The sequence below is a fragment of the Pomacea canaliculata genome, linkage group LG6 (genome assembly GCF_003073045.1).
Source record: "Pomacea canaliculata isolate SZHN2017 linkage group LG6, ASM307304v1, whole genome shotgun sequence".
Taxonomy (NCBI): domain Eukaryota; kingdom Metazoa; phylum Mollusca; class Gastropoda; order Architaenioglossa; family Ampullariidae; genus Pomacea; species Pomacea canaliculata.
In genome coordinates, this window is record NC_037595.1 from 18,073,671 (window position 1) to 18,132,812 (window position 59,142).

At 37.3% G+C, this 59,142-nt stretch overlaps 2 protein-coding genes across 2 annotated transcripts; one reads left to right on the forward strand and one right to left on the reverse strand.

Annotated features, from left to right (window-relative positions):
* Positions 1–13,539: 13,539 nt before the first annotated feature.
* On the reverse strand, positions 13,540–17,743 carry LOC112566908. Its single transcript, XM_025243335.1, has 3 exons — positions 17,737–17,743; positions 16,332–16,545; positions 13,540–14,323 (listed from the first exon to the last, which is right to left on the reverse strand). The coding sequence occupies exons 1-3, from the start codon at positions 17,741–17,743 to the stop codon at positions 13,540–13,542; spliced, it is 1,005 nt and encodes a 334-aa protein (XP_025099120.1).
* A 6,077-nt stretch (positions 17,744–23,820) lies between these two features.
* LOC112566909 lies at positions 23,821–24,960 on the forward strand. Its single transcript, XM_025243336.1, has one exon. It carries the CDS (start codon positions 23,821–23,823, stop codon positions 24,958–24,960), a length of 1,140 nt encoding a protein of 379 aa, XP_025099121.1.
* Positions 24,961–59,142: the final 34,182 nt, after the last annotated feature.

Below are 59,142 nucleotides of genomic sequence, written 5' to 3' on the forward strand. Positions count from 1 at the left end.
CACCAACACACATTGCGGCACAGTACTGTCGGAGTTCTTGCCCCTGAGAGTTCAGGACTGACGTTAGATGTAGACAACGTGTACTGTGTGTACACTGTCTCCTTCACTTTCTGTGGCCTTACGCCACGGTCTCGCGCTGACCTCCACTGCACTGTCTGCCGATGTGCGCAGCGAAAAAAGACCTCGACCTTTCCCCCCGTGAACCGGGTAAAAATAGCCTGGACTATGACGTCAGACGTCTGCTGTAAGCCTGTCTATTACCGGGGCGTCGCCAGCACTGACAGACCTTCTCTGTACTGTCTGCCTGACGGGAGCACTACAGTCAGCGAAAAAAGGCCTTGACTTCCCCCGACCCCAGCGAACCGGGTAAAAATAGCCTGGACTATGACGTCAGACGTCGTCTGCTGTAAGCCTTTCTATTAGCGGAAAGTCCCCAGCGCTGACAGACAGGCCGACACACGGACATGGCTGACACGTGACACACACATAAATAGGAGTGTATTGAAAGAAACTGTGTAGTGCGTGACAATTAAAAACTAAAACTAATTTGTATTGGTGAGTCTTTTATTCAATTAGCATAAACACGAACACGCTAAGAATGTAGCGTGCGGGCATTTGTTACGACGCGGTGAAGGAGAGTTTTAAGAGTGCGGGGGGACATGAGACTGACTAAATGTTTATAAACACAGCATGCATGATAAAAATACGATGATAAAAACTTTTCATCATAATATTTTAATTATATTAAAAGAAGTGTTCTTTATTAAAGTAAGTTTTCCATTACTCACATGCTGTAAATGAGAATATCGTAAGAAACAATAAAACTTCGCTGTAAGATATGTATGACTCCGACAAGGTAGCCCACCTTTTATACTTTCTTGAAAAAGTATAGGATTAAAAAATATGTAAGTCCATTTTTCTTTTTTTGTCCTTTTTTTTTTTTTTTGCTTTTGGTAGCGAAAAACGCGTTTTCTTTTTCATATATCGAAAGTCAAATCATCTATTTTCTCCGCTGAGTCCTTTGTCCAGTAGTAAGATATGAATTCAACTTTCAGTTGCCTCAAAGTGTTCGAATATGTACGAGAACAATATTCAAAAAGAAAAATGTGTTTGACAAATCACACCTAACAAGCGTACATTAAATCAGTGTCATACTAAAACACTGTATATAATGGTTTATAAAAACCTAGAGTGCATAGTAAACAAACGACAAAAGATTACAACCTTGTTTAATCACACAGATACGTACTGCTGAAGGAAAAATATATTTTTCGTGCCACGTGGGATTAGGGGAGTAGTACTATAGCATATACGCTTTATAAACCGCAATGATTTTCAAATCTCATACTTAGCTAGGAGACATATAAACAAAGTATTTACAATATTTTTTTCTTGCGAATTGTGAAAATAACTTAACGTTAACGACTCGCATGTTTACAATACATTTCTGTAATCTTTTTCTTTAAATGTTATGTTTTCTATAATTTTAAAATATGAAATATTTGTGAATATGTGAATGTTAAGGTTTAAAAACTACTTCAATTTTGTAATTGACAATACCTGTTTCGTTAAGCAAACCTCATCCGAGTGACGCCTGCGCTACCGACGACACAAATTCGACTACTGTCCCTGTCCAGGAAAGTATCTTCGACGACTGCTTTCTTACCCGACTACAGAGGAGACAATAATACGCACCGGGATGGGCAATACCACGTAAAGCAGCAGAACAATCACCATCCTGATGGAAAATGACTCCCAAATCCAGTGCTTTGAAGTGCAGCAAACACAACACAAGTTTGTTTTCTTTTTGAAGTCCTTCGTGTCAAACATCTACCTCTCACAGGTAGAAAAGTTCAAACTTGCGTAGTCCTCTCACATCCGGCGGCGAAAGCTTACAATTCTGACGGTCTTTTGTCACTGACTCGCCATTTTAAACGAGATTCTCAAACACAGGAGTCCATTTTCGAAACATTTACGTCGTTTGAATGTTGACCAAGTGACCCGTCCACATTGAACCTGTGCCTTTTGGTGTGCTCCGAAGATCTCTTTTTTTCTGCTTAATTAGCTATAGCAAGAAATGGCTATAGGTCGACCACTCACCATCCTTCTTGCAATCAACAATTACCGTGCACAATATATCATCACTCTTACTAAGGTGACCAGAGGTTTCGGGGGCGAAAGCGGGACACGTGCCGATGATGGTGTTGTCACCGTCAAAGAACGCCGAAAAAAGTGATTTTTAAAGACAATCGGGACATTTGATAGACTTGCCAGAAAGCCAGAAAGCGGGACATTGGGCGTCCCGCCCGATATTCAGGCGGGACACGAGGTCAAAAGCGGGACTGTCCCGCCTAAAGTGGGACGTCTGGTCACCTTACTCTTACTGACCCCTGTTCCGCCTGCAGGTGACGCGGCAGAGAGTTATGTTAGACAAGTAAGTCCAACTCACTAACTTTTATTATTGAGCTGCTTGCAAACGACTTTTTACAGTTAACTACTAAAACGAGGTAGTTTTGTACAAAGCTTCCGGTTTACTAACACTTACTGCTTAGGCTCGAAACAGTACCCTAAGCTCCCTTTTATATCTCGCAGAACGGCAGTAATAGATGACGAAATTTACAGAACTGTTTATTACTGGAAATCCGCTAGCAGCTGTGTTGCAAACCATGTAAATTTGAGAATAGGTGCCGTAGGTAGAAAACTCCTCAACAATCAATGGAACGATTGCTATGGAAACCGTCGGTGCCATGGAGACGATGTAGACACAGGAGGCGAAGACGAGCATCTTTGTCAACGCCACCTGCTGACTGGTTTGTTCAATACTTAAACAACTTGTCTTTCGCCGCCAGTTGGCTGCAGTTGTTAGTTTAACCACGGTGACTAATGTCGCCAGTGACACGACAATAAAAGAAAACAAAGGAACAAAGGTGTTGAAAAATGTGTAAAGATAAATGTGAGCCATTTTGTCAGCAAGATAAAATTTAGATGGAACTAGTACCCACTGAGGATTTCCTAATGATATTTTCACGATTATGTCGTATTTAAAAGGCTGATACACAAACACAAGTTGAGGACATGCTGCGAGAACGACAAGAATTATCGCCATAGTGCGTGTGTTAAAGACTGAAGATGATAGAAGCGGAAACACCACGCAAAAGCAACGATCTACAGCGATGACCACGATATAGAAACCGACAGTCATTTTCAAAGAAAAATAAAACCCGACGCTATAAGACACTGACTTAAGGTAAAGCACCTGGAGAAACTCGTGGGTTATATATTTACTGAGTATACTGACGGCACTGAAGTAAGTGGAGCACACGAGGAAAAGAACGTCTACAATAGACAGAGAAAAGAGACACAGGTGCATGCGATCTCGTAGACCCTGTCGGTAGAAAATCAAGATACTAATTATGTTAGCGAAAATACCAAAGCAACCAATAGTGCAATTTGCAGTTTCCACAACCGTCAACATAATTAGTAGAAGTCGAGATTCACTGGCCGTCGATCCCTGTACCAAACTTTGATTGGCGCTTGTATTGGTGGTCATCATTGGGAACAGTTTAGTACTTAACTCAGCCATCAGGACTTTTCAATCTTACTGTTGGTCTTCATAGATAAAGCAGTGAGTACAACAGCGCATATGTATATTTTAAGTGCTTTTTTGGAGTGAGTTTCTACACACTCACATGCTGTAAATCATAAAATTGCAAAGGTCAGTAAGACTTCGTTGTAAGACATGTATGACTCAGCCTATGTTTCTCATATTTTATACTTTCTTGGAAACGTATTAAATAAAATAAAAAACTAACTTCCATTTTTTACTTGTTAAAAATCAAACGTCAAATCACGTATTTTCCGTGGACTGGTTAGCTGTCAATTCATTAAATCTTTTTCTGGCCGTCTGTTATTTTTTTTTTTTTTTAAATCTACTTCGGCTGTGAAAATTGTTTTTCTTTTCTTTGGATTATATGTTACTTTGATGAAAAAAAAATATTTAATAAAATAAATTAAAATATTTTTTTGTATAATTATGAGTGAAAAGAAGTATTTACAAAACTACAACGTCTATTAAAATTTTCTTATCTTTTTTCTTAAATTAATTTAACTTAAATAATTTTTCTACTGTTTTCTAATAGAAGAAAGTTACATTCTCTTTGATAGACACACTGACTTAGAAGGTGTGCACACGCACATAGAAAAAAGGGTCCAAAGAAAAAATAAATAAAGCGCGAGCTCGCTCATGTCTCTACACACCCACGCAAAGATTAGAAGATACAAAAAAGGGCAAAAAACCAATAAGTTAGTTTTTACCAGAGAAAGGTCTTAAGGTCAATCTTGGAAGCGTCTTAGGAGCGATGGTGGGTAAGCTTCCACACACTGGCGCCAGAGAAAGAAGAGTCGAAACAAAGATAATTCGTTCTGATACTGGACACAGGCATGCAGGTAACGTGAAACATCTAATGATTTGGCAAGTGGAGTCCTAATGGCAAAGAAAACTGTCTTGGGAAATGTTGTCTGAAATATGCAAAGATTAGGTTGACTTAGCGACATGTTAATTTTGGTTGCCGGCTACTCAATTCGATATGGATTTGTACTCGAACAACAAAAAGTGAAAGGAAAACAGTAAAAAAAAATTAAATTATAATGTATATTGTAATAAAATATATGCTTGTTTTGTACTTTAAAAGTCTTTATCTTTGTATATGCTGTGTAAATAATTTTTTCTTAATTAATTTTCTAACTTTCGACTTACTTTCCTATTTGTGAATTCTCTGCCCTATACAGTTATAATCTTTGATTTGATTTTACCCCATGACAACAAACCTATAATTCTTAAAATTTACATCACGTAATTGTTTTTAAAATTCTTTTTTAAAAGAGATTATCACATATAGTTATCTTAATTGTGTGTTTAAATAGACATCAATTTTTAAAACCACGGGTCGAAATGTCATTTGCGGCATTAGCCGCTCCGCACGGTTCGACTAGCAACCGCTGCCTCGGGCTGACCTCACTCTCGACACCTCCATCAACTCACCCCGATATTTACGTGTACGCGCACACTTACATTCTATTGCTAATGAAACTTTTAACTGACTCAAGCACCCAGCGCATTTAACCCCAATGAACAACACAAAACAATGTAGTGTATTAAAGAAAGTTATTAATAATCGAAAGAATGACACAATTTATAAAATGATACAATTTGAAAATATGGTCGTTTTCTAGGTGTCGCGTATTATCTATCCCTCGTCCAGATATCGTGAGCCACTAAATGACTAATATTAACACTAACTACTACAAACCACACTCTCACTTGTCTAGCACACACTTGCCTCTTATCTCGTCACACCAAAAGTCTCTCGTCACATGGAGGTCCTCCTTTGATCGAGGTCATAGAATCCGCTGATGTCCTCCGTCGTCGTTTTGCGTTACTTGGTCGGGTACCGATGTTTGAGTGGTGCCGCTGTTATATCCAACATATGAATGTCGAGCTCGAATCATACGTCTAAGCTGCACTTCAATTTCTAGAAGACTTATATTTTTGTCTCAGTAGTAGGAGTAAACTAGTGGAAAGTTGCCATTAGTACGATAGGTTTTTGCAATCATAGTGAGGTAATGAAGAAAGACAAAAACTACTGAGACACTAAAAATGGCCCGAGACAGTTGCCAGTGGTTTGTCTTGAGTAAAAAAAAAATAACAGCATTCATCATTAAGGTTCATGCCCCTATCGAACAACTAATAATTAATCGGAGTTAAAATTGAAAGCCTGCCTACAGCAAGCACCAAAAAAATCAGGACTATTCAGCGAGGAGGACGGACGATTTCCAATACCCAACGTAGTCAAAAGATGCAATACAGTCATAACTACCTAAGGATAGAAACAAACTGTTGTTATGTAGTAAAATCACATTCTCGCACACACAAACGCAAGCTAGCACGCACGCAAATCTACATTCATGCACCAATCTACGCATCACACATACACACACACCAATGTTTGTTTTCTTATTGATAAGCAACCTAGGTTATCTGGATTTGTTAGATTTTATAAAAGCCAAGCTTTGTCCCACGTCGATATTTGTTAAAAACAATTCTTTGCTTGCTATTTGCACAAATAATAGGACCTATCTTATCAAAGCTAATAAAAGACACACTGATCACGTGACGACCACATGCCAGCCAGCCCGAGGTCGTCTGCTTGTCTACGTGTCGCGCACCGTTGTACGCCCCTTGGTTGTCACCACAGCTTTACTTTGTCGTTATTTATCAATTAAATTTTATACACAATTGAAAGCGCGTGGACAGTATTCTCTTGAATGTACTTTTAACAAAGGCTTCATACTTAAGGTTTTCAACTGAATGTAATAAAGAAATGTTCTGCCAGCTACTGAGTGCCGGGCATACCCCCGGCGTAGATGCAGGCACTTATAAAAGCAAGAAATAGAAAGTAGAAGATGGCACCATTAACCGTAACCAACACCTTTGGCGTCTTTCTGTGTGTCCAAATATATTTTGCTGTGTAAGTTTTAATCCGACAGCGTATTTCCTTCATTATATTTTACCACGCGATAATGCTAATTTTGACACAGAATTAAACAGCAGAATGGTTCACTACATTTTAGTTGAAAGTAGCTATGGCTTGGCGCCAACAGTCAGCAAGTGTGACAAGCAACAATGTCAGTCACCAGACCACGTTGACTACATTACTGGTTGTTGTGTCTATTGTACACATCGTGACAATGGTTCCTTATGTAGCATGGCAAGTTTTCTACTATATTCTGCCCTATCCATACTATAATATATATACATGGTATTTAAAACAGGGACAGTCGTTCACAGCTATAGACAGTTCTGTCAATATCTTTAATTGTTATTGTCTATTATACCGACTTAGAATTTTTTCTCTTTATGTTTTGCTTTACATGGAACCAAACTCATAAGAAAGATACACCTACAAGAATTGTAAGTAAAGTTTAAGTCTGGACTCTTTTTATTGAATACCTGATGTAAATTTTAGTGAGAGAAATCACAAATGCCTAAATTGATACTGTGAAATCAATTTAAAGAGTGCAAGACGTTGGGAGTTTTGCTTTTTTCTTGTGTAGTGTGAAGTTCATTGTAAAAAAGCTGATGTTTTGTACATTTAAAATTTGATAATGTGATTAAAGACAATTAAATAATTTTTAGCAATCAATTCATTTCTACCTAGCACAGATTTTATAAAGATAAGCTGAATACTTTCAGAATTCTTACTCAAACCAACATGTTCACTAAGTCCCTATCATTAAAGATAATAACCGTGGAATATGACAGTCAGCGTTACTGTAAATGTAACAGTCACAACTTTACAGAACATTACCTAGTGTTACAGTACATGATAGTGCTATGGTTTATTGAAGAGTGTTAACCTACGCTTGATACTGTTACACAAGATTAAACATTTAACAGTTAATGAGAGTGTCATAGTGCCTGGTGTTGTATAACATGGCAAAACTCGTAACACATTGTTACAGTACATTACACGATTTTACATCAAATGAAAACAGTCGTATCACAAAAATGCATTGAATAAATAAGAAGTAACTAGAAAAGCAGATGGGACAAACGTGTCTGATGCACTATTGTAGAAGCTCATTGAGGAGATTCTTTTGCTTGTTAGAATTTAACAAACTGGTCACTTATTTCATTAGCTCACTAGCTTGTTGAGTGTGTTTCATATTCTCCGGAACATACAGCGCTTCGATGGTTACAGACCTCTTTTCATGACATGATATGACAATCAGCCTTCTCTACCGGCGACACAAAGTCGACTATTCAAGAACATACCTTCGGCGACTGCTTTCTTACCCGACTCCAGTGTTATACAGTACACAATGATACGCACCATGATGAGCAGTACCACGTAAAGCAGCAAAACAACCACCATCTACAGTAATTTAAGTGCAGCAAACACAACACACGTTTGTTCTCTTTTGAAGTCCTTGGTGTCAAACATCTACCTCTCACAGGGAGGAAATTCCTGCTGGGGTAGTCCTTTAACATCCGGCGGTGACATCTTGCAATTCTGACGGTCCGCTGTTACTGAATTGCCATTTTAAAAGAGATTCTCCAGCACAGGAGTCCCTTTTTCGAAACGTTTCCTTCTTAGCTTGCCTCAGTACTAAAGAAAAATTGAAGATAAAGTTTGAGAAAGCTGGTCGTTTGAATGCTGACCAAACTACCCGACTACATTGACCTCGTGACTTTTGGTGTGTTCCGATGATCTCTTTTCACTACTTAATTAGTACAATCGTGAAGCTACAAAAAGAAATGCTATAGGTCAACCACTCACCACCCTTCTTGCAATTAGCAATTACCTTGCACGATATATCATCACTCTTACTGACCCTTGTTCCGCCTACAGGTTACTCGATGAAGAGTTGGTTAATCCTTTTTCTCATGTTAGACAAGTAAGTCCAACTCACTAACTTTTATTATGGAACTGCTGGCAGACAATTTTTTTCCAGTTAACTACTAAAACGAGAAAAATTTCTACAAAGCTTCGGGTTTACTAACATTCACTGCTTAGGCTCGCCAAGACTAACAGCGGAGAACTTCGCAAGAGGCTAAGCGTTGGTCTCGGCAAACAGCAATCCATCTTTACACGTCCGTGGTCCTACCAGTGACATCTAAGAGAACTCTCAGGTGTTTACGTTTAACCGTCAGTTGCAATCGCCCAGTAGGACAAGCTATCATTATCAACTTTGCGTTCAATCTGGTCTTTCTTGGCTTGTTGTAGCCATTCAGTAATGTCTACCTTACATTCGAGCTTTACGTTGATAAATATATAAACTTATCCGTGTATTTATATTTATTCTATATGAACAAAAAATACAAGAAAACAATACGATGATAAAGACTTTTTATCTCAGTGCACAATCAGCATATCTTACTGCAAATTCTGATGTCTGTCGAGGTCGTTTCATTTTATGGATACACTCACACTAGGTCCACTGCTGTAATGCTGAAGTCGTACTGATGCACCAAACAGTACCCTAAGCTCACTTTTATAACTCGAAGAACGGCAGTAATAAATGAAGAAATTTACAGAACTGTTTATTACTGGAAATCCGCTAGCAGCTGTGTTGCAAATCATGTAAAGTTGCGAATAGATGCCGTAGGAAGAAAACTCCTCGACAACCAATCGAACGATTGCTATGGAAACCATCGGCGCCATGGACACGATGTAGACACAGGAGGCAAGGACGAGCATCTTTGTCAGCGCTACCTGCTGACTGGTTTGTTCAATACTTAAACAACTTGTCTTTCTCCGCCACTTGGCTGCAGTTGTTAGTTTAACCACGGTGACTAATGTCGCCAGTGACACGACAATAAAAGAAAATAAAGGAACACATGTGTTGATAAATGTGTATAGATAAATGTGAACAATTTTGTTAGCTAAATACAATTTAGAAGGAACTAGTACCCACTGAGGTTTTCCTAATACTACTTTCTCGATTATGTCGTATTTAAAAGGTTGGTACACAGCCCCAAGTTGAGGAAATGCGGCGAGAAAGATAAGAATTATCGACATAGTACGTGTGTTAAGTATTGAAGATGATAGAAGCGGAAACACCACGCAAAAGCAACGATCTACAGCAATCACCACGATATAGAAACCGACAGTCATTTTTAAAGCAAAATAAATCCCGATGCCATAAGACATTGACTTTAGGTAAAGCACCTGGAGGAACTCGTGAGGTATATACTTGTTGAGTACACTAATGGCACTGAAATAAGTGGAGCACACGAGGAAAAGAACGTCTACAATAGACAGGGAGAAGAGACACAGGTGCATGCGATCTCGTAGACCCTGGCGGTAGAAAATCAAAATACTAATTATATTAGTGAACACACCGAAGCAGCCGATAGTGCAATTTGCAGTTTCGATCACCGTCAACATGATTAGTAGAAACACAGATTCACTGGCCGTCGATCCCTGTCCCAAGCTTTGATTGAAGCTTGCATTGGTGGTCATCGTAGGCAACAGCTGAGTAGTCAACTCCGCCATCAGGACTTCTCAATCTTACTGTTGGTCTTGATAGTTAAAACAGTGTGTACAGCAACGCATGTACGTTTAAATTACATTAAAAAGTGCCTTTTTTAGTTTCCACACACTCACATGCTGTAATTGATAAAATTGTAAAAGTCAGTAAAACTTAGTTGTAAGACTCCAGCAAGGTAACTTTTTATACTTTCTTGAAATGGCATTGGATAAAAAATATATACATCCATTTTTTTTAACTTGTTTCTTTTGGTCTTTTCCTATATCGAGCGTCAAATCATGTATTTTCCGTGAACTGGTTAGCTGTCAATTTATTAAACCGTTTTTAGTAAGCTGCAGTTCTTCTGATGTTTTACAAAAAAAAAAAATGTAATTGATCTGTTAAATTTGTTTGTCTTTTCTTTTTGTTAGATGTTATTTTTGCAAAAAAGTTATTTAAATTCAAAGTTTTATATATTATCCTGAGTCTAAACAACTAAACAATTTTTTTAATGAAAAATTATTTATTTAAATTAAATTTTGTTACTTTTTTGTGAAGGCAACATTCATTCTCTTTGACAGACACAGTGTAGGCGTGTCTCGTACAGACACAGACACAGAAGGCGTGCACACGCATTGAGAACAAAAAATAGCAAAGGAAAAGCGAGAGCTCACACATGTCTCTACACACACGCAAAGACTAGAAGATACCAACAAAAAAATTATAAAATAATAAGTTATTTAATAATTAATTATTAATTAGTGCGGTAGGGCTTAAGCTATTTATGGACAGATTTTGAAAAGCAAGGAGTCAGATGAAGTTGCATGTAATGCATGGTGTGGTCAAGAGTATTAAAGCTACAGCACTGAAATGTGATTTTGATTACAGGATGACATAAAATAAAAATATGTATGTAAGATGTTATTTCGGTGGAATTGTGCTCACGGTAGGTATTGTGAAATACCACCTAAAACACCATGTAAAAGAGATCTTTGCTTCAGGAGTGTGTTGCAGCGTGTGACTGGTGGCAAAGATTCAGTACACCAATGTGGCGCACGTAAACACAAAGCTTTGTTCACAGCTATTGGAGGGCATCATGTGGTACAGCACGTCTGAAGTTGCCAGAGAGCTACCAAGACAGAAAGGTGAAACACACAGACAACAGAGAATCTTTTAGAAAAATGTCTCTTGAGCTTATCTAAAGCTATTTTCTAAACCTGCTAATCATGAAGCTATAAATTAACACTACCAGCAAATAGTTGTAATGTTTTAAATCATCCATTCAATTGTAGTGGGAACTGCTGTTTGATTGTAATTTCAGCGCCCCTTGAAAAACAAAATATCCTGCAATTAGGTCATTAGAACATCCTCGCAAAGCCTTTTCTTCCAAACCATATTGATATTTATTGCTGTTACAGTCTCAATCATTATCTCAAGCAGTATGTATTATTATTCACGAACCAGCCTTATAAAGTCTATGCATAAGAGTGTGTAAAGGTACTGTGCACAGTCTCCATTGTATCTCCAGGCTTACAGTGTGTTTGTTGTCACTAAATCTGTACACATTTGTATACATAAATGTAATATTTCCAGTTTTGTGTAAATGATTGAAGAACGCATGTTTCAGTTTGTTAGTTTTTGTCCTTTCGCTTCATTAATCAGTTTACACAAAATGTGTTTAAAACATGACAGGTACAGGTAGAAATCGCTTTATTTCCTTTTTGTCATGAATTTTTAAATTTATTCTTCTGCTGCTTTTGCTGTTCTTGATGATGATGATGATGATGATGATGATGATGATGATGATGACGACGACGACGACGACGATGAAAATTGTTTTATTCCCGAATTTAGACTACTCGTACATGTAAACAAAGTACAAAATGGAAATGTCATTCCCTACTATAAAAATTATAGAAGACAAAATTGACATATTTAAAGAGTAATAAAACTCATTAAATAGTTTCTACAATATCTGTAAGTGTTGAAGTAGTCTATACTTTTCAATAAAAATCTTAGAATCACTGCCTATCTCCACCACCCTTTTATCCAACATACTGAAGACATTAGTACTTTTAATTAAAGCTTCGCTGCATTTGACTAATTATAAGCTACCGGAGCGATTTAAATCTCTTTACTAAAGGCACCATTCCACATCACTGTTATGTGTCGTGAATTATTTGCTGTCAACATATAATGGGGATTTTAGTTCATTGTTGTAAATTCTTTATCTGTAGTTCTTCATCGATCTAAACCACGACATACTATTCAATCGACATATATTTAGGCGTCTTCATTGCTGTCATGAAATATCTCAAAAATTACACTTTCTGTAGTACTACTACTACTACTAACAATAATAATAACTGCTATAAGAAAAATTGTAAACATCTACACATACCGACGTGAAAGTATGGGGGGAAACAAGGAGCAGTTCTCAGTCCAGTCTTGTTTTCGTTGTCCAGCAACACCCATCGACATGTTCACCAGCTTTTATCCCCGGTGGCACATGCACAACAGGTTTTTAATCTACAGCAGCTTGTAACCACCACAACGAATATTTCTCTTTCAGGAATGAAGTTTCTTTAACCTTTTTTCTTAATGCTGCATCGCCTTTCACCCATCTATATATTATGATAAGTACACTTTTCTACTAGACGGTAGAAATATTGCGATGACCACCGACGCAATATGTTTACCAGAGAACCCTATTAATAGGGTATAAAGTCAGTTTTCTAGAGCTTAGCAGAATGTCACATATGACACTTTATGGAAAATTTCTCTAAACAGTTAACTCATGGCCACGTATATCCGGTTAAACAATTCTAATTGCCTAGTTTTGTGAGTGTCCCTACGGTCCGTCGACAGCATAGTTATCAGCAAGATCAGCTTCTCCGATGTGTAAATGCCGACACCTGTGTGTGTCACATGTCAGAGAGGAGTTTGAGTGCTGCTCTCGTTCTTTCTTTTGCTTTTAGCGTCCTCAATGGTTTCAGTCAGCTGATGAAGTCTTACAAATCATCAAGTCGTGATTAAATTCTAGAAGCACTTGCACCATGAATGCAATCCTTTGGTACACATAGGCAACTTTTATTCATCATAAATAACTTAACATATTTAACCCCATCTGTACTTCTATGAACTTTTGTATGTGTCTTTTAAACAAAAGCAGATTAAGCTTTTCACCTGTTTTAATTTACGCAGAATGTTTCCCTTGCCGACCAAAACACTATGCTAAAGATGATTGGATACCAAGTTGTTAATTAAAACACTGTCGTTATGACTATAGAATGTAGAGGATAATAACATTTTCTCTTAACTCTCTAAGCCTTATACTAAACAGTTTTATAATTCCATGTTTTGGCTTTGTAAAGTCTTCAATCACAAACAATTGACGATGGTTTTTCGATGCATTGCTTCTTTGGATTGATGAAAATAAGAATAAAGCAGCAGTGTTGCGCGAGCATGAAAGCATGCGCATAATCTTGGAAAGGAGAGTTTTCAAAATTATTTTCTGATGTGTTTATTTTTATAACCACCATGAAATAATCTGTTAAAAGTAGTTTTGTACTTAGAGGAATGGTTGTAATAAATGAAGAAGTTGGAAGAACTGTCTATTACAGGGAATTTGTTAGCCAGACCGCTTAAGATGTCGTAATACCTCTGGTAGATGCCGTTAATTGAAAATTCTTCTGCACACAAACGGACTATTCTGACGAGTACAGCGGGTACCAGAGACACGATGTAGACACACGACGCCAGCACCAACACCTGCGTCAGCTCCAACTGCTGGACGTTGAGCCCCAGACTTGTACAACTTGTACTTCGTCTCCACGACACGCTGGCCTTTAGGTGTACAACAGTGATCACCGTCGCTAGGGAAACGATACAGAAAGTAAGTAATGGAATAGTAGTGTGGAAAATGGTATAGACAATAGTGTCGATCACATTCTTGTTAGAGACATAAATGTCTGACGGAACTAAAATCCACTGAGATATTCCTGAAGCTTCTGTCGTTATCACGTCAGATATCAAAGGCCGAGAGGCGAACCCAAGCTGAGAAAATATTGCAAAAAATATTAGAATCATTCCAATTGTGCGGGTCGTGACAAGATACTGAGCTCGAAGAGGAAAGACAACACACAAGCATCGCTCTATGGCGATGACCACCGCGTAAAACCCAGACGTGGTTCGAAAAGCAAAATTAATGCCGTAAAAATATGAGACTGATTTCTGGTAAAGCTCTACACCGATTCCAAGTAGCCGTTGTTCACTTAAAACTCTGGTGATGCTGAAATACGCACACGAAGCCACGAAGAATAAGTCCGAGACTGCCAGAGAAAAGAGACAGAGGTTCATGCGATCTCGCAGGCCCTGATGATAGAAGATCAGGGTATTCGTCAGGTTGGCGACGACACCAAACAGACTGATACATGTGTACACGGTCTCGATGAACACAACAAAAATAATGATGGCGTACGGAGCTTCGTGAGGTTTCACTTCAGCTTCTCTGGTTACAGTTTCATTCACTTCCATTGCACAGGTCACTGAGGGTGTTCAGTAGGATGTCTGACAAATAGTTATTAATTGCCTGCTGCATGATTGTGAAGGTCTATTTATGTAAAGAGAAGTGTCTACAAGAGGAATCATTATGACTCGCACGTGCGTTAACAATGTTTGTAAAGAGCAGACACTCTTAACCTGCTCTACTGCAGATCGTTTTCTCGTGTCGAAGATTTGTGAAAAAACTTTTTATGTGTATTATTATTTCCTGTACGTTAACATACCAAATATGTTTTCGAAATAATTAAATAAAATTCTATTGAAAAGCTGCAAATCAACATCACACAAATAGCTGACATTTCAGTGTTCTAATAGAAAACCGTAATTTACTAGTTTACTTTGTGCTCTGCTCACATCGTTTCTCTTCACTACCCTTTGAACTTTACAAACCCTATATAAAATTCGCTTTATTTTTAGTATAGAATGTGTGTTTGTGTGCGTGCGTGAGTGTGTAAGAGAGAGTGTGTAAATGCATGTTAGATTTTCAGGTACAGTAGGATTTTTATGCTAACGGCAGGATATATGCATATCTTATTTTTTTTAATCTAGAACTGTTTCTTCGATAAATGAAAGTCCAAATGGAAGGTTTGTGTGAAGAGTGGTAATTGGAAAGCAAATATGCAAATAGGTTAAGTGATATATATCTTAATATCAAACATCAACACATATGCAATAGTTTCTAAAGATATGCTTGCGTGAATGAAAATATATAAGTGCGGTGATTGTGCGCACATGTGTGTGTATGTGTGTGTCCCAGCATTGCTCTTCTCAATCAAGTTCGCATTCGGAGTGCTAGCGTGCTTTTAACTCAGTTTGTAACTCGCTGTTGCTGCCGGCCATGAGATCTCCGTCAGCAGAGGGGAGGCTACTCACATGCCTTCCACCGATTAAATCGGATATGTGGTGGTCTCGGAGTGCAGTGCACATATTCTACAGAGAAACGCTGAAAGCACGGGGGGAATAGGCATCGCACTTGGAATACCAAAGATTACTGAACACCTGGACCCTTTTGTACAGCGTCTTGATTGTGAGTAGCGGACCTTCTTTTACACTAAACAACCGCAGCACTACATAGTCCCTCATGCCACTTCGGTACTCTATCAAATGCATTCTAAAAGCTGGAAAAGTCTACGATTGCAATGTTGATACCTTCTCAGGCCATATCAAATTGTTGGTCTTAACTCAGCAAGAAAAGGTCCGAGGACGTCAAGGGCAAAGGAAAAGTTCACAAAGAAAATTCTTTCGTACCACCGACAATCATTGAAAAGTCAAAAGCGGACAAACTCTGAGACAGCGTCTGCCTCCTGGCAAATCAGTAGTAAAATAAGGAAATGGGGGAAGGTAGAAAGGGCGGCATGGACTGAGAAGAGATGCAGTTTGGTCGATGACCGTATGGCCTGAGGAGACAAAATGAAGGCGTTTGAATTGCTCAAAGTTCTTATACATGAGAAACAGCGATCAAAGACAGCGAGGACTGCATGCCATCGGATGGCAAAGCTGTCCTAGATAGATGTGGGGAGGACTGAAAATCTACCCGCTGAGAACGAAGCTGAGTGCTTCTTTGCTAACGGCTCAGAGGACCAGCAGGTGTTGTGTGACGAGGTTGGATAGGCGATTCTGAGCCTGAAGAGGGTTAAGAAAGTCCCCAGGGTGGACATTTCTCCAGCAGAGTTGCTCAGAAGTGATGCAAAACAGCTAGTAAAGGCTCTTTCCGCCCTGTGTCTGAAGATGTGGGCTATAAAGCAGTGGAGACACAGAAAGGGAAACAGTAGTACATCTGCCTAAAAAGATGAACATAGCTCAGTATCAGAATTATCGAACGATCAACTTGATAGGCAGGTACAGGTATGCTAAAAGTGATCCCCACGGCGGAAGAAATTCTCTCAGATGAATAGGCCAGACTCCGGGGTGGCAGAAGCACCAGTCGGTAGATCTTCAACAGCTGAGTCACTATAGAGAGTATGTAAACCAGGTTTCTAAAGGTTGTGTTGTCTACATTGTGTCATCCCAAAGTATGTACACGGCTTTACATGCCCTGTTTCATTTAACACGTTTCTTAAACAACTCAGCGACTTTATTGGCCTCTTGTTACATGCAATTTTTTTGCTTTATTTACCAGGTGACGCGAATAAGAGGAACAATAGAGTGTATTATATCCAAGATCTTGTGTTAACGCTTGAGTTTTGTAAAAGAATGACTAGAGTAATGTTATAAAAAACTTTGTCGGTCATTATTCCTATACCGTAGTTAGTTATTTTTTTATCTTGTCTACCTCCGAAACTATTTCTTTTCAAACTATCCGTCAATATTCTCCTTACAGTATATCCAGAGTTGGAGGGTGGTTTGTGTGTCGCTGTTGTGCGTGACCAGCTATGTTTTTAAAGTGCACGCCGTTAACTCAGTCATGATTTTCAGTTATTATGCGATGCCTAGACCTAGCTAATATACAGTTGTTTCTTTCCTCTACGGCAGGGGTGGGCAATTAAATTTCCTAAGGGGCCGCATGAGAAATTGAGATGTTTTAGAGGGCCCGACTAATATAGTTAACCCAGTTTTACCCAATACTGTATATAAAGCATATATACTATCCCTTCGCCAGCGGGCGGGCCGGTCAGAGACAGGAAGCGGGCCGGATCCGGCCCGCGGGCCGGCCTTTGCCCAGGTCTGCTCTACGGCGTCCTTTCCACCGAACTTAAACTCCGGCGGAAAGACATTATTTGCAGCGTCTGGACACTTTAGAAATAAAACGACTGTCCTCGAGTTTTCCATGCCGCACCATGACAGCAGTTTATAACAACAATCCAAGTTGTTTACTGTGCGTGGTTGCTGATTGCATTACATTTTCTTTTAAAGGCCTTTGCCGTCTGTCATCAACTGGAAGCTGTACAGGTCCTTGCAATATTGGGTCAGTAAATTTTGCACTTTATGTTTTCTACGAGAAAGGCATGACCACTGTCTTCAATGTCTCAGGTTTTGTATTGACCTTTTCGTGCGAGTATGGTTTCGCCGTCAAGCCGTGCTCGTCCTTCGTTTTTTTTTTTGTATACAATTAGTTTTCAGTCTGTTTTCATCCTGTTTTTTTTAAAGGCTGCAGTTCACTGATAATGTAGAGTCTAATGTCTTTAATTTTTTTTTACTTACGTGTCATTATTCCCCACGGAATTCGTTCCAAACTTCCCAGTTCGATGTGGTAATGAAGCTGTACAAGGGAACTTTGGAGGGAAAATTAGTCAATTTTTTTTATTTGAGTCTTAACTACTGAGAACTTGTCGCAGGCGCGCTCACAATCTCTCTCTCTTACAGACACACAAAGACAAACAAACAAAAGCATCTATTAACATATGCAACATGTTTCTTGCTTTTGTGTGAGATCGCAAAGTCTCTATGAAAAATACTGGAATACTTCCTTGAATAAATTTTAATATAATACAATTTTTAGCATTTACAGCCGCATTATCAAATTTAATTATACATCCGCTGTTATTAGGTACGGCAAAAATGTAAAACTTAGCGAAGAACATAATGAAAAGGAGGAAAGCTTTCTACTACAGTTTTTCTTTTTTTTCCCACGCAGTTATTGATGCAAAAAAGCACCAATTTTGGGGTCTTCAGACTGGTAAATATATTTAGAGTTAACAAAAACATGTAAATTACAATTCTGACACACTGAGTCTCATCGTCATGTCTTAGGATATAATGCTGGGGGAAAAAAGCATAGTAAATATTTCCTATATCAATATTTACTATATTAAAATACTACGAAAGTGGCAGTTTTGTATATTTTCTCTTCTCATATATGAATTAAGGTAGCTTAATTGCTTTCATAATTGTTTAGTAGTATTATATATATAAATTCCTCATTTAAAATCCAGCCATGTGTCCCTTTGCACAACTGTAGTAAGTCTCATCCTTCTTCCAAGCTGAACGTGTTCTTCTTATGTCTGTCCACATATATACGTTGAAATAACCATCACCATCAGTCGTTTGTCATATTCTTTTAAGTTTGAAAGCGTGTCTTTACCTACCTATTTTAAGACCTGGACTGCAGGAAACAAATTAAGAGATCATCACTGTTGTAAGACAATAATGCAGCCCGATGTTCATACAGCCCTCCTCTCGACACGATATGCAAACACCTCACCTCAATACTGGATCTCTTACCGTAACAGTCTTCATGATTTCAAGTGTATTACAACAGTTTTGAAGAATAAAGCTTACACAATCTATTAAAGTACACATTTTTAAAATGCTTTAGGTGTCTGCTAATAAGGATCACGTTTCTCAATGTCGAACATATGATGTCAAACACTGCTGCAATTACACTGGCAATTATTGTAATTGGTTATGGTATAAATTCCCCATCTTACACGTTTTAAGGTTGTGTGGACCAGGTGTATAACCATCAATCATAGAGCGAAAGATATTGAATTATAAAAGCAAGTTTTAAAACTTTGATAAAACGCGAAAACCCGTCCCATAATGTAGTCAGAATATATTATCGTACCCGGGGATTCAGGTGTCATCAAAATGTTGAGCCTCTTTCATATAAATTACAGCATTTTAATTTTGACCTTAAAAATGCTTAAGGCTTGTCAGAGTACGATAATTTGAAACAGATATTTAACAAGACACCTGACTAAAGAATGCTATTTATGGTAAATTGGAGGGTATCTTGGACACTGCAGTGGTCAGGGGAAGAGGGGGGGGGTGTTTTACGCAGTGCCAGCAACTGAGGCTATATTACGGCAAGCAGCCAGCCATGTAAACAGATGCCACATGCAGAGAAAGAACAGCGTGCCCGAGATGAGAAACGAACTCAGGGCAGCAAACCTTCACTGTATTGGTGACAGGCGTTAACCGTTGCGCCACCGGGCCGCTTGGTCAGGGGAAGAACTGACTTACGAATATGAAAGACTGTAATAGAAGTCAGTGCAAAAACATAAACCATTCTTAAAACAAGGTTGAAAAGTTGGCCTTGTTACCTGCCACCTTTATGTGTTTTCAACTGTCCTAGACGTCAGTCAAGGAACAAATAATCATATGCAAAAAAAAAAACAAAAAAAAACCCAACTAATTAGATTTTTTTCTTTTACTCAGATTGATGTTAAATAATGCATGACATCGAACCTGAATTATTTGTAAAGCTATGAAAGTAATACAATACAATTCAATTTAATTAACAACAGTGATACATCGGCTCAGACGAATTTCGTTACAGCTTAAGTATGATGGCTAGACACATGTTCATTTTAAATAACAGATGGCAACAGACAACGCTTGGCCAAACTTAGGAAGTTCACAGTGATAACACTGAACAATACTCAGCAGCTCGGTTTTATATCTCGAGGAGCAGCGGTAATAGATACAAAAATTTACAGAACTGTTTATAACCGGAAGTCCGCTCGCAGCTGTGCTGCACATCAAGTAAAGTCGCGAATAGACGCCGTAGGAGGAGAAATCCTCGACAATCAAGCGGACGATTTTTATGGAAACCATGGGTACCATGGAAACGATGTAGATACACGAGGCGATGATAAGCATTTTAGTCAGCATCACCTGCTGTTTGCTGTGTTCGACACTTGTAGAACTTGTCCTTCGCCTCCAGGCGGCAGCAGTAGTCAGTCGCACCACGGTGGCTAATGTCACCAGTGACAGGATGAAAAGTGTAAATAAAGGAACACAAACGCTAAAGATTGAGCATACAATAAAGTCGACTAACAGTTTGTTATCGAGATACTCTTTTGAGGGAACCATTATCCACTGAGGAGTTTCTATCATTTTATTTTCTACTATATCGTACTTAAAAGGTTGGAAAAGAAACCCGAGCTGAGCAAATGCGGCTAGAAAGACAAGAATCATCGCCATGGTGCGAGTTCTCACTATTGAAGAAACTCGAAGTGGATAGGCCACACACAGATACCGATCTACAGCAATGACTACAATGTAAAGACTAACAGTAGTTCGAAGGGCAAAGTTGATGCCGACACCATAAGACAAGGAGTTTATGTAAATCTTTTTGGCGAACCCATTAGGATCAAGCTCACTGAGTATACTGACGGCGCTGAAATAAATGGCGCACACAAGAAAAACAATGTCAACAATAGAGAGGGAAAAGAGACACAAGTTCATGCGATCTCGTAGACCCTGACGATAAAAAACCAAACAACTAAAGAAGTTTGCGAAAACACCAAAGCAGCCAACAAAACAATTTACAGATTCCACAGCCCTCAAGATGATGACCAGACACCTAACTTCACTGCCTATCTCCTCTTGTCCACAGCTGTGATTGTCACTTGTGTTAGCACTCATCACTGGAGACAAGTCACAAGTCATGACCACTTTATTCTAGGTGGAAACATTCAAGAGGCGTTGGTATATGAAAGATTCCTAGTTATGTACACTTTTAAAGAAGGTTGCTCATGTTTCTTTGAATTACTCGCCTTTTAAAATATGGCGTAACACAAAACATTAAGTCAAAACAAAATCAATTAAGGAGACTTTTCTCTGCCTAAGTAGCTGACAATGAAAACAAATATCTTCTGTACTGAGTCCTAGAAGAGTTTGATTTTTCTATTGGTGTATAAAACTCTGTTATTTTACCCTCAATTAAATGTCAAAGACAAAAATATGATCTTTTTCTCTGCTCTTATTTTTTTTAAAAAGAGCTGCATGTGTATTACTTTTCTGTGACAATGCTATGGACCTTTTATAGTTTTTGTCCTGTCTTTTAATTATTGTTTTCGTTCTGTGTATAGGTTTTGATTACGTACATATCTATTTAAATTTAAATACTGTATTATTATATGTAAAAACATAAATGTGTTTCATTTAAAGAATATCCTGATTTACACATATATTTTAACTTGGATGGTGTTTCCATCAACTACTAACCTTCAAAAGTTCACTTAATAAAAATCGTCTTAATCCATGTCTATTGCATCCTTTACAATGTAATTTATAGGTGTGTCTGTCTGTTTGACAATTTTAAAATTGTTCTGTTTGAAGACTTGGATACTATAGGTAAGAAATCTTACACTGTGCTTAAGTGAAACCTACGGATTTACCTGAATTAGGAAATACTTGTTAAAATGATAAAACGTGCGCGGGCAGGTTTCGTCTCAAGTTTTTGTGCAACTTTCACCCTCAGAGTGCTGATGGCCGCGAAAAATGTCGAGTTGATGTTGCATACAATCTTTGTGCGTGTGAAGTCCACGTGATGGTCATCTAGGTGTCGGGGAGGAGAAAGAAGTGTTACATAGCATGTGTCAGTCAGCCAGTTAGCGAGATTTCTAGAGGACCTTCCGTCACGCTGCGACTGCGCCCACCTCTCCGCCAAGACACAGTGCGACAGCCTGAGGCTCGAGTCCCATCAGAGTGTGTTTAAGAGATTCACAGAAGTGCAAGTTCCGAGTTGTATGTAAGAGCGTTTGGCACTTGTATGAAAAATAATATATCGTCACTGGACCTCACCTGATTGCTCTACACTCGAGACCAACATAAATCAGTGAAAAAAGCTAAAATAGTCTTACAAGCAGTTGAGTAAACTTCACGCCCTACTCCCTACTCCACTCTGCAAAATCGACCGACACGAGCCCACCCTTGTTTCCGTCTGTTGAAATAACATAAATCGACCTCTGATGCACATCTGCATTTAAAAAAAGTTGTGACAGTCGTTTATTTTTTGTTTTAACGTAAAGTCCCGGGCAATGGACTTTTCACAAACTTGGTCTTGGTACAGCAAAACAACTCAAGATACGGGAGTTGATAAACATAAACTTCCATGAGGCAACATTGTGATGCTTGAAAGATTATTCAACATATTTTTGAGATTGTGCCCAATGTTGTGATACATTTTTTTCCATTTCTGTGTATGAGCTCCTATATCAAAGTGACTGAAATGTTGTTAGTTATAATTTTATGGATTCATCGCTAATATTATTCGTCTTGTCAGGCAGAAAAGCACCTACACAGTTCGTTCTTTGTGTTTTTGTGTTGTATCAGACCGTGTGTCTGTTCACAGAAATAATGACTGTTTGAAATGCACAAAGAAACCAAATACAGTGTAAGGAGCTCTCACAAGTTCTTTATCTTTTGACAAAAGCCAAAACAAAAACAAAGCAAACACAAACAAACAAAAAATCAAACAAACAAAAATCAAACAAAGACTAAAAATCAGATAGTGCCCCAAGACAAGGAAATCTTCCTTCTATAGCTGTATGCAGAAGGCGGAGATCATAAAAAGGTTTTTGCAGTCCACCTACTCAACAAAACATGAGTGGACAGTGTGTCATACACATTATTTTTAAGAGTCACATTGCTTACCACATAAAGTCCTCTCGTGTAGACAGTATAATAATTAGTTTTTCCTAAACACTGCACCAGTGTGTACGTCAGCATAGCTTAAAATTAATGAATGCTACCACAAACCTTTCATTAACTTTTTTCTTGTTTTAATTTCCGCTAATTTACATTTCGTAACTTAGTTCCTTTTTGTAATTTCAAATTTTTTTCAAATACACCACCCTGTGTGAGAATCAGTTCTAGTGACAATAGTAATATTCCGAGCTTTCATTTAGCGCATTAGTTTTATTGTTATTTTTTAGCGTTGCTTGCTTAAAATCAGTGATAAATACTACTGAAACTTGTCAATTCAAAACATTTGTAAACTGTAGGAAAAAAGTGAAGCAAAAAAAATTTTTTTTTAAAGCGACAAAGAAACTGAAATTAAAGAGTGAATTATTCACAATTCATACATTCTATTCTTAATAACTAAATTACACGTTTTAAAGTTCAGATAGATAAAGTTTGAATTGTGATTCTCAATTGGCATGGAAAAATCTGCAAAGAAGTGTGGGGAAAAGTTCAATACGTGGAATTATTTTTTTAAGAGAGAGAGAAAACACCATGCAATATTAAACCAGGTGATCAATTCTTTACTTGAAACATTTAAGATTATTAAATAAATAAAGAGTTTTTAAGGGTGTGGCTGCAACAGTAAATTACAAATTATCTTATTAACAGCAAGATTGTAAGATTTAAAAATATTTATTAAATGAAAAGATTCAAACAAATTACTGTAAGAAAAGTTATTGTTTGCCCAGGGAGGAATTTAGAACTCTGCTTGTCGATTCTGCTTTTAATTAGCTGTGTCTTTTTAGATAAATATATAGCATCCGTAGATACCAGTGATCGCGACTATGACCGCAGTTCACTCGTCTTTACTCTATGGCGGTTGACACCAGCAGTCAGTCACACATTGTCACATGTCCGCTGGGTGATGTCTGCTCACCCAATAAGTCTCACAGTGTCCAGCCAGACATCATCCTTAGTGATGCGGCATACAGGGACATTAGGTTGATCATCGGGGGTTTTGTGACAACTGTCCTCAGCCTGTGTGGACTTGTGACCAACGTCATCAACGTCCTTGTGTTCCACCGCCAGGGACTGAGGGATCGCATGAACCTTTGTCTCTTCTCTCTGGCTTTGTCAGACCTCACCTTCCTAACATGCACTGCCGTCTTCAGCTTTGTCAACATCTTGACGGACCTGCAGCTGCTGGGCTTTGGTGACGAGCAGTACCTGAAGGCTGTGACGTATGCTCTGGGGACCATCTACGCCATGAGATGCACTTCTAGCTTCTACATCATGATCATCGCCATAGAGCGATGTCTGTGTGTGACCTTTCCCCTCCGCGCCGTCTCCCTCATCAAGACCCAAACCATGGCTGTCATGTTAGTTGTGTTCGCGATACTTCCTCAGCTTGGTTACATCGTCCAGCCTCTAAGATATCACGTGGTCAGTACAATGGTTGCAGGAAAGCTTACATGGCGCCTTGTTTCCACAGAAATATATCTCCACAACAAAGATGTCATCGACGCTCTTTTCAACACAATTTTTAGTGTCAGCGTCCCGATAGCTACTTTTCTTCTGGTTTCTATAGCAACCTTCATTACCGTAGTGCAGCTGAACTCTGCCATGGCCTGGCGAGAGAAGACGAGTTCTGTAAACGTTGACAGCAGAGGCCAACAGAGGGCGCTGACGATGATGCTGGTGGTTGCCTCGTGTGTGTACATAGGATCGATGATACCGTTCGTTGCCATAACAGCCGCTCGTGTGTTTGTGACAGACTTCTCGCCACTGGGACTGTACGCCAACATGTACATGGCCGGCAATATCATCTCTAATGTCTTTCCTCGCATCAACAGCTCAGTTAATTTTTTTGTTTATTTCAGTCGGTCATCGCGGTACAGGTGTGAGCTCAGAGCATTGTGTATCTCAAAAAAGGGTTCTCTTTTGGATGTTGAGAAATCAGCAACTCTTCAGTCTTCCATTGGGTATCCTAGCAAGGCAGCAGGCCAAAAATAATAATATATTTTTTATTAAAAGGCATTAAGAAAAAAAGCTTATAGCATCAGTATTTGTGATAACAAAGAATAAAAATGAATAACGTTTTTTTTTCACAACCACAGTCTTATGAAAATGAAATTTCCATCTTTTTGTGTTTGATTTTTTCAGTTATTCACGAGAAGAAAACAGTAACACAAGCGTTAGTAGCATGTAATTTGCTTGCCAAACCGAAGTTAGAAACTACAGTGCTCTCATATTTTGTCTCCTCTCTTCCACAAAGGGTCTAATGTATTATTGCTGATTATGTTGAGATTAATAAATGTCCTCAAGCGTATGAGTCTTGCGTTCATCTAAACGTGTAGGATTGTCAGGCATTCACAGTTAGAAATACTGACGAGAAACACTGTTACACCGCCGACCTCAAATAGAACCAAGTTACCTCGTCTGGTGTAAGTAAAATCCTTTCATACACGTGAGTATTGTGATAGTTCGTGAGATATTTGCATGGAAGTATTAATACAGGTAATTTAAAGGATGCATATACTTTTTTTTTGTAGATAATTTAGTGTGATCAACATTGGTTCATTTATTATTGTTCAGTTTGGAATCAGGATTTTTAGGCGAAAACGTATATTTAGAAGTAACGCACAAGTTCAAGATTTCAACCAGTAGAAGACATTACCATTTGTATAGGACCCCTCATGGAGTATGCTGTATGTGTTGTCACTGGGTCCGAGTATCAGAGACAACTCTCGTCTCCAGTACTTTCATGCAAAAAATTGCGTACAGTACGCATTAAAAGTTCGGAGGACCCCTTCAATTTTCGTCAATGGGGTCCCAGGGGTCCCCTTCCAATTTGGGCAAAGAACAGATACAAAATTGGGTAAATGTGGTGTCTGACATCGTAGCCCAATTTATTGTTGTCCGCCACAAGGTGAGAGTTACTTCCCTTGCACTGAGTTTTTCGCTTACCGGAAAGAGTTCCATCATGGACAGCGTGGTTAAAATCATCGTCTCAGAAACGGAAAGCAAGAGAGCATCCCAAGTACAGTGAGCATAAGCTCATCACAGATGCTTGCACAGACATCATGGCACAGAAATATCGCCGTTTCTGACTAGACATTACAGTGCTTTGTGTGCTTGAAAGGCAGTTGAACAAAGTAGTTGATTTGTTGATTTTTTTTTCACATTGTAAAGGGACCCCTTAGAGTTAGCCTGGGACCCCTTAGAAATCGGAAGAAGGAATTTAGCCTTAGCAGAAGCCCTGACTAGTTAAGGAAACCTTGTTTATCTGTGCTATAACAAAGCTCTTAAAGAAACTGTTCACCTTCTCGCTAACTCTGACACCGATTACGGATTCTAGTACACGCGACTTAGCTTTTCTTACCCTTATTTACATCTCCAACTGTATTAGTATTTTTTTAAAAATGACGGATTCTGAATCATTGTATTTCTCTTCCACGTTTGTTCATGGACACTACAGTCGAGACCTGATTAGTAATTTATGTCTATATTATCTAACAAGACTTACCGGAAATCAGTGTTTGGAATTTAGAATTCACGATAAGTGATATTCGGATGTTGGGAGCGCGAGACACAAAACTGCGAGAACAGAGACATTAGCAACCCTTGACAACAGGCCTAGATTATTAAAAGACAACTACTGGACCGACACCCAAAACGCAATAGCCTCCTTCCACTACGGGTGAAGTCTACTAACGGTTGCAAACTCGACAAACGAGTCTATCTGTAACCTCGTCTGAGTTCTTAGTCTTCTAGGGGCTTACATAGACGATCGCTCAGAGCCCGTATGTAATGACATATTTTTTCGTTCTGTGCGATCGACTTTGTTTGCACAAGTAGCTTTGCAAGTGTAGGAAAGAAAATCGAAAATGACTAACTTTAATTACTCTGAAACCTTGCTCAATAATCAGCTTAAAAAAGAGTTGAGAGGCCCGAGCTTCCGGAACTAAAAACCTAAATATCTCCAAAATTGGAAAAGCTCATGTTTCTTCAAATTAAAACTTTCAGGTCACATAAAACGAAGTGTTGATCCCTGATAAAGGTAAGATGGTCTAATGTTTGCATACAATATTAAAAGAATATCTTTTTTTGTTGTTTTCGTCATTCATTTGCAGTTTCAATTCTTGCTTTCATAGAGCGTGTTTGTGTGTAGTTAGGTGGTGTACACCTACAGGCAATAGGAAGCCAGGCTAGTCTCTAGCACTGAAACATGACTAGTAAACATGTGAGACCAGAGACTAAAACCAAGCTCAAGGATTTACCCAGTTATGCAAACAAATTTTAGGGCAAAACTTTGAGGCATCCATTTATTAAAAGAATAGACTGCGATGTTGTGCTTAAAACTACAACAGACTAAGTGGTCAGTCAGTAGGGATGCAAACACTATAAAACATTGAAGGGAATTGTAACAGTATCATTTAAAGCTTATGTAAAGTTTATCAATTGCAGGCTGTGGTGTGTCACTTCAGCCAACTGTTAAACCCGTGTGATTGATTTAGATGTTTTTTTTTAAATTTTACAACAGTATAAATTGAGCAGCATTACCTTTGAGAATTGGCCAGTCCCTTCTACTACATTATTAAAATATTTGCCTACCACGTGCAGTCTCACTGACGTGTTCTAGTGAAATGAAAAGAATCTCATCCATTTTGCTGTCACGATGGAGCTAGACATATACATATAAAATATCATGGTTCATATGTCTTCATGTGAATTAGTCAACAGCGGTACAATAAGGCTATGAACAAGACTTGATCCCATTACTTTGTATTTATTTGTTTCACAAACCTTCCATTTGTGTTTACGATTGTTTCGAAGAGGACTGTAAGCTGATTGCAAGTTATTTCGTGGTATTTTGTATGAGTATGTGGGTGAGATTGTGTGGATGTATGCCTGGGTGCGTCAGTAGAGAAGATTACACCACAGACAGAAAGAATGATTTTATTCTAACTTTTCCTGGACGTGGAAAACTTGACACTTTTTCTTGCTGTGATGTCGCTCGTTAAAAGAGAGTGCATTATTCAAAAGAAAGCCTGTTGATTCTATAATACAGACATTTGTTTTAAAAATCACTTTACGTGTGCTTGATTTTGGCTTAGTGGGTAACATATTATATACTTAAATAGTACACTGTTAAAACTAACAGTTTGTTATATTTAACATAAATGTATTTCGATATGCACGTTTTTGTCGTTTTGTTATCCGTGAGTTTTTTTTTAATTACCCCAAACAGACACATGTCTGTATTTTTCTTTAATGCTGGGATTCATAACAAGTCGGTGAAGGTACTTATGGAAATGAATTCAAATAAAAGTTTTTTTCATTATAGGAAAAGGTACTGTTTTGTAGAAGTCATGTACGGTTGAGAAAAAAGTTAATCTTTTGCTTTGTTGATTGTTTTTTTCATTCTTTTTTCAATTCGGACATTTTCGTGCTTTCTATCTCTTTCGAGATTGGTATAGTTGCATTGTAGCAACCTACATTGTTGGTCTCCATAATGGTATTCCATTCACATACCTCATCCAAACTAAAACCAAACAATTGCCTCTTTAAGTCGTGACAAGGTAGTCGAAGTCGTAATATCCACTATAATAGTATGATTTTAACAATTATATACACTTGTTACAAGTTATTATATTTGTTTTTGCAAGTTTTCAAGCAGTAAACGTCGTTTATACATACTTTGTATCTTTTTCAAAGTCAAAAGTAAACTATGACAAGCTTATCGGAAGCTTTGGTGACAAATAAAAATGTATAATATATATAATTATATATATATATAATAGTTTGACGTGTGCATCTTGAAGATCGTATTAGTCACATTCAGTTTTGTTTACAGTAAAATCTCGGATGATACTTTGAAGTAATGCATTGAGTGCTGCCTACGACACCTTTTAATGAAGGCTTTTAAAAATTGGTAACTACATACGGGTTCTTTCATATTATGACTGCCATCTAAGTGGGCGCGACATTTTGATAAAGACGGGTCGCTAGGATAAGTAAAATGTAAAATAAAAACAAAAGTTTGAGATAAATGCTAATAAAGAAGTTCCAGGTATGCTGTTGCTTGATGTTAGTGTCTTTAATGAGGATGGTTTTGTAATCAAAGTTTGACAAAAAGTAAGGTAGCCAAATACTGAATCCTATTTTTATTTTATTATTGTTTTAAAGTCTGTCAAACCATATTGTTCGAGTGACGGTGTATTAGATAAATCGCAATGTAAAATTAATCATAATTTAGTTTAGGGTTCTCAGCTGTCAAACTTTTCTTATCTTTTCTTGTATTTTAAAAAAAAATCAGATTTTACCATGTGTTTGCTCGTCCTTTGAAAGACTACGCGTTCCTTGAATGACTGTGGCTTGAGGTCATCCCCTACAGTTAAAAAAAACCCCGCTCACAACCTCAAAAAACTCACAAGAAGTTAAAACCGACTTGTGAATACAACCTTTTAGCAAGCACAATTTAAGGCAGACACAATTTGAAGGCTAGCCTTAATTGTCTTAAATTATTAACCAAGAACCTCGGCAATCCATACATCAATAGATAAAGGAAGGTAGTATTAGACCTGGGAGGATGGCTAGAGAAAGTCTTTCTATCCCACCTTTCTCTTCTGTAATGTAATTCTGAGATGGAATAACAAACTCTAACACACCTCTACTTTTTTGAAGGGCATTTTATACAAGAGAGTTCAATCAACTCATGTCAGTAACTCGCAATGTTTGCTACACGACTCACGAGCCTCTACCATGTTCTTCCTATAACAAATGACTTAAAGTCTAAAAAGTAAAGATTTATTAAGCACGCAAATTATGCAAATACATAATACAAAACCGTAACTTTCTAGAGTCAGTCCGAGTATTGTCCGTGCTATTCGTACTTTTAATGTTAAAATGCTGTCAGGTCCCGTTAAACCATCATTCACTCTCACATTCATACGCACACCAACATAGCTTTGACAGTTGTTAAGCCGTTCTCGCACTTTCAGTTCTTCCTGCGCCTCTCTTTGCTGCCAGTTCACACTTGTGGTGAGGTAGGGAGCAAGTCCCCAATCGACAGTCGCAGTACGCTGATGACTGTCCTGGAAGTACCCGTCCCACTGACTGTCTGTCCTTACTGAACTTTCCCTTTCGTTCCAAAAACCACGTCAGAGAGTAATGACTGTTCTTCCGGCGACACAAATTCGAGCACAGTCCCAGTCTAGGGAATCCCTGTGGCACTTTCGACTACTGAATGCTTCCCGTCTTCACTGTTGTATAGCGCAGGTGGGAGAGCACCGAGATGACAAATTCCACATAAAGACGCAGAACAAACATCACCTTGAGAGACATGACGCCATACTCCAGTGCTTTGGAGTGCGGGAAACACAGCAGGCGTCCTTTTATTTTTCTTTTTTTTTTCTTTTCAGAACGAAGAGTCCTCTTGAAGTCTTTAGTGTCAAATATCTAACTCTCATAGTTAGCGCAAGACATGGTCACGTATCCTTTGACTGTCGCGCCTGTAGCTTACAATTCTGACGGTCCGTTGTTACTGATTTGCCCCTTGCATCGAAGTTCTCTAACCCAAACATTCTTTCATTCAATTCTTTGTCCTCTTTTCTAAAGCCTTGATCTTGAAGAAAATTTGAAGATGGTGTTTGAGAAAGCTAAATTTTGTCTATTTCTGACCATTGTGGATCCATCTACACTGTTCCGATGATTTGGTTTCCCTCGTGCATTTGTCAAGCACTCACATGCCATTCTTTACCCAATCAACAATTGACCATCACCCTCGCTCACCCGGTGTCTCGCCTACAGGTGGCGGGGTGGAAATCTCTCTAATCATTTGCTCAGTGTCAAGCTAGTATGTTTTACCAGTGAGATGTAAGAGAATCATGGATTGTTTTGTGTCAGTAGTAATCGTCGAGTAGGTTCGAGCGTCATTATCACCTCTGGTGGCAAGCTAGTCCTGACTGGCTTGTTATGGGCCCTTAAGGAAATATATATCAAAAATACCACACACACACACAATGCCATGTACACCATCTTTAAGTAAAAGTTTTCTTTAACTTAATCATCTTATATGTTAAAAATATGTTAACTTGTTTTTAACCTACAAAATTACCAATCACTTGTTAAAATGTTAGCGGAAAAGTATTGTCATTCTCTCTCGCGGTGTTTGTTTTTTTTTCTAATAACGGACATGTGACGTCAGCTACACTTCGCTCTGAGCAAAACCTTGCTTTTAGTTATTCCCTTAAAGAAATATTTTCTTAGTATAGTACTGTTTCCATCAGCCTCTAACAAAACATAAAAGGCTGAAATCTCTTAATGAGGCGTATCTCAAAGTTAAAGTAATTATGACAACACATGAGATAAATCAAAAAGGTTACCTTAGATCATTTTTATTGGTATGCCGCATGGCGTGTGAAAATGTGCAGTAACCTTTGATTGACTAGTGCTAATACAACTACGAGTAATTGTTAGCTACTGTTATAATTTATTAACCTGAACACATTTCTGTATATTTAAAATTTGTTGTGTCTCTTTAAATCCGGTAATTTTATTCACTTTGAATCTGAAATGCGTGACTTATACATTAGTTCCCTAATTTTTATTATAGTTCAATTTAATTTTTATTATACACAAGTTTAAATAAAGAAAACAGATGGCAAAACCAACACTTGATACACTTTTGTAAGGTTGCTGTCACTTGCTACAACGGAACAGTACTCTAAGCTCGTCTTTATACCTCGAAGAGCGGCAGTAGTAGATAAAGAAATTTACAGAACTGTTTATTACTGGAAGTCCACTAGCAGCTGTGTTGCAAATCATGTAAAGTCGCGAATAGGTTCCGTAGGAAGAAAACTCCTCCACTATCAAGCGAGCAATTGTGATAAAAACCATCGGCGCCATGGAAACGATATAGACACAGGAGGCGAGGACGAGCATCTTTGTCAGCGCCACCTGCTGACTGTTTTGTTTTAGACTTGCAGAACTTTTCTCACGCCGCCAGGCGACGGCGGTTGTTAATTGAACCACGGTGATTATTGTTGCCAGTGACACGACAACAAACGTAAATAAAGAAACACAGGCGCTGAAAAACGTGTAAACAATGAAGTCGACTATCAGTTTGTTCGCGAGATATTCTTTGGACGGAACCAATACCCACTGAGGGATTCCAAAGGCTATTTTTTGTATTATGTCATATTTGAAAGGTTGGTATGCAAACCCAAGTTGAGGGAATGCGGCAAGAAAGACAAGAATTATAGCCATATTGCGGGTGTTCAGTATTGAAGATGCTAGAAGTGGAAAGGCCACACAAACATAACGATCTACAGCAATGACCACGATATAGAGACCAACGGTGGTTCTGAGAGCGAAATTAATGCCGACGCCATAAGCCATTGACTTCAGGTAAAGCTCCTGGGCCAAACCATATGGTTCATATTTGCCGAGTATACTAACTGCACTAAAATAAGTGGAGCACACGAGGTAAAGAATGTCTACAATAGACAGAGAAAAGAGACACAGGTGCATGCGATCTCGTAGACCCTGGCGGTAAAAAACAAAACAACTAAGGACGTTTGTTAGAACTCCAAAACATCCGATAATGAAATTTGCAGATTCAACCACCGTGAACATGATCAACAGAAACTCAGATTCACTGGCCATAGCTCCCTGTCCCAAGCTTTGATTGACACTTGTATTTGCAGCCATCATTGGTAACACTTAGAATAAAAGTCAATTCATTAATCATGACCTCTTCATCTTGGCGTTGGTCTTCTCAGATACATCGTTGTGTACAACAGTGCTGTCAGGTCTTAGTGTTACTAAAGCAAGAGCTCGTCTTTACAGTGAGGTTCCACACATTCACATATTTTAAATCGTCAATAAAACTTCAATGTAAGAGGTATGACGTAGCCTTAGTAGTTCATCTTTTATACTTTCTTGAAGTCTTTTTTCCATTAGGAGTTAGATAAAAAAAAAATATATATACGTCTATTTTTCACTTCTTCCTAAAAGAGATTGATTTTCCTTAGGTAGAGGAAAATGCATAATCTTGTCTTCATATCGAACGTTAGAGCATGTATTTTCTGTGTAAGGTAAGCTGTCGATTTATTAATTTCTTATTAAAAAAGCTGCACCTCTTCTTTTTGCTTTTTTTTACCTCGGATGTTAGCGATATTTTTTTTTCTTTTGGGCATATATTATTTTGATAAATGAATTATTCAAATTTTAAATAATAGTTTATCATGAATAAAAAGATGTATTTATAACATCCTGAACTTCTATTAAATTATTTTAATCATCCGTTTTCCTTCGACTAGGTATTTATATAATAAGAAAGTGATTATTTAATTTAATTAATCCAAGTAAATTTTTTGTACTGGAAGCTTCATACGGTATGACAGACACAACAAGTTTATCAATATCTACATCAAACTCAGAGATAAAAGGAATCCACACACATATAGAAAAAGGCTCCAAGAAAAACCATGGATCCTGACACGCACCCAAGGAGTGGAAGATATAATTAAAGGAGAAAATTTTTTTCTGGTTAAGGTATTAAGGCTAGCTTTGGAAGCGTCGAAGATGCCCATGCAAAATGATGGCAGCAAAGCCTTCCAGATATTTGTGCCAAAGAAAGAGAGGAAAAAGTGCAGCGACACAGAAAATCCTCTTTGATACATGACACAGGGGTCAGCATGAGAGGATCAGAAAGACTGGGGCTGATGTTTACACCTGAGATATTCTACATCAGGACTAATAAGAAGCCCATTGGCAAGCATGGGTCCATTGTGCTAAATGCATATAGGAGCAGGCACAAAGTGCAGCTTGCAAAGGTGTGTTGCCAAATGATGATCAGAGTGAGAAAAAGCAGGCAGCGATGTCTAAGGTCTTTTTAGTCTTGTTAGGCTGTTTGGAAAATACACAAACAGCTTGAGTCTTTCAGCCGGAACAGCACAAAAATTAACGAAATTTAGTGAGTTTAGTAAGTGATAAACTACTTTTCTTTGTAATATTCTTATTTTATAAACTATAATTCCGACGTTTACAATATCTTTGTTTCCTGATATTTACGTTCATACATAGGCACATGAATGTAATAACACTTACCAACACACACACACACAGACGAAGAGTGCCCTGGTCATTAGTTTAATCGCTAATTAGTGAAAAACATAAAGCAGTATAATAAAACGAAGGCATTGAATATATCTTGGCGTTTATTGGAAACGTGCAAAGACTTAGGAATGCAACGAGCAGGCTTGAAATAATTCTAAAAAATACACAAAGTTCACAGTTATTTATGTAAATCCCAGAGCGAAAGTTTAAAAACATGCCTCAATATGAATATCGATGTCGTATGACGTGTAGCATCACCCAGCCTCCTTTACGTGCTCGTCCTTTACACGTGGAGGTCAGTAAGGTCACTGACCACAATACACTGGAGGTAATGTCCTCGTCAGTGACAACGCCGATCTGCTAATATGCATAATCGTCGATGGAATTGGATCTCTTAATGTTAGCTTCTTCGGTAGTTTAAGAATGTTATCAACTGCTTGGTCGTCTATCGTTAAGTCTTTTCTCCTTCGGGAGCGCGCGCACGTGTGTGTGTGTGTGTGTTTATTCCATTGATTACCTGACTTTGGTCTAGGACGTGAACCTGCACTAAAAAGGTGAAGTTTTCAAAACATTTCTTTTTCCTTTTGCACTCTGATATTAGATGTAATTTGTAGGTGAATCTGTATAAAAGCCATTTTTGTGACTGTACACATTAGAGACTGTAGCGCAGAGCGATTTACCAAAGCATTAGGAGATACGTAATCTCAAAACTTATGCGAGAAAAATAACACGAGCTGGTAAAGTGTTCAACAAACTTATAAAAAGGTTCTCTTATGAAGGTAAATATCACAGTCCGCTAAATTTCTGACACTTTCGTCAACAGCAATGTGCACGTGAACATTTCTTGTTAAAAGCTTTAACATCGCAAACAACCGTATTTTATTTAAGTAAACATATTCTTACGTTTAAAAATGTTAAATAATATATTTTTTTAAAACTTCATGTTATAAAACGGTTGTGGTGAAAATGCAAATGCGGGCTTGTCGACATCACCATTAGCAACGCTTAGTCAGTACGTGGCCACCAGGCGTTAGCGCTTCTTGAAGTCGGAGCCAAGAAGGGTTACTAGGTGTGATTAGTAAAAATGGTTTTTCTCATTAATATTTCATCGTCAGAAGATTTGCTGTCAGATAATTTTCACGATTTATCTGACAAAACTCGAAAAACAATGGAAAATATATGGTTTATTGGAGTTATATTTCCAGCTTGTCTTGTTGGTGTCCCAGCGAACATCCTCACCTGTATGGTGTTTTCGCGACAAGGACTTCAAGATCGAATGACCTTCTATCTTTTTTCACTGGCCCTCGTGGATTGTCTGCACTTGATGTGTACACTGACAATATTTCCAGTAAGTTCAATCTTGCGTAGCTACGACGACACAATGGGAGAAAACTACTATCTTAAATCTCTGATATCTCTTGTTAGTGTCCTTTACGGCAGTCGCACCACATCATCCTTGATCAGTGCGGTGATTGCAGTAGAGAGGTGCGTGTGTGTTGTGTTTCCATTATGGGCTTCTAGTCATGTAAAATCCAAGAAAATGATTATAGCAGTAATAGGTTTGTTCCTTTTCTTTCAAACTGCTTACATTCCTTACCCATTTTCATTAGAAGCTAGAAGTATGAAAAAGAATGCAAGTGAGGTTTTGTACCTAAAGCCGACAAGGTTCTATACAAACAATGAGACTGCTCTCCAATTAATACAAAGCGTGTTGCTGGACATGGTGATCCCTGTTGTGAATTTCATTATCTTAATCGTGGTGACTGCTATCACTATATTCAAACTAAGAGCAGCCATACGATGGCGACAAAATTCAGCAGCAGTGACTGGGAATAGCAACAGTCAGCAGACTGCCCTGACGGCCATGTTGGTCCTAGTAGCCATCACACACATTGTGACGATGGCGCCTCTTGTAGCATCGCAGTTGTTATTTTTTGTTTCCTTTGATGACTTAAAAATTGACTACAATACATACATGCTATTGCATTCGGTGATACATTCCATTCCGGCATTGAATGATTCTATTCACTTCTGCATTTATTATCGTCGTTCGTCTCGATTTCGACAGATTTTCTGCAGCATACTTTGTTCTATGGATCAGCGAAGGCCTGATTGATCATCCACAAAGTAACATTCTAAATTAGCTCTTTTAACGAGATTTCTTTAATATATTTTATTCACAACCTGATTATTTTTATTATAAATCACATATTTACATTTTAAATGGTTTACTTCTGTGATATTTGTTTCGGAAATAGTAAATGTTGTTTTTCCTTTTATTTCTTATTTTGTGAATTAAAATAGCTATTCCTACCACTTCTTCATAGACACTTTCAATCTCTTGTGCTGGTATCAGTTAAAATAAAATTTTATCAATTTTAATTAGATTAGAGAATTTTCCTTTATTCCTTTTTCGAGAGCGGACGTACTATTGTACAGTATAGGTGTTCAGGCCTATTGTCAAGTGGCTTACATACTTCGAAATTGTAATAATTATAAAAATACAATAAAATAATAGCAGTGACAATAGCTATATAAATGTACACTCCACTCTGTATTTTTCAACCTCTGTTCTTAAAATTACTTTATATCGTTTTGCTTAATAAGGATGAGTTCTCTCAAAGACAGTTTTAAGTGCTTACAGAACGCGCAGACGTTATTTACAGAAAAAATATGTCATAGATAATTTTCATATATACTTTACCTATACATGTTATTGACATATATTTTTTGTACATGTGTATTAATTATACATCTTAAATTAAGCCTTGAATAAACTATTTGCTGTATAGCGTACGCTATTTGGAATAGATGAAGATATCATGACTAGTGCTAGGTAATGAACAAATTTCTCTCTGCATAAAAGAAGATTCCAAAACTTGGATGTCTTCTTCTGTGATTTATATGGCAAGAAAGTTTATATGCGTATTGCTCATCAGAACACATTGTAAAACATTTTCCATTAATCTCTAAAAAGTTGTGAACACACGAGTTCTCACATTATGAACAAAGTAATAAAGCAATTTTTACAGCCTCAAAACAAGAGTTGTGTTTATGTTTGTGTTTATTATCGTTGCCTGAAACGCTATTTTACCGGACTGCCAACCAGTTCTTATGATTCATTATTTAAAAGTATTTTATCACCATTGCCATGCATTTATTAAAGCAGCTTGTTAACTGTGACCTTAGTCATTACTGTGAGAGTATTCTTCAAACTCATACACAGGTATATGAAAACTGAAACGACACGCAACCAATAAGATAGCAGAAGATTATTATCATGAAAAAGAACAGATTATAACTATTATTTATTAGAAGAAATAAAATGTTTTGTAATATATATGTATGATTATAGTACACAAGAAGGAGCTCATTATGACCCCTATCGAGAATATGCTCTTATGGACTATTTTAAAAAATTTCAGTTCTCTAAAACTGAATGTTTTTGTACTGGTGTCAGCCGCCATGTATTAACTGGAGTATTTAAATTTCACATTAAAAAGATAGTTTTGACTTTTTGTGTGCCCTAATGAAAAGGTATAGACTGTTTTGTTATTGTTACATGGGTTATTTGTGGAAAAAAAAAACTTTTTTACTACTAGAGTGGTTGGAGCATCGCAAAGCCTCGTTTTCCAAACCATATTGATGTTTATTGTTGTAGCAGACCCAAGCGTTGTCATGGCATCGAGGGCATGTCATGCTTACAAAGATGCTTGGAATGATTTTTTGTTTCATTGATTCTGTTTGGAGCACTGTTAGCTGCAGTACCATCAGCTACAAACCTATCCTTTAAAATCTGTAAATTTTCAGGTCTTTTGCACTGTATCCAGTGTTTTTTGTTTTTTTTTACAGGTCTGTAAAGTTTGTGTACATACCTTGTGCACTAGCTATATTACATTGTCACGGGTTTTCATGTGTCCTAAATCATTTCAAATGGTGGTTGGGTTAATTGTTACTTGCTGCCTGCATTATTCGCTGGCTGACATAAGATAAGGCGATCAAAGACAAAGCATTGTCCATGGTTAATAGTCATGTCATAATATTAATGAAATGATTTAGTAGATTAATTACTTACATGGTTTTAACATAATGTTTTTCGTAGCCACTTTTCCTGCAACTGGCTTGGATCATTCAAACAGTAAAACGACACACAAAGTAATTTGCATAATCTTACTATTTGGAGTTTGGTATTGATATTCTTTATTTTACTAGACATTTCTTTTACATAGTGTGATCGCGTGCGTGCGTGCGTGTTTGTGTGTGTGTTGAATCTTTTAGTTTATCTGTTTCGTTTAATGATTACTTTTGTTAATGCTATTTTGGTTGTTTTTGTTGCTGTAATTGAAAATAATGATGACGATGATAATAAGGAGGAGGAGTAGGAGAAGGTGATCCACAGTTTATAAAAGCATGTAAAGTTGTAAGAAGACTGTTCAAATTATTTAATTTTTTTTTAGACTCGTCATACACATCAACAAAACGCATAATAAAAACAAGATTGGAATGAGTTTCCTCGAAATTAATTTTAAGAAATACATTTTAAAAGACAGTAAAAGTTTACGTTGGAGTATTATGGTCTTAGACACATTATTAGAAACATGTAAATTTATCTGATCAAGAACTGATGCAACTGTTTTCTATACCACAATCGTATTTAGAATGTCTGCAAATGCTAAAGTAGAAAATTCTTATAAACCATAACAACTTTAAAATCAATGTCTCTTTTGCCATCCAGTTTCAAAGATAATCACACTTTACTACTTGAACCGTCATGGACTACTGTAGCTATCAAAAGCTCCTTACCTTCCGCACTTTTCTGTAACAATCCCTTTATCTTTTTCTCTCGCTACTGTCTCTGTGTTAATATATAATCGCCAACCGCCAATAAGTCACTGCCGACAATCAGTCTAAACAATTGCAAACGCCATTGGTGTTATACAAAAAAATGAGAAAAGATAAAACAATATTACAACAGAAGAAATAGAGTATTGCAAATTTATTTATCGGTAAGATCCAATCTTTTCCTGTTTGTTCTGATCCTGGGTGTGTTTCTTTGATTCATTAAAACATGGAAACGTTAGACTAATTAAAGGTAAAAATAATGTAACACTAATCTGGTAAATGGTGTATCAAACATGGGAGGAGCCAAACCACTTAGATATCATTGAATCTTTCGTCTTTGTGACGTCAGAGGTCAGAGGCCGACAGGTAAGCTGAGCAAAACAAGCTGAGCGAGTCAAGAGAAAAAAAGAACAATCTTTTCTTCAGAGTGGGTCGAAAAGTATACTAAACCCGAAGAGGGAATGCAAAACACACACACAGCGGTCTATGGGAAAGACCATCGACTAAAAACCAGACGTAGTTCTGATGACAAAGTTAATGCCATACATATATGATGCACAATTCTAGTGAAGTTCTATACTTGTTTCGAGTAGCTCTTATTTACTCTGGTAATTTTAAAATAAGAAGATGAAACGGCAAAACAGCAGGCCCGATACCCTGCGAGAAAAAAAAAAACAAAACAAAAACAAGGTTGATACTCCTCTGATCTCGTAACCCTGATGATAAAAAATTGGGCAATTCATCCCGTTGGCAAAGGAGACTTTAACAAGGACAACAATGACTCGATAACAACTTTAATAATGATGACAAAATACGGAGCTTCATAATGACTACTCACGGCTTCAGTAGAAAATGTTTGATATACTTGCATTGCAGGCGTTGTTAAGGTCCTCAGTATGATATTAAAACATAATTTTTAGAGCCTGTTATGGTGGTAAACTCTTCTTGAACCAAAGTTTTGTCCACATTGTAATGCAAACGTGTTTTGGTTGGAAACACTAGAAACAAAAATTATAATATTTTTATGCAGATCTTATGCATTGGTATAGATTCGTGCATAATAATTCTATTAAGAACACATAAATACTGTTTTCCGAACTGATCAATTAAATGGTACTAAAAAGCAGATAATCCGCAAACAGTTAATACTGGCTGTTTTTGGGGTATTCATACATATAACTATGCATTTAAAAAAACACAATATTACATTTGCAAAAACTTAAATGTTAAAGAAAAGGACAGAAGGAAATGTGTTTGAATTTAAGGAGTCGACGATTGCAGTGTACGAAAAAACAGTGAAGAATACTAATTCAAAAGCAAAAAACGCGAAATATTTAGTACTCTTCCAAAAAGCAGACAGTAGATTGGCAAGTAGCCCCGTTTATTATTACCTGCTTACATCATGCTCTCGTTATCAGAACACTGTCTCGTAGGAAATAAATGTTCGCTCAGGCCCGGTGGATGATCATTACGGAACACATATTTCAGTAGAATTTTTTTTTGTGATCGACAAAGAAGTCAAAACAGGAAGCAGACGTTCCATCCTGTTTTAGTTTTGTAACTTTAACATATCAAGTGATTAAAATGTATATTAGATGAAGTAGAACATTAAAAATGTTTCCTTCAGAGCCCTGGTCGAGGTAATTAATACGGTGGTGTACACTTCAGCGTCCTCTTACCCCGTAGTACATTAATAATCTTGCTTTTTGCTAATTTAATTGCTGCCACGAGCTAACGATAGAGAAACACGATTTCCATGAGTATAGAAATATTTATCACCAGGCGGCGCTGACAACGATGCTTATAGCGGCCGTTGTTTGTAAATATAAGGAAATATTTATTGAATAACACTCCTCCGTGGCGCGTAGAGAAACCAGTATTTAGTCCTTTACTTTATTGCAGCCGCATTCTTTAGCAAATGCAGCTGTATGTATATATTTTTATTTTTATAAATTGTATAAAATGAAACACTTGAAAGCCACGTTCAAATAATGTAAGCCTTCGAAATGTTTTTGTGTTTCTGTGATTATCAATCGACAAGAAAAACAGGTTTTAAGGTAATATTTCCAGGTTTTAATTCTTATAACGCTGCTTATCTTACATTAAGGATGGACGCAAAAAATCATGTTGTATCAAATTTGTTTTAGAAAGTACTTTCTGACATATGTAAAACTGTTAACGAGCACAAATTCGCATTTAAATGATAAAAGAATATATAATTGTCAGCTAGTGTAAGCAGTTGCTAAATTTGATGTACATATGCACACATCCTACGCGTACACAAAAAATACACACGCATATTGATCGCTGTTAGGTTCTAATTGAAATTTAGCTTTAAGAATTTTAAAACCTAGAGATTGATGTCCTTCATGCAGAAAACTGTTTATAGTGCATCTGGTCGTACTCTTAAAACATCAGTGCTCTGTTGTACCTTACGCCTAACGAAAAGGTTATAATTTGCCAGATACTTTTGCTGTATAATTTTATACTGGTATTTCTTACAAGCAGCCCGCCCAATGCGTTTAAATATTTCTCTTTTTTTAAAAAAAAAAGTATGTTGTAATGTTTCAATGACTGTGTGTGTGGTCTTTTTGCAATCTTCCTGTACAAAAGATTTTTCAAGCATACAACTTATGCAACTACATAGCTACGATACTTTGGCTATCTACTCTGCTCGGTGCTATTCATACTTTTTATATTAAAATGCTGTCACACAAACAAACAAACAAACAAACAAACAAACAAACAAACAAACAAACAAACAAACAAAGAAACAAACAAACAAACAAACAAACAAACAAACAAACAAACAAACACACGCACACACACTTTGACAGTTGTTACTGCTGCTCCCATACTGCCACACTGTCTGTCGTGATTCTCCCGCTCGGGAGGCCAACCACGTCAGGTAGAGACGACTACTTACCTGGCGAACAGGTCTGAACACTGTCACTGTCGAGAGACACACGTGTAGCTTCTTAGACAATTTCTTGCTCACACAACTGCACTGGAGTACAGCACACGTGGGTGAGCAAAGCCACGTACAGCAGCGAAACGAACACAACCTGATTCCACGTGACTTTGTAATGCGAGCGAACGGAGCTGCTGTCCTCTTCTCTTTTGATGACAAAGACCTTCTGCCGGCCTTGTGGTCGGCGTTTACCTCTCACAGATAGTGAAGGTCCTTGGACTCCCTCGATGACAGATGGCAGTCCTGACAGTTAATTGTCATTGACTCACCTATTTACTGTTCTTGTTATGTTTCTTTACATTCTGTAACTTTTGATTTAAAATGTTTTACTTACACGTTATTTGTCTACTTTTCTTATAATTCAAAATAATATTAATCAGGCACAAATATAAATTTATAAAGGAGGTGGCAAAACCGACGCTGGATCAACTTTTGTACTGTTGATGTCGTTGGCTTCCATTGAACAGGACTCTAAACTCGTCTTTATACCTCGAAGAACGGCAGTAATATATGAAAAAGTTTACAGAACTGTTTACCACTGTAAGTCCACTCGCAGCTATGTTACAAATCATGTAAAGTCGTGAATAGAGGCCATAGGAAGAAAATTCCTCGACAATCAAGCGAACAATAGTTACGGAAACCATTGGTACAGTGGAAACGATGAAGACACAGGAGGCGATGACGAGCATCTTGGTGAGAGCAATCTGATGATTGTTTTGTTTAATACTTGTAGAACTTGTCTTTCGTCGCCAAGCAGTGGCGGTTGTAAGATGAACCACAGTTACTAATGTCGCCAGTGACACGACAAAAAAAGTAAATAAAGGAATACAGACACTGAATAATGTGTAAACAATGATGTCAGCTATAAGTTTGTTTGAAAGATATATTTCTGAAGGAACGATAACCCACTGAGGGATTCCTCCAACTTCTTTCTGGATTACATTGTATTTAAGGGGTTGGTAGAGAAACCCAAACTGGGGAACTGCAGCGAGAAAGACAAGAATTATCACCATAGTGCGGGAGCTGACTACTGAAGATGCTAGAAGGGGAAAGGCCACACAGACATAACGATCTACAGCAATGACAACAAAATAAAGACCGACAGTTGTTCTAAGACCACAATAAATGCCGACGCCATAAGACAAGGACTTTAGGTAAAACTCTTGGAAGAACCCGTCGGGTATATATTTGCTGAGTATACTGACGGCACTGAAATAAGTGGAGCACACGAGAAAGAAAACATCTACAATAGACAGGGAGAATAGACACAGGTTCATACGGTCCCGTAGACCCTGGCGGTAAAAGATCAAACAACTAATTACGTTTGTTAAAACACCAAAGCAACCGATGATGGCATTTATAGTTTCGACTACCGTCAATATGTGTAATAAAAACCAAGATTCACTGGCTGTCGATCCCTGTCCCAAGCTTTGATTCACACTTGTATTTGCGGCCATCGTTGGAGACAACTATTTCCGAAATAATTCACAAATCATGACTCATCAATCTTAGCGGTTGTATTCATTGATGTAGCGATGTGGACAACAGTGCTTTTGGGTATTAACTATATGCAGGCAAGTGCTCATATCTTTTTTTTCCACTGAGTTGCCACTCACTATCAAGTATAAATCATGACACTAAGACAACTTCATTTAAAAAGAAATATATGACTTCATCATGGTAGCTCACCTTTTATACTTTTTTGAAATCTTCTTTAATCAATGATTAAGCAATGTATACGTATAGTTCTCCTAAAATAGTTTTTTTTTCTTTTTATCTTGTCCTTATATCGTACGTACAATGATTTTTTTTATCCCGCTTCTTTTTTCTGTTTAATGGAAGTTGTCGGGTCATTATTTCCTTGTTTTCAAATGCTGCCGCCTTTCTTTTTTTTACATCTTATCGACATCGCCTATTCACATTTGTTTGTTTTTACTAAGAAGATAATGTAGGACCTACTGAAATTCTGTTAACGTTACATTTATATTTTTAAAAATTAATTATCTAATTGAAAGTCTTATTCAATTTAATTAGCCATAGTAATTTTTTTTACTGAAAGCCAGCTTCGTGCACTTTGACAGATACAATAGGCTTCAAAGTTAAATACACAGAGGCACGCAAACATATAAAAAGATGCCGAGGCAAAAAATCGTACTCGCATACGCGAAAATATATAAAAAGACCACCAGTATACTTTTTTTTATCCCCTTAAAAGTTCTTGAGGCCCGATGATACCAGTGCAAAGTTAAAGTGGAAGGTCTGTCTCACAATCATGTGGGGCAGGATGTTGGGATGGCACACACACACACACAGAGCTTGAGTGGTGCAGCCGGGGCAGAACGAACGCAAATAACATTTTTTTTTGGCCTAACTGAATGATAATACTCAATACTATCGTGACAGTTTTAAAATATTCAACAAAGTGATTTAGAGACTGCATCATTGACTGAGGGATCGTATGAAACTGTCTATTTTTACCCTCATTAAATAATTATATTTCTCTTCTTTGTAACTCTGTTTAGTTTGGCTAAGGTTTTAATTTGTCTAAATCTGTTTGATTTTGGTTTAGATAATTATCTGATGCCCTTGAAATACCTGCCATTTATGATCTAGGCTCTTAGAACTGCTTCTGGTCTTCATGCTAATGTCATTGCCTTAGACGGGTACGCTTGTTTTCTGTTTCCGCTACAAGATGGACTTCTTGATTGAACACGCGCTATACTTTTAATCACCTTAGCTTTAATGACATAGAGAGGCTTCATCTGTCAATATTTGAAATATCACGTGGTCCTAACATTCATTGGACGAACTTCATCGTGACGAATTGCCTACCAGTGCTCTGGCTGAACATCAAGCAGATAGTAAGCAAGATAGCGTACACAATATTTGATGTCAATGTCTCTGTGGTGACATTCTTCATCATATCCCTAGCAACACTAATTAATGTCATACGCTTGGCTGTCGATTCAACCTGGCGAAGAAAGACGAGTTCTGCAAGAAGAGAGCAAAACGACCGGCAGGTGGCGCTGAAAAAAAATGCTTGTGGTCGGTGCGTGTGTCTACGCCATCTACTTCACACTGATCGTATTGGTTTAAGGCTGTGCGCATTTTTTTGAGGCCTTATTTACGGTTGACAATGTTTACAAGATTTGCCTATCCATCTCTGACGCAGTTGCAACTATCTCATTAATTTCTTTCGTGTTTGGCAGTCGATTAACTTTTACAAAAATAGTCTGAAAGTCAGTAACATATTTAAACTTTAAACGCTTTTAAAATGTATTTCTTGGAAAGTCGTTCAACATAATGTATCCTGCACTAAGTTCCCCTCATCAAAAGTTTGTAATCGCAACGTGTAGAGACTGTGAGATAGGAAGAAGTACACGAACAGAAAAAACAAGTTTTTGTGCTTATGTTTTAGAAGGGATTGTCATTATAATTAAAAGGTAGCAGCTCTGTAGCAAAATTTTATCAAACAAAATAGGTAATATATCTTTGATTAAATTTTGTTGTTTGTATGAATGTCTTTAGTTGAACACAGGAAAGTACGTCAGGACTTTCCGAAATCCCAACATACACTGTCGCCTTGGTTTAATCAATGCAACGATCCTTATCTAATCATCTTTAATTTCCACACACACTTGGTATCTATAACGTGAAACGAAACAAAAGCAGAGAGATTGCAGAGGTTATTATGAGGTTAAATGTCACTAAACCTTTAAAGTAGAAAGAAAAGGAAAGGTTTGAGGCGTGAATGGATAGTTGTAGTGCAGAACATGTAGCATACTATTGCTTTCAGTAAGAAAGTTATCACATCAATGAAATTGTTACCGTATCTTTATATATAACAAAATGGCTGGATTGCCGTTAGTGGGAAGGCTATAGACTGTACTCAGTTCAACAATAAAACATGTATTGACTTGTAATTTGTTTTCTAATGTAGGGTTATGAACTACAGTATAGCATTTTTCAATTAAAAAAACGACATTTGGTGCATTTAGGGTGATTAAAATATCCTTGCAAAACCCTATCTATGAAACTATTTTCATGTTCATTGCATTTAAAGGGCCAAGCAATGTGATGACTTGAGACTTTGAGAGACAATGTAAATATAAGCAGTGAGGATTTTAGGCTTACACAGATGTTTGTATTGACTTCTATTTCCCTGATTTGGTTCAGAGCACGTTTCTTTGCATGTAGAGCACCACAAACAAGTCCTAAAGAGCCTTACAAATTATTTAACACGTTCAGTGAGCTGTGAACCATGTGTCTTAGAAAATATTTTTTAAAGATTCTGTACATAACCTGACCCTGGTATTGTCATAATGTCTGTCCAGATTTGCCTATGTATTGTATTATGTGTTATGCTTCTTAAGCGATTAAATGACCTTTTTTATTTTTTATTTATAGGAACTTCTCTGTTTCGAGTTAGTTAAAACAAAAAAGGATCATAGAGTGCCTAGCATTTAAACGTTTGTCAGGACTGTTGTAATGATAACAAAAATGACAATGACTATTTAGCTGATGATTATCAGTATTGTATTACATAGAGCAACGCAACAATCTTTCTTAAAACATTTATTTAACAATTTATTTTCATCAATATAAACACAATACAAAATGCAAAAAAGACAGTTGTTAATCACATAATAATTATTAAGAAGAATAAATTATAATTGACATAACTGATTCACGTTTTACTCTCATGGCCTTGAACAAAATTTTAAGAGTAATAGTTGACCTAATCTTGTTAAAAACGTATATCACTTCCTGAACTGTTCCTAGAACATCCGCAGAAACCACAATAGTCCATATTTTATAGTATGAACTTTAAAATACTGTCTGTCTCAACCTTCAACTCTTTGTCCACTTTACTGAAGACAGCTGAATCCTCATTTTACTCACCATAATCTACAGGAGCCGTTTCACTCTCCTTATCAAAGATGACATCCACAACAATGCTGTGTGTAGTCACTGATTTGCTCCCAGCCTTTGATGGGTATCGTATTTAGTGATGTCATTGCTTTATCTCTAGTCTTTCGTTGATGACAGCACCATCTTTTTTCCGTCGACTTTATGTGGAGATTCGCATCCCCAGAGCTGTCACTAAATGGTTTCAGTAATACTTAAAAAAAATCCCACCTTAATCATAACAAAATCCCAGCATGTCTTCTCTCACTGTCCAGCAAATGGTATTCGCCATTTTTCAATCCTGGTATCATATGCTTTTGACACTTTCTTGTATATTCCAGCTGCTGATACAACACCAACAAATACTCTGAACTCGTTTAGTAAAGTTCTTCCAACCACCTTCCCTGTATCTCTAAAGCTGCAACACGTGTCAGTGCTAAATATTATGTGATTTGAGTATACATGTATCTCTATACAAGATGGTAGAAACTGTGTGGTGACCATTTTATAAGTAATGTTCGCTAGAGCAGGCATCTGCATGTGCCACAAATCGGACGGAATTAGTTCGTCTCCACTCTTTCGCTTTCTCTAACCTCTAGAGCCTGGAATGGTTTTCCTCCATTACCTCGCTTAGTGCCATCTTTGATGACATCAAGTCTCATTGGAACACCTACAGTTCCCTTCACTACTGCTAGCACCAACTGGCTTCCTCTTCTCGTTTTGATATCTTCCACTCATGTGTGCATGTTTTTGTATGGGATTGTGTTGTGTGCGGGTATAGATGTGTTTGTGTGTCTGCTTGTGTGTGTATGTGTGAAGGTTGTTGGTACTGAGAGTGAAAAGAAAAAAACGATACCGTTCTGCATGATAAACCCTATTTTTTTTCAAATTCAAGAATGCTAAGCTGGCAGTCGATTTAAACAGTGTCGAAACTGTTCAAATAATTTTAACAGAATTTAAGATGAAAGAATATCTTTTCACATATTTTTAATAAAGTTAAACACGTTTTCCGGGAATTAGTTACCGGTAAGACGAAGTCTTTCATTTTTGCAAGTCGTGATAAAAATCTGAAAGCTAGTTCATGAATACAGGAAAATAAAAATAACTAAAAATTCCTCAAAAACTAAAAACATATTACCATTCCCTCTTTACTGTAGGAAGGTCAATTACTCGAAGTAATATTTAACCATGTCCTTACTATAAAATTTTGTCTAGCAATTACTGACACCACAGTCAATCTTAAAATACTACACTTATTTATTTCGTCTTCTTTCTTTAATCACATATTATTTACAAATATTTTCCGATACATTGTTTATGTAGATGAATGACGCATCAACCATGGTAGGCAATAACATTATCCTCAAAGATGTTTCTTTTTATTTCCTTCTAAACCTATTTTTCTTGCCACTACGAAATAATTTATTGAAAGTAGTTCTGTACTTGGAGGAATGGTTGTAATAAATAAAGAAGTTAGAAGAACTGTCTATTACAGGGAATTTGTTAGCGAGACCGCTTAGGAAGTCGTAATACCTTTGGTAGATGCCGTTTATTGAAAACTCCTCCGCACGCAGACGGACTATTCTGACGAGTACAGCGGGGACCAGAGACACGATGTAGACACACGACGCCAGCACCAACACCTGCGTCAGTCATGCTGGACGTTGAGCCAAACTTGTACAACTTGTACTTCGATCTCCAGAACACGCTGGTCTTTCAGGCGCACAACAGGTGATCACCGTCGCTAGGGACACGATACAGAAGTAAGTAATGGAATAGTGGTGAAAAATGGTGTAGACAATAGTTGTCGATCACATTCGTTGTGGACACATGAGATCTTTGAAGGAACTAATATCCACTGAATATTCTGAAGCTTCTGTTGCTATTACATCAGATATCAGAGGCGAGAGGTCAAACCCAAGCTGAGAAAATATAGCAAAAAATATTAGAACAGTCTTACCTGTTTGTGTGGTGACAAGATACTGAGCATGAAGAGTAAAGAGACACACAGCACCGCTCTATGGCGATGACTCACGCGCGTAAAAACCAGACGTGTGGTCGAAAAGCAAATTAATGCCGTAAAATATGAGACTATTTTCTGGTAAAGCTCTACACCGATTCCAATCAGCTCTCGTTCACTTATAACTCTGGTGATGCTGAAATACGCACACGAAGGCACGAAGAGTAAGTCCGACATCGCCAAAGAAAAGAGACAGAGGTTCATACGATCTTGCAGGCCCTGATGGTGAAAAGTCAGGCAGTTCATCACGTTGGCAACGATACCAAAAAGACTGATACATGCGTACACTGACTCGACGAAAGCTACGAAGATAATGATAGAGAGCGGAGGGTCGTAAGGTGTCATAATAAAACTCTGATTCACGTGCATTGCAAACGTCTCTGAGGGCATTCTCAGTAAGATGTTTGACAAATTTGTATCAATAGTCTGCTGCATTTTTACAAGCGTCTAAATTGAAGACAGGTGTCTACAAGTGGAACAAACCATGAATCACACTACGTTCCTCGCGTTTTCTTTTGAAGAGATAAACCTTTAAACCTATTGTCATGTAGACATGCACAAGTCTCAGAGAACGGTAACAGCCATAGTAATAAGGATGAAATGCAAAGCATTATGGCCTCCGTTAAAAAAGTTTGATTTACTTGCATTGCACACGCTGTTGAGAGCATTTAAATGTTGGACACATGCTGCTAATAGCTTGCTACAAGCTTGCAAGTGTCTGTTACTGTTCAGACAAATGTCTCCATCAAGACTAACAAGTGTTATCAAGTTGCTTTTAAAGAGAAGAAAGAAAAGTCATATTATTCTTCTGCAGATTGATTATACCTTAATATATAACACTTTATTTCTGTTTTCCGTAAGGTAATACACCCACTATTTTATGTTATTTTTAAAAAAGAAATTAATTTAAATTGAAAAGCTGTAAATCAACATCGAGCATATAACTGCCTTTCATTTGATACTTTACCGTGAGTCATGTCGTCTGAATGCATGTACTACACCCTTAAAGATTTTTTACACAATCTAATAATAAATTAATTTTATTTCTTGTATTTGTGTAAATGTAAGAGAGAAAGAGGTAGTGTGTGAGTATATATTTACTAAAGAAATCTTTTAATTGATAGCATGAATATTATTAGGAATAAGTTGTAATTCTGTTATTTTTGAGAAAAAAAGTAAATCATAATAATTTAAAAGCAAAGATGCAAATGTATACCATTGATCTAACAAGGAGAAAATTGATTTGCTTATAGCAACACTCATTATCTTGTCGTGACATCCACCTCGCGATTCCAGTACCCTGTTGTTATAAAATACACGAGAAAATAAATGTTCGCTTGAACCTTATGATTTATGGCTGACTGTTCAAACTTGAGCTTATTAAGGAGCACATATTTACAGAGAAATTTAGTGTGATGGCAGAGAAGTAAATGTTATGATCTTGTTTTAGTTTCTGAACCTTGTTTTGCATGAGAAAGACTTTAAACCAGATGAACTAATGTAAGACAGTCGTGTTACAGGAACTCTTTCCAAGCTAAAAGTATGCTTTGATGTCCAGACACTTTGTAATCAAATTTTATCGTAACTTGTACTATACTGCTGAATCTTTTTATTAGGGACACTGGGGGATCACGATTTCTTCTGGAAACAGACTGTCTTTAAGTCTGCTACGGATTTAGTCTGTCATTGTCGATTAACTCTAACATGTGTATCTTCTCTCTGTCTGATGTCGACTTTGTTTCTCCTGTTAGAGGTTACACTGAGACCGGCATAACATGTTGACCGACTTATATAAGTGAGTATGATCTTTACAAAGTTTGCATTTGTTGTTGTTGTTGTTGTTGTTGTTGTTGACAATAGTCAGCAGGTTCTGTAAGGGCAACCGGTCAGTCTTTGATCGTTCGTAAGTTCAGTGTCTTCTCTGCAGCTAACACTCCAAGGTTCTTGAGAATATATTTCTTTCGAAACAGGGTTAGCATCATCACAAAAGGAAAACGAGCTTCGTAGCTTGCTGTTGTAAGCGAGGTTCCTGATGTCCAAAGAGTGCTGCCATATTGTTGTATCTTCAATTAATATTTAATCTTTAATTAATCATTAGTCGTCAGGAAGCCAGCGGAACTTCATCCTTTGACATCTCCTCTACAATATGTGTATACACAAGTTATCTTTGATAAGAATATGCTTTATTATCGTTTAAAGTTATAGAAAATCATTCACCAACAGAGTGTTATTGTCAACATAACCAGCTCTCCAGTCCTTTGTATCTAAAGTATTAGCAATAATGACAGTCTTCGTCCGTAGGCACTCTTTTTAACAGATTTACTTAATCGTCTGTTCCTGTCATTTTCAAGCTCTGTACCGGCTTTGTCCTGTTTTTATTTATGTGTATTGAGAAATATTACCTTCGATTCTCCACATACTTCTCAGGTAAGATCTTTGCTCTCAGAAAAATGTCAGTTGACTATGACTTTGATATACGTGCTTGCTTTTGTTTGTATGTTTAGTTTGATTCATAATACATATTCGGGTTATTACAATGATTTATGTTTTTAAATCCAATAATTCATATAAGCCTTATCGGTCTGTTTTAAGATATCACTGTATTGAAATATTTATTAGAGAAAATAGAACATGGAAAGTGATTCGATCTAGCAGCGAGATAATTGATGTTGTGATGTACACTTTCAACTTATCGTACATTAATAATCATGTAGCTTGTAAAACTCAATGTTTTGGGGGTTTGTTGGACAACTTCCACAAGCTTTCGACAAAAGACGATGTCAACACAAGTACTAACAAAGGTGTTTTTACTGCCCGCAGTCTTCTGCATTGATACATGTCTCTTATATAGCAAGCCGAGAAGCATTTACCTAGTCTTTCATTTTATTGCAACCATTTTTTTAAGTATAAACAACTGTTATCATCTTTTTGAATATTTACATTTCGGGAATGAATCAAAATGCGCTGTTAATTTATGTTTATATTTATTATTTAACTGGTCAGCAACAAACCTACTTCTTAATCAATAAGCAAAGCGTTTCACGCTAATAAATGTTAAAAAAGATTGCTAATCGTATTGCGAAATCGACTGCGAAGATAAAATTATATTCAATTTCGTTTATAAACTACTTTAGAATACTTTTAAAACTAATAAATGGTAGAACATCGTACCGGAATAATATGCAAAAGAATATGAAAATTACCTTTATCATCAGATATGAATTTGCAGCCTTTTATAGTTTTAAATGTATACTTAAGTATTTAAGAAACCAAACTGAATATAAGAATACTGTCTGTGTTAAACTCATTACCAATTGTAAATGTTTGTAATAGGCATTAGCTCGCAAACTTTATTTTTGCGATTGTGTTCCTTTCTGGCTATGAAATATGTACATAGGAAATCGAAATAGACACTTGTAAATGAAAATTTGTTGATGCCTCCTTCTTTTATTTTCTCTTGGTGTCTGTGTGTGTGTTCTTTATTTATATCGAATAGGAAGGATGACGACGCAGACATACTGACAGACAGGCAAAGAGATTTAAAAAGTATTAGTGAGAGATTAAATGTTAGATGGACAGCATTACAATGTGAAGTATTTGTTCATTCGTTTTGTTTAAAAAGGATGAAAGGTTCTAGGACTTACACATTAGGGACCATACATATTTACAGACTCAAACATGTCTTTATATTGTAATGTCTCAAAATTCTAATCTATGCAGCAGGTCGGCAACATACCAAAACCCACGCAAAGTAACTACACCAGTGAAAATAAAAGTAAATATGAGCGCTTAATGGTTTTTATTTACCAAATTTCTATAAACGCAAAGCTGCTTTAATTCACTTACGAGTCCTTACAACTGTGGCGGGTTTCCGATGTGACAAGTTTCCGAACCGCGTGTCTGTCATCTCCGAACACAAACATTCCCGACATCCCTGTGGCACATTTTTGTAAATGTCGGAGTCGTCTTTTAGTGTAAAGCACACTAGCAGCTCTTAGTTTTGTTAACGACCCAATTAGTACAACTCGAACAGCTGTACTTGTTATTACCAGCACTGTCACAATTTTGAAATGCAGTTCGTGCTTCCGTTGCAATCTTTTTGGACATTAAACGTGTGCCCTCGCAATGAAAACTGAGGTCATCATCAACTTCGGACATTCTGCTCGTGTAATTGCATTTTCTACTGCATGACAGGTAGTCGCCGTGTCCTGAAAGATAAATGAGGAGAAAACATGAGTGAATATATTATGGTAAAAGCAAAATTATGTAAATGTCAGATGCCATCGAATACACATAGATATTCGTGCAGTCTTCACTTTTCGTCTAAAGGTGAGAATGAAAACTTATTAGTACTATAATAAGTGCGCTACCCAAAAAAAAAAAGATTCAAATGTGCATGCTTATTAGAGGCATGGGATTATTTGGTTTCTTAACCGCAATAAACAAAATTACAAATATTATTTAAGCATTTGCCCTGAAACAATTATTCTAGAAAAAAGAAGATATTACAATGGTTCAGCAGCATGGTGATTCATTTGAAACTTATAGATATATACCTTACTCCCTTTTTATATAATTTTCATATTAAAAGAAGGGAGATGTTGATTTAAAAGAAAAATGCTTATTAATTGCACTACAGAGCCATCAACTTCAGTTTGGCATTCACAGGATAGGAAAGGCAATGAGAGTTCAACTCTTAATAAAGGACCAAAGGATCTGATCAGCGAGGACACATACCTGCAAATCCGTCTTATCATTGGAGGCTTTATAACACTCCTTGTGAATATCTTCGGTGTGTTCTCTAATGTGATGAACTGTCTTGTCTTCTTTCGCCAGGGTCTTCAAGACCGCACCAACTTGTTGTTAAGTTCTTTTCTCTCGCTCTTTCCAGATTTCTTTCATCTCACATGCGTTTACTTTGCGTATACAGCCTTTTGTAACCATCCTAAGCGATCTTTAAGTTAGATGGGACTTATTAGAAGAGGATCGTACTACTTTATTTTTGTTGTTCTTTTAACATCAGACGGCCGTGGTCTCGCTCTTAAAACGACTTCTGGTCTGTACGTGATGATCATTGCCGTGGACCGGTGTATCTGCGTTCTATTCCCGCTTCAGGCAGGGTTCTTTCTAAAGACACGTACTATGAGAATAATTTTAATTACCTTTGCTATCATTCCACCGGTAGGTTTTGCTATTCAGCATTTTTGGCGAGGAAATACGATGTAATTAAAATATCAGTCGGAGGACTATCTCAGTGGCGAGCTGTCCCGTCAGTCCTATGGCTGCACAAGCTTTATCAGTGAAGCGATCGACCGCAGCAGTTGTCTGGGATGACGGTACCTTCGGCGTGGTGTTGCAGATTCATCACATTTGTTATCATAATAACAGCTACATGCGTGACAGTGATACAGCTGACCCTAGCCATAGCCTGGAGACAAAAGACCAGCTCTGCAATCGGGAGGCAAAACAATCGGCAGGTGATGCTGACAAAAACGCTGGTGCTCGCAAGTGCCGTCTATATTTTCTGCATGACCCCTTTTATTCTAGTAAAACTGGGATATTTTATTGACCCCGAATTTTCATCCTATGGTGCTTATACACATTTTTACAAAACATGCAACATCTTGGCAAACGTGTTTCCGGGAATAAATAGTTTTGTAAGCGTCTTTATATATTACAACCGCTCCACACGTTATAAAACTGAATTGGCAATTATTTGTAATCTTCACAGCAATAGAAGCGGGAATACCTTGTGCAGAAGAAATTTAGTAGAACATTTGTAATGTTGTCAAAAATACTCCCTATTTCTGTGTTTTCCCATACAGTACATGTATACTTTCTGTTACTCGACGGGTGGTAGCGCCGGTTACCATGCGCTTTAAAGTTTGGGATAACATTATAACACACTTCGCTTAATGCGTGAAAGAATAAATTTGTAAGGGAGGAAATTACTTCAACTCTTAGGAATTGTTCCATTATGAATAACCTTTATTAAACAGCTAAAAAAGTCAACCATTCAGGTATTTCATTGTTTCAAAATAGGCGAAGGTTCAGCTGATCTATGTTGAAGTGGATTATCGGTTGCTCAATTCAACATGGATTTGTACTGAAACAACCAAAAATTAGAAGAAAACAGTAACATTTAAATTCTGTTATATATTGTAATAAAATATATGCTTATATGACACTTTATGTTATTGTGTATATTGTGTAACTATTTTTTGTTACTTTAAACTTTTAATCTGCTTCCCGATTTTTGAATTCTCTTTCCCATACCGTTACAATCTTTCATTCGATTTTACTGCAAGAAAACAAAACCTATATTCGTCGTCGTCGTCGCTATCATCATTTCACTGGTACTAGAAGGTATTCCGGTCCTCTATGTTGCGTGGAAACTAGATGAAATAACTTTGTAGGTTCACCATTTAGGACGGTTTTCAGTGGTGTTAAAATCAACTGTTCTACTCTCTTTAGGAAGTTCTACCTCTGACTACGTTAATCGAGCCTAAATGAACTTTTTGAGATGAAGTGTTGTGCCCTGTAAACATGGCCGAACTGGAGCAGCTTGCGCCTTCTTACTGAAGCGTGAGAGGTTTTCTGGCGTCCTACCACGATGGTGACCACGCATCGTACATAGTTGTTGTCTTAGACTTTGTTGTGTGCAATTTGGAGCAGTTTTCTCAAGTGAGGTTCACCTTTCAGTTTAGGTAAGCAGAATCTATGTCCTACATTCGTTATATAAAATAGGGACTATAATGGACTTGTACAACCTTTAATAATATTCATCATCATCATCATCATCATCATCATCATCATCATCATCATCATCATCATCCTAATAATAATCCTAAAAATAATCATACTAATAATCATAATGCAAAATTTGTAAAGCACACACACTCCTAAGGAGCTTGCTCTTAGCGCTTAAGAAAAAGAACGAAACATGGAGAGGATACGAGGGACAGGAAAACAAACATATAATATAAGACCTATAAAAAAATAAAAAAAGAACTTACTAAGCGAAAAATAAAATCATATATAAAAACGCAAAGAGGATTAAATAACAAGAACAAGAGCAGAGAGTAACATTATTTTTCAAAGGAAGCTTAGTTTATTCCTTGATGTTCCATTGAGAAGCATAGGACCGCCACACCTCTCCAGCGTACCCGTTTTGGACAGCCCCCTTTAGTTGGGCCCAGGTGGTTCATTGCCTCACTTTTTGCCTTGATCATCAAAAGATGAATTGACTAGCTGGCTTCCCTAAGGCTCTCACCAGCATGTGACATAAGCTCTTCTAGACAGGAATCTTCCCGACCAGGCCCTTGTAATGGTACTGTTGCGGTTTCTGTAACCGCTCTTTTTTCATGAATGGATTGTTGGCACAAGGCAAAGCCCCCAACCTGGAGGGCCAGGGTGCAACATTTTAGTCTGGCATTTCCCTGAGAGACTTGTGGGGATTGGTTAGACCTGCTATAAGCACAAGGCTTCTGTGGCAAGATCTTTGTTGATGGACAAGGCGCGCACGCCACCTCACCACTGCAAGGTAAGTGGCACCAACTGGTGGTTGTGCAAAAAGAAGGGTTACAGATTTTTTCATTCTGTTCACTATTTATTTTTATGTTCTCTACCACCGTTCTAATCAAATCAAAACAAATGAAATAAAATCAAATCAAATTTTATTGTCTGTCTGAGGATGTCCAAGACATTTTTTTTCCTTTTTCTCACAAATCTAACCACATATACTAACATAATGACTATATATACACATAACATAATGGCAGACATACCCATACTAGTCATACAACACACACGCACACCTCTGCCTTCTCGCACATACATGTAAGGCTCCTAAGGAGGATGCCATGTAATGACAGCCCTCAGAGGCATTATCTCTACACAGAAAGATTTGCATCTTCAACGCAAACGCAATGTGTCGTTCGTCACTACCAAAACCGTCTGTATAATTCGTGAATACGGGAATTTATATTTCCTTTGTTGTTAAGTCGCGTGAGAATACTATTTACTGAGTAAGTTTAATTATAGGGGGCCGCGTACTTTCCAAGAAGTCGAAACTAAGGCATCAAACATATATGCTCCTATTTCAGGCCTTTATTGTCTGAACAAATAGCAGTCAGTCTGGATGTTTTGAACTTAAATACTGGAAGGGAAAAGATTTTTAAACGGTACTACGTTTTTGTGTTCTAACTAAACGTATATTATTATTAAACCCATTTTTTTGGAATCAGCTCTTTTTCCGGCTTATTTTACCCATACAATTCCGGCCAGTAAAAGTTTATAAAAGTTTAATGTCAAAATCACTTCTGGGAGAGTTCCCAGAAGTTTTAGTTCAAAATCACTGCATTACTTTTCCGTAATATGGTAAAAAGGGATGCTCTCTAAAAAAAAGAAATGGCGGCGTAGCTATTGATAAGGGTACATGTTCTTTAAATAAAATGCTGTATAAGATTAAAATACAATTCCTGAGTTGGTCATCTCGATCTATTTCTGTCGATTGTGTGTTGTTTTTATGAGAGAGTTATATCTTTATCCTTCTTTTGTCCTTTCCTTCATTTCACTTATGCCTTTAGACATATATATATATAAGTTAGTATCTCATATGGTTTCTGTTCATCTTTCAGAAGACTTTAGCTGTTCTAACTATCTTTTACTTATATTCTTGGTTTCTTTCTGGTTTATTATATATGCTTTATTACTCATTTTGGTGTCTTTGCTGTCTTTAATTCTTTCTTTTCTTCTTTCCTAATTCGAAACATGCGCTCGTTGCGATGTTTTCTACTTCACACGTTTAGTAATTTTTTACCCTTACTTGGTCAATAGGTGATGCATGCCCGCTGTAATGTTTGTTCTAAATTATGATAAGATTGTTTTATAACCGATTCGCACGCTCACTGACGCTGTGCTGGTTGGTGTGATGTTACAGTCCTCTCCTTAGAAATAGGCAGCTAATATTAGATCTTTGGGCACGGTGTATCTCCGCAATCAAATGTACCATGAAGCTACATTTCCCTTAATCTTTGATGTTATTTATCAGATAATCTTTGGGAGCGCTTTTCGCACACTGCGAGTTACTAGTACGGTCAAGTCAATTCGCAACAATGCCTGTTCAATTGGACTAAGGAGGCTAGTCTTTTTGATTGGAGAAAAGGCACAACTACCAACTCGGGTTAAACTAGTTATTGTCCATCATTTACTTTGTCTAATCGCCTCCATATTTTGGGAGTGGCAGAGGCCTCCTGGAGCTAATGAAGTTTTAGTGTAAAATGAGGTAATATAGTCTGCTATATATGAAGTCACGCTACACTCCAAGATATCGGTGGAAGGTCAGGCTCTAAACAATAATATGTTTACTTTTACGTGAGCCGTTTTCATGTGGGTACTGTCATGTATCACGGCAAGTCTGCTTAAGAGATCATGAAAATTATTGTATTTGATAGCTTATTCTTTTATTGGCAGCGGGTGATCTTTCCTGTCTTCCGCACTTTGTACTAAAAAGTAGGCTTGAAACCATTAGCTCGCTCGTAGTGTACTTCTAAAATCAGTACGAGAGAAAACCATGCATGAGTTTAGATTCCAGTCGTGTCATCAGACTTGCGTTAAACTTTAACTAAAAGCGCTTCTTTGGGCTAAAATTGTCAACTGCGAAGACTAGCCTAACCCGTTCCCGTATTATCGGCCTGCTATGTAAGGAACATGTCCTCTTAAAGTGTTTTTATCTCATCGAATATATTCTTAGGCGATGATGCTGAGAGAGTCTGGGCTGACTCAGTATTTATGATTTTGTGTTATTGTATTTAATGAATATGACATTCTTGTCTATCATACATTAACAACTTGAAGAGGACAAAACCCTGACTGGTAAATGATTGTATGTATATAGCTTAGGGATCGCGTCATCATGTGTGCACTCTATTAGAAGGGTAGTCGGGACGGTGCACGCGCTCGTCGTTCAGGCATGGAGTTATTATAACAACCGAAAAAAGAAAAACATGGGTTTTGGTTCTGTACGAGGGTAGAGGCAGAAATATCCAAGTATGAATATTTAAAGTTAGAATTACTTACTGCAGACAAAGCTTTAGCAGAATGAATATAGAGATTTTATCAGATTCCTAGATAAAATGTGTGATGTTTGCTTTAACAAATATAGGAGAAACGTTTAGTTTTAAAAACATTCCTCTAACTTGAGAACATAGTTACGTTTAGTTTAGAAAGGCTATTATAAATGTTTAATCTCAATTGACATTGTATGTTAAATTAACAGATGTTCGGGATATCTAATACTACCGAGGAAACGAAATGGGCTTCACAACGT

What these genes read in the sequence shown, in the direction of transcription:
- LOC112566908 (XM_025243335.1), bottom strand. An exon ending in TGTGTCTCCACTGCTTTATA is followed by an intron (nt 14,324 to 16,331) that starts GCCCACATCTTC and finishes TGCGTATTTCAG; the next exon opens with CATCACCAGAGTTTTAAGTG.
- LOC112566909 (XM_025243336.1), top strand. Translation starts at nt 23,821, where the DNA reads ATGGCGGTTGACACCAGCAGTCAGTCACACATTGTCACATGTCCGCTG.